This window comes from Pleurodeles waltl, chromosome 4_1, assembly GCF_031143425.1.
Source record: "Pleurodeles waltl isolate 20211129_DDA chromosome 4_1, aPleWal1.hap1.20221129, whole genome shotgun sequence".
Taxonomy (NCBI): Eukaryota; Metazoa; Chordata; class Amphibia; order Caudata; family Salamandridae; genus Pleurodeles; species Pleurodeles waltl.
The window spans coordinates 823,428,177-823,500,265 of NC_090442.1; positions in this window are offsets into that span (position 1 = coordinate 823,428,177).

A 72,089-nucleotide genomic window follows, 5' to 3' on the forward strand; every position below is an offset into this window, starting at 1 on the left:
GGCGTGCTTCCATTGTCGACAGGTCCACCAGTGGCCTGTACACGGGAGGATTCATCCGTCTCCTCGCCAAACCCAGCGGACGGTGCCTAGGAAGGACAACATGGAGCACACAGTCAAGCAACCCACAGGTACGTACTCACAGCTTGCACAGTAAACGATTCTCTATGCAGTGAATGGCGTGTCTGAGTGGCTATGCAAGGCCTAGGCCTGTGTGACGCAGTTGAAATTGAGCCATGTGGACCCTCGAAATGGCGGCTGCCTGACCTGTGAAGTGTGACAATGGGATGTGAGGTCAATGCGCTGGCGTGGCACACCGCGGCGGTCGGCGGTCGAAGACCGCGGCGCGAAGCCGCATTGGTTAACATTGAAGCCTATGGGTTTCAGGAGCCAATGCGAAGGGCGCCAGCGGTGGCGGTACGCACCGCCGCGGTACGCACCGCCGCGGACGTGACCGCCATTTTCTATCAACTTATTCACTTGCGACTTGAACTTTCACAGGAGAGGACCTATACTGCAAGTGTTGCTGTGACCTCGGTCTGGAAGGGACAATGGCTGCTGCGCCTGGGGAAAGGGCCCCTGCCTTCACTGGAGAAGAGTTGGATAAACTTGTGGATGGGGTCCTCCCCCAGTATGCGCTACTCTACGGTCCTCCAGACCAACAAGTGAGTTTAATTCAATATGGATTTGGGGCCACTGGCTGGCTTGGGGGCCTGGCGGGGGGCCTGGCGGGGATGGGGGGCATGTTGGGCCTGGCGGGGGGCATGGCGGGGGCCTGGCGGGGATGGGGGGCATGTTGGGCCTGGCGGGGGGCATGGCGGGGGGCCTGGCGGGTATGGGGGGCATGTTGGGCCTGGCGGGGGGCATGGCGGGGGGCCTGGCGGGGATGGGGGGCATGTTGGGCCTGGCGGGGGGCCTGGCGGGGGGCCTGGCGGGGATGGGGGGCATGTTGGGCCTGGCGGGGGCATGGCGGGGGGCCTGGCGGGGATGGGGGGCATGTTGGGCCTGGCGGGGGGCATGGCGGGGGGCCTGGCGGGGATGGGGGGCATGTTGGGCCTGGCGGGGGGCATGGCGGGGGGCCTGGCGGGGATGGGGGGCATGTTGGGCCTGGCGGGGGGGCCTGGCGGGGATGGGGGGCATGTTGGGCCTGGCGGGGGGCCTGGCGGGGATGGGGGGCGTTGGGCCACTGGCAACGAAAATGCAGACAAACTTGAACGTGGTATTTCTCCCTCCCTGTACGTGTCACATAGGTCCGCGCCCATGAGAAGATCGGGATTTGGCGTGCCATCGCCAAGGAAGTCCGGACCCTGGGGGTCCACCATCGACGGGGCACCCACTGCCGCAAGAGGTGGGAGGACATCCGCCGCGGGACCAAGAAGACCGCCGAGTCTCTGCTGGGGATGGCCTCCCAACGTAGGCGGGGTGCCTGCCGTCAACTGACCCCCCTGATGTTTCGGATCCTGGAGGTGGCCTACCCTGATTTGGATGGGCGCATGAGGGCAGCACAGCAGACACAAGGGGGTGAGTACAAGCATAATCTACTCTGTTGTCGCGCAGTGGAGGTGTCTGGGTGGGGGAGGAGGGCTGTGGGTCCCCCTAGGCCAGGGCGATATCTGTAGGCTGGGCACCCCCGTAAGCCCCTGTATCCCCAGCCACCACCCTCAGTAGTGTGCCAGTACAGCCATCCCTGGGCCGTGTCATCCATGGGTGCAGTTGTCAACTCTAGGCGTGTAGGGCATGTTCCACGGAATGCGTAGGGGACCCCAAGTGCGCAACTTAGTGCAGGGGGCATCTGTGTCTGTCATGTCCGCTAACTGTACCGGTGATCCATGTACTCAAAATCTCTTTATTTCTCTCTCCCCCCCCCTTTTTGTTTGTCTTTCTGTGCTTGTGTGCATCAGCATCATCAGGCGGAGGAGAAGTGGCATCGGGGCAGGAGGGAGCTGCATCTCACATGGCCCAGGAGGGCCATGCCACAGAGTCTGACTGGACCAGTGAGACGGAGGGCGAGGGGAGCTCCACAACGGGGACGACTGGACCCTGCAGCGACACGGACACATCCTCGGAAGGGAGCTCCCTTGCGGGGGTGGCACCATCCGTGCCCCCCGCCATTACAGGTACAGCCGCCACCCAGCGCACCATCTCCGCCCTCCCAGCAGCCCCTCAGCGTTCGCCCCGTGCCCGCTCTGCCAGGAAGCCGGGCATCTCCTTCGCCCCAGGCACCTCAGGCCCTGCCCCTGTTACCCCCGCTGCCCTCAGTGAGGAGGTCATTGACCTCCTCCGAACGCTCATTGTTGGGCAGACTACCCTTTTGAATGCCATCCAGGGGGTGGAGAGGGAGGTTCATCGCAGCAATGCGTACCTGGAGGGCATTCATTCGGGTCAGGCTGCCCATCAGCGATCGTTCCAGGCTCTGGCCTCAGCACTGACGGCAGCCATTGTCCCTGTCTCCTGCCTCCCTCTACTAACTCCCTCCTCCCAGTCTCCTGTTCCTCTGCCTGTCCCACCCACACCATCAGACCAGCCTGCACACACCTCAACACCCAAGAGCAGCTCATCCAAACATAAGCACCACAGATCACGCAGACATTCACACAAGCAACATTCCGATGCAGACATGCCAACAGTCACTACCACCTCTGTGACCCCCACCTCCTCGTCTCCCTCCTCCCTCCCTGTGACGTCTACACTCACACCTTCATTCACCTCACCATCAGCCAGTGTTTCCATCACCAGCACACCCTCCAGTACAGTCCGCACACGTGCAGTCACCACCCCCACTGCCATTTACACGTCCCCTGTGTCCTCTCCCACTGTGTCTGTCACCCCCTCTTCCACACCACACAAACGCAGCCACCCACCCACCCAACAGCCATCCACCTCACGACAGCCTCCCGCTCCTGCACCCAAAGACAGCAAACTTGTCTCGCCTACAACCACATCCTCTCCCTCCACTCCCATACCCACTGTACCTACCACTATCCATTGTCCCAGTAAAATCTATCTCTCTACTGCTACCTTCTTTCCTGACCCTGAGCCCCCCCTCCTTCTCGTCGGGGTAAGAAGAGCACCTCAGCCACCACCAGCCCTGCAGCCCCCTTGACAAGGGTGCAGGGGTATTGGAGCCCACCAGACCGCAGGTCTGGATCTTCGCCCAGCAGCAAGGGGACAGCCAGCCCACCCCCTGGGAAGAGGAGCAGAAGGCGGAAGGGCCGCCGCCGGAGCCCGGGTTCTATATCCCCCCAGGACACTAGCCAGCCACCGTCAGCAGCCACAGCTCCAAAGGGAGGAAAGGGCCACAGACTCCCGACTAAGGAGGGCAAGGGCAGCAAGGCGGAGAAGTCAGGCAGCAGGCCTGCTGCCCATGGAGGACCCGTCACAGCTGCCCAGGAGGAGCCCGCAACCCCCATAGCCGCTGCCCAGGGAGGAACCGGCACAGCTGCCCCGGGAGAGCCCACCACCCCCATAGCCGCTGCCCAGGGAGGACCCAGCCCAGCTGGCCAGGAGGGCCCCACCACCCACAGCCCAGGTGGGCATTGAAGGAGCACCATCCCCGCTGCCCAGGAGGGCACCACCAGGCAATGAGCAGTTGGCCATAGAATGGCTGCCGTCTCCAGCACCGCTCCGCTGGGGACCGCCGTCTCAAGGACCGCTGAACTGGGCCCTTCAAGGCAAGGACCGCTGAACTGGGCCCTTCAAGGCAAGAACCGCTGAACTGGGCCCTTCAAGGCAAGAACCGCTGAACTGGGCCCTTCAAGGCAAGAACCGCTGAACTGGGCCCCGCCGTCTCCAGCACCGCTCCGCTGGGGACCGCCGTCTCAAGAACCGCTGAACTGGGCCCTTCAAATCAAGGACCGCTGAACTGGGCCCTTCAAGGCAAGAACCGCTGAACTGGGCCCTTCAAGGCAAGAACCGCTGAACTGGGCCCCGCCGTCTCCAGCACCGCTCCGCTGGGGACCGCCGTCTCAAGAACCGCTGAACTGGGCCCCGCCGTCTCCAGCACCGCTCCGCTGGGGACCGCCGTCTCAAGAACCGCTGAACTGGGCCCCGCCGTCTCCAGCACCGCTCCGCTGGGGACCGCCGTCTCAAGAACCGCTGAACTGGGCCCTTCAAGGCAAGGACCGCTGAACTGGGCCCTTCAAGGCAAGGACCGCTGAACTGGGCCCTTCAAGGCAAGAACCGCTGAACTGGGCCCTTCAAGGCAAGAACCGCTGAACTGGGCCCCGCCGTCTCCAGCACCGCTCCACTGGGGACCGCCGTCTCAAGAACCGCTGAACTGGGCCCCGCCGTCTCCAGCACCGCTCCGCTGGAGACCGCCATCTCAAGAACCGCTGAACTGGGCCCCGCCGTCTCCAGCACCGCTCCGCTGGGGACCGCCGTCTCAAGAACCGCTGAACTGGGCCCTTCAAGGCAAGGACCGCAGAACTGGGCCCTTCAAGGCAAGGACCGCTGAACTGGGCCCTTCAAGGCAAGAACCGCTGAACTGGGCCCTTCCAGGCAGGAACCGCTGGCCCTTTGGCAGACGTGGCAGGGCAGGATCTGTCTCGGGCAGGGCTGCAGGATGTCCTCTGGCCAACATGCCTCCTCCAGTGGCAGTGGAGTCTGTTATGGACTGTTTAGACTGTGGCTTTGCACTCCCCAGGATGGCCCAGTGGGCAGGCCACCCACTGTATGGACTGTTTGGACTGTGGCTTTGCACTCCCCAGGATGGCCCAGTGGGCAGGCCACCCACTGTATGGACTGTATGGACTGTGGCTTTGCTCTCCCCAGGATGGCCCAGTGGGCAGGCCACCCACTGTATGGACTGTTTGGACTGTGGCTTTGCTCTCCCCAGGATGGCCCAGTGGGCAAGCCACCCACTGTATGGACTGTATGGACTGTGGCTTTGCTCTCCCCAGGATGGCCCAGTGGGCAGGCCACCCACTGTATGGACTGTATGGACTGTGTCTTTGCTCTCCCCAGGATGGCCCAGTGGGCAGGCCACCCACTGTATGGACTGTATGGACTGTGGCTTTGCTCTCCCCAGGATGGCCCAGTGGGCAGGCCACCCACTGTATAGACTGTATGGACTGTGGCTTTGCTCTCCCCAGGATGGCCCAGTGGTCATGGAGTCCCCTCGTGGATCTGGCGTCGTGTACTCAAGTGGCTGAGGTGCCCCCCCTTCCCTTCCCCCTGAGGTGCCTGTCCTTTTTTCTTTCTGATGCCCCTGCAGTGTTCTCTCCGTGGAGTTCTTGTCGTGGGACTGGGCCTTGCCCCTTTGCTCAAGACCCCTGTGGCCCACGGACAGTGGTTGGACTACATTTAGTAGATGTATATATTTTGTACATAGTTTATTTATTTATTTGGATTACTGCTGTCCATTTTTCAATATATCTGCCCGTTTAAGATCTCTTCTTTTGGTCTTTGCATTATTTCGGAGGGGGGGGTTTGTGGGTTGTGACAGTGATCTGTGGGAATGCATTGATGTGTGTGTTGTAGTGGGTGTGGGTGGGTGGGTGTGTGCCGGTAATCTTTTCCCTCCCCTGTGTCGTAGGTGCAGTACTCACTGATGTCTTCCGCGCCGCCGGGCGTGCTCCTGGTACAGGAGCAGGTATAGGAGTGTGGGGATGACCTGCAACTCGGGTTCCATCCTGCCGGAATCTCGCGTGGAGTATGTGGAGGTGAGCGTTTTCCCGTTCGTAGTCTGTTTCCGCCGTGTTTTTATCGGCGGTGCTCCCGCCCCGGAAAAGGTGGCGGATTGGTGGGTCGTGATAGGGTGGGCGGTACATTGTCTGCCGCCTGGCTGTTGGCGATTCCCGCCAGGGTCAGAATTGCATATTTTGGACCGCCGGCCTGTTGGCGGGTTGGCCGCCGCTTTATCACCGACCGCCAGGGTCAGAATGAGGGCCAATGTCTCTTTGAAGCCTTGTATTAACGAATAAGCAAAGGATTAAGCTATCCACCAACTCCTGCGCATCTGTTTTTTCATCCACACCTGTGTACATTTCAGACATCTCCTTTAGCTGTTTCTGCAGCATATGCACCAATAGGATAGCTTGACCCATGATACAGTCCTCCTTGCTGACTTCCCATGTACAAATTTCAAAGGGAAGCAGCATCTCTGTCAGGCATTTGACCAAGCCCATTGGTCTATCCCAATGATCATGCCTTTCACAGTTGCAACCCCTCTTTGCATGACACATTCATTGATCAGTCTGTACTGCTCAAACAGACGTTGTAACATGTAATAAGTAGAATGCCAATGTGTTGGCACCTCCTCTATGAGGGCTTTAACTGGCATGCTATTATCACAATGAATAATCCTAAACAGCTTGCGGGATTTAAAAGAATGGCAAGAGTGAGTACAGATTCTTCTGCATGTGGACAGTAAGTTACTGACTTGAGGTTATTTTTTTAGGAAGTCCTGTACAATGATGATTGTGCAGTGCGCCAAACATAGGACCCTGAAATAACCACCATCTGACATGGCCTTAACTACATTACTGCCATTGTCTGTTGCAATAGATCAAATGTTAAGCCCTCTAGGTCGCATCCATGCATAGACCTTGTTGTTAAAGTCTTCCAAGATGTTTGCAGCTGTACGGGATTTCTCCATGGCAAACATTACTACTGTTGCATGCTTCCAAGCACCATTAAAAATTTCCAATGTGTCAACACGTGTAGGTATCATGTCTCTAACCCCCACAAGAGATCCAGTGTGCAGTGATGCAAATGTAATCAGTGGCTTGGCAGCTGGTCCACATGTCTATCGTCAGGTGAACTGTCTGGACAACACTCTGCTTCAAAGCTTGTCCAACGAATTCCAGCATATTGTGATGTAGTGCTGGAAAAGCAACTCTGGTGAAATAGGTCCAGCTGGGAACCTTCCATTTCGGGCAGATAGCCGCCACAAATTCCTTCCTCAAAACACAAAGGGAGGAGGTCCAATGATAACATTTTAGCCAGCTTCTCGTTGTACAAACTTGCCGTTGAGTGGTTGGGTTCGTACTGCCCCTCCTGCCTACACATGGAAGTAATAGTAGCCCGGATTTGTTTTTGCTGGTGCCACTGATGCAGGTGACTTAGAAGGTGGTGGTAGGCTCAATGTGTGCCTCAGGGGGCAGGCACTTTAGGTTCCTTGGTGTTTTGACCTGACTCTGAGTCTTCCTGTGCCATTGTGATGTTGCTGATGTGGGCAACAATACTACTGCACTGCTGGGGACAGGACGGATTTCTGTGAAAAAAAAAAAAGGTCACTCTCTTCTTCACCTTCCACCATGATCAGATCAGATTCGCTGCTTTCAACACCTTCACTAACATCACCGGCAGGCTTTTCCTTTTGGCAGCTAAGGTGCGCCTTCCAGCAGATTGCATGGCGTTTTCTCAATTGGGTTGTTTGGCCTCTGGTTCCATAGTTTGTCCCAAACTTACCCCGACTAACACTTGTCCGGCAAATGGAGCATATGGAAATATTTGGCTCCTGTTCACTAACCGTAAAGAAGCCCAAAGTAGAGAGGTCAACTTTCTAACACTGGCAATGTCTGAAGAAGTGGCAGTAGGTGGATGTTGATTTGATGATTGCCTGTCTACGTTGCCTTCTTCTACTGAGGTGGGTGTGGATGTAGGTCACACCCGGGGCCTTGTAAATATGGATGTTGGTGAAGTGGTGGGATCCTTGTCACATCTCTTGGAACAGGTTGAGAAGAGGGGGGTAATGTTTGACTCCACTGGGGGTGGGCAAACATCCGTGATGACTGGCTCATTGTCAGACTCGTCATCCTCCTCTTCTTCCATCCATAACTCTGAGGCTTTCAGGAACCTTTCTTGTCACACCTTGCCTCCCCTGGCTTGTCTTAGACTGATGTGGCATCCAAGTGGAGTCTTGATCATCAGAAGTGAAGTTTGAGATGGTGGATATCTGGAAGACAGTGGATCTTGAGAAAGAGGGGCTTCTTCAGCTTCCTCTGCATGAAGCTCAACATCCTGATTCGCTCCTACTTTGGGAGGAACTGCTATTGCTGGCAGCGGCTGGCAGCGGCTGTTGTTGTTCATTGGCCTGAGTTTCCCGCAATGATTGGGTACTACTTTAAAAAAGAGATAAGTCCAATTCAGCGTCACTGCTCGTCAGCATTCCTGTGATTAGAGAGGCTGCCTCTGTATCAGACATGGTCTTGGGCCTACTTTGGAATGGGGCCACTGATGCACAAGTGGTGCTTCCAGCTTGCTCCCCAGAGGCTGGTGGGCATTCTCACGTCTTTGCCCAAAAAAGGTCTGGGGTGACATACCAGTGGTGGAAAGCTCCTTCTCACTGGCCACTTTCTTGGTAGCAGCTTTCTTTGGGGCCATCTTGAAGGTGTCAGTTGGCAGTAGCACTTAGCTTCAGCAGCTGAAGAGATATCTGTGTGGTTGTGATTGCAGTCATGCATCATATCGAGCACAGGCAGTACTGTGGGTGATGTCTCTTTTTCTTCTCGCACCTAAAAGCAAACATGCAAGAAGGATCAGTTAAATGTGGCATTGTTGTCGCAATTGAATTAGTAGTAGAAACAAACACTATCATAGAATGGTTACTTAAAGAAACGTATAAATAATTATGAAATAAAGTGTATCCATTTGTAAAAAAAAACACACCAAAGTTAACTTTCAGTAGCATGTAAGTCATGAAAGATAAGAAAGAGCAACAACTACAACATACAGAATGTACCTGATAGGTTTATCTGTCTGCATCAAGTTGGCATAGGACACTCAGGGAGGTGCTGGTGACAAATGGAATAATAATAATAATCCTTGAATAATGTAACGTTATGAAATGTAGTGCAACTATACGCCTATGGCAGACATTAGCCTAATGGGAGGAACTGAAAAAAAAAGATTCATGCAAAACAACATCAAAAAGCAAGAAAACAGTATAGCAAAAATAAAACAGTATTATTAAACTTATAACATAGAATTGAATAAAACAAATGTGAAAATAAATAGAAGACAAGGTTAAAAAAAAATGTAATGGATTGCAATTGTTGACATACTATGCGCAGGGGACTAGCATGAACAACCACAGGGATTCGGGTGCCAAGGACTGGTGGAGGTGAAAAATACAAAAAAGCATATAAGTATAAAAAACTGTGCATGCACTACATTTAGTAATAAGTATCTTTGACCTACTAGGCCTGAACAAACATCACACAAAATGCCCTCCAGCCACATGGTCAAAAACAACCAGCAAGGAGGCATGGCCACCACCAAATGCAGGCCTAAAGCACACTGGCTGCCTATACAAAATAGCCACCAGCCACATTGTCAAACAACAACCAGCAAGGAGGCATTGCCATCACAACAAAGAACACATGCAGCCCAAAAGCACATTGGCTGTCTACACAAAATGGCCGCAAGTCACATGGTCAAACAACAACCAGCAAGGAAGCACGGCCACCACAACAAAGAAGAACACATGCAGGACTACTGGGTGCCTAAACAAAACGGCCAACAGCCACATCAAACAACAAGCAGGATGAACAGAAAACTTGGGGCCTGATTACAACTTTGGAGGAGGTGTTAATCCGTCCCAAATGTGACGGATATACCACCAGCCGTATTACGAGTTCCATAGGATATAATGGACTCGTAATACGGCTGGTGGTATATCCATCACTTTACCGTCACTTTTGGGACGGATTAACACCTCCTCCAAAGTTGTAATCAGGCCCCTGGTGTCCTATGACAAACACTTTCACACACTGGCCAGAAAAAGAAGGCAATGGTACAGTAGAAAAAGCAGCATTAAGTCAGTATTAGTAATTACAAAAACTTAAATTAAAGGGGCTACAAAATCTTACAACAACACGACACATCCTACAAAGGCATCAAGTACTACATAACCCCTCCATACAATGTTTGCAGAAAAAAAAGTGCTATCTTTAATCCAATGCCATCCATGGTGTTTCAGTTCCACAGACACCACAAACAGTTGTTTTTCCTCATGCACCCATGACTAGTACTGGGCCTACAGCTGGAAGGCCTAACACATTAGCAAGCTAAGCCACTTTACATGACAACTCAATGTAATGAATATTGCAAATTTGCAAAACAGAACACGGAGCAAATGCAGTGCAGTGAAAACTCAAATGCAACTGTCCTTAAATCCAATGATATATCCAGGAGACAAAAAAGTGATCCTTCCAGCTTGAAATCCAAATGAAAATAGCCAGGAGTTGGACAAAGCAGTCGGAGGAGCCTGCTGGACAGTAACAGGAAGTTAGAGTCTCTGGGGCACTACCTGTTGTTGGGAGAAAAAAATAATGAATTGTACTGATTGCAGAACAATATCAATGCAAATTGTCTATTAGAGAACATTTTTCACTCGAAGTTGTAGATCTTAGCTGTTTCAGCTTTCCCAGGTTGCAGCAGCTGTTGATCACACTCACTCGCGCTCGTCTAAGTCAAAAAGACGCTGCAGAAGTCGCTACTGTGGCGCTAACTCCAGCAAGCGGGTAAAAAATCTCGTTTGTGATCATATGAGAGCGGAAGACTTTAGTTTCACATTTTGCATGTGTGAAATAACAGCTAGTGTGCACCAATGGGGGGAAAATCAGAAAATAACTCTGCTACGTTGTGGAGTGCAGAGTCTGTTGGGAACTCCACTTTCTTCACGGAACACAGAGTTGCGGAATTCCACAAACTCTGCCAGTGGTGCAGAACTTTCTACCTAGCTCCAATTCTAATTAGTTTCCAGAACCTTAACTGTGTATTTATGATTTTTTTTAATGTAATGTTTTAGGGTATAATAGGCACTATACATTAGTGTTTTATGCTTTTAAGTTTTAAAGATATTTTTTCTTCATCTGTTGTTATATATATATTTATATATATATATATATATATATATATATATATATATATATATATATATATATATATATATATTGTTTGCGGGTTAGGGCATGGGTTGTGTGTTATTGTCTCCTTGCTTAGTCGTTGGTACATTCCTTTCACCCTCTTTTTTCCCTTTGTATTATATGTCCTATTCCATTTGAGAATGTTTGTGTTCAGTTATTGGTAGTTGGGGACAGCATAGTTCTTAAGCTGTAGGTTTTTCTTGGTGAATAAACCCATCTTATTTGGCTCAACGCTCATGTGTTTACTTCAATATTTTCTGCATTGAATTCCACGGCTTCCTCACTACTTGAGAGAGTCAAGTGTCACATTGCGGTACTTGTTTCTCAGTAGATGGAAAGTTGCAAACTTTTAACCTGAGGAGGATCAACAACCTTCCCATTTAATTAACCCATTGTTTTAAAATAACAATTGCTGCCATTAGCAAATCAATTTTTCTGGTCTTTTACTGACTAATTCATTGATTAATCATCATATATACAACACCAAATAATTGTAATAACTAATTGGATCAGCCTCATTAAACTCCTCGACGCAGGAAGCACAACCGTAAGAAGCAGCAAATGTTATATTGATGCTGAACATTAGCATGACTCCTCAATCTCCCTCAGAAATTCGAGGGACAGATGCAACATTTGTCCAGTACAAGGTGAATATTGTCCCACTGCTTCTGAGGGCGAGGAAAGTAAAAAAAAAAAATAAAAAAAAAAATGAAAAAGGTGCTCCCAAGAAGGGTTACAAAAATTATTTTTGTTACTAGAGCAAATGGAGTCCCAGGAACCAACAGGGCTACTGATTGTTGTTTTGGCTGTAGTCCTACATTTCTATTACAAAAATATCTATGCACCAAAATATATACTAACAAATTATGAATGTTGTGTATTATTTAGATGGAGCAGCAATTTCTGTATGAAACTCTCAGATGCTCAGTCTTAGCTTGCATAGTAAATTGGCTAACTTCACATATTCACATGTGTACAGAAAGTACAAACTTCATGTTGGGCCTAAGCATGGGACTTATGGCATTGCATTAAGGGCAACATAAAATTGATTGGTAGATAGCTTCAATGAGTCTCAGGCACTGGTAATTATTCTAAGCCATAATCCAGTCAATCATTCTTTGCCCAAAATTGCACCTCATAAAGCCATAAGTAAATCAGTCTTTTTCTGGCTCCAGTAGGGACAGTACAGCCCATACAGCCATGCCAAAACCCCTCTGAATGAGGATATAAGGAACCCCAGATGGTTTCCTACCTATCTCAGCATTATAGAAAAGTACAGGAACCATCAATAGGTATACCTGTCATATTTAGGGACATTGCACTGAACACAGGAAAATATGATGGAAAGTGATGGAGCCAAACACACAAAATATATTTAGGTCACCAATATGTGTAATAGTTATTATATCATAAGCTCAATTATTTTATTACTTGTTCTTGTCAATTAGTTTATTAATTTCTATTCAGTGAAAAAGGCCTTCATCTGGACAATTTGTTCCATAATTGCTAATTTTCTCCATATTATTAAGTTTTTATATCCAAAACAAATCAGTTCTTTGGGGAATGTATTCTCTGTATATATGCAGCTGATTTTATTGTCAATAAATTCCTGTCAGAAAGTAGAGGTGGAGGTAGGGATTACAAATGGTGATCAATGGGCCACGGAGGCCCCATACTCCAAACTAGGGGTAGGCGTAACTTGCATAATTTGCTGTAGGATAATTGTGTGAAATAAAAGGAAAATTATGTGTGATTCTGCACAATTACTTGAGAAGCGTAACCCTGCATTAGTATTATTTTCTTAGCACAAGATGCACCCTACTGTCCAAAATCAACCTGAAGATGCATTTTGAACTAAGAAAATAGAGCTAAATACTACAGAATAGGAACAGTAGCAGCCAGCAGTGTTTATGAGCTCTGTTTATGTGTGCCTGGGTAGTCATTTTTGCCCCAATTACTCAAACGTGTGAACGGGCGCATCGCAAGAGTAACACAAAATTACCATAAATAATCTGACATCATTAGAATTGCGTCCAGGCCTACTCTAAACTGACCTGTGCCAAGTCTGATCAAAGTGCAGGGAGACTTGCACTGCTTGCAAAGTGTCGACATGGCCTGGCAAAAGGCTTCACATATGTATAGAAGACTTCACGCAATGACATCTATGAGAACTACACTTCCCAAACTCATCAGATGTAAGGAGGTTTGATGGCCATTGTGGATTGTTGGATATGGCTTACCTCCAAACCCATCTGATTTAAGGAGGTTTGATAACCATTTTGGATTGTTGCCCATTTTAGATTGTTGGGTATAGCTTTCCTTATGTTTCATGGTGTGCTTGCTATGCAGTCATGCTACAATGTAGCTGCAGCCAGGATCGTTGCTTTTTGGATGATCCATTTTGGAGGAATAATGTCTGCAGGAGATTGCTGAATAATAATTTTCCAGGTCATTGGCCAGGAAAGGACATTTTACCACTGGGTGGTAGTTATTTAGGTTCTTTTGGATCAAATCCTTGTTTTTGGGGTGCCTTGCCCAATTCTTCATGATAGAAGTACGGATGAAATCAGAGAAGTAAGAGGAAGATTTTTTTTTCAAGATAGTTTGATGAATCTCACATTTTAAAACTTCTGGGAATTGTGTCAAAGTCACAGTGGGGTTCTTTGTAGGGTCACAAAGGTGTACTGTAGACATAAAATGTACCAAGGAGGGTTAGATTTCTTTTTTTTTTTTTTTTTTATGAAACAAAGTTCTCACTAATTGTATATGAGTTGTTGACTAGAATGGTGATTGGTATGGGCTTTGATGATTGCCTAAGTATGTAAAATAGTTGTTTAGATTAGACGGATATCTGATCAAATATACAAGGTTCTCGCTTCATATATGTGTTTCTTCTGTGTTTTTCTCTCAGTTTGGAGATTCTCAAGATTGACCATGATGGGGTATTGTCGCCATCTTCTTTCTGCTAGTTTTACAACATTTCTGTCAAGATTCTCTTATTTGGTGAAACTTTGTGCAGATGGCTTGGGTTTGAGTCACTCAAGTTTTAAAAAGGCAGTCTCCTCCTTTTTGAGGGATAGAACCTTTCAACTTCTTGATAGCTCCTTTTTTCCAACAGCCTTCCTCTCAACTATGGCGTGCCCCAGGGCTTGTCTCTCAGCCCTACGTTGTTTAATATCTATATGTCCCCTTTGGTTGAGATTGTGGAACCTTATGGCTTGTCACTGGTTTACTATGCTGACAATACACAGCTGGTCTTGTCATTCTCAACCATCTCTAAGACAGGTCAGCCCAACCTGACACCCTGTCTTCAAGCAGTAGCTAGATGGATGGCCAGCTGTAAACTTAAGCTGAATGAAGAAAAAACAGAAGTCATGTTAGCGGGTAATTATGACTCACTCGTTCCCCTTCTCTGCTTTCTGATGGGTTGGAAGGCCTGCCTCCACCAAGAGACAACATAAAGTCCTTGGGGTTTTGGCTGGACTTCCACCTGACTATGGACTATCAATTTAAAAAGCTGGCAGCCACCAGTTTTAGTCTATTAAGATTTCTTAGAAAAGTCTTTAAGATACCTCCTTTTCAAGCCAAAAGACTATCACTCAGGCTCTCATAATCTCACGCTTGAACTATGGAAATATCCTCTATGTGAGTTCACCTCGATACGGACTACGTGAAACAAAAGAAAGACTCACCACAATCTACAGTAAAAAAAGAAGAGAAGACTTCACAACAAAAGCCACAGTTTAAAAAGAAAAAGGTGGCAGTACTATCAGTGAAAAATACCGGTACACTTGAGAACACTACTGAAGAACAAGACGTGGGCAGTGACACTGTTAGGCAGCAAAGCAGAGGTCACAATATGTCACCTGAGTCTGAAAGATCATCTTGATGCAACACCAACTAGCGATTTTATTGCTGTTGAAACAGCTGACGGGCGTGTACTCCCACCAGATAGACTTTATGATTTAAAGATTAAAATTGAGGGATACGTAGAACGCACCAATGGTGTGATATTTTGGGACAAACTTAATTATGACATCCTATTGGCCGAAAGAGATTGGCCGCCCGAACATGTCCGTAAGCTCCCACATGGGAAAAATGTCATTTTGCCTTCTTTCTCTAATTTTGTTCCAGAGGCAGAAAAAGAAGCCTACGCTGTCAAATGGGCCTTAGCACAAGCACCAGCGTTATACCACAATCATGGAGGTTGGGACAGAGACTCTCCATGTCATATAATTCCTATCAAGTCTACACCCCAGCCTCAACAACAATATCCAGTTAAACACGAGCCAAAGGCTCCAGTGAGGGAAACCCTCACTGAGCTAGAATATCAGGGGGTAGTTGAACCCTGTGCCTCTGCAATGAATAACCCATTATTCCTGGTTGCGAAGCCAGACCATTCGTATAGAATAGTCTTAGATTACAGACATTTAAACAGCCATGCCCATACATATGCTATACAAAATTCACATGATAAATAAAATAGTGCGCAAAAAACATAAAATGACGTTGGATATATCCAACGGGTTCTTCTGCCAGAATTTTGCGGAAGAAAGTAGGGACCTGAGCGCATTCCCATTTGGCTCACAAAAAACACTTTTGCCCTTTACACCAGGGCTATAAGAACAGTCCATGGCTGTTCTCAGCCCAAGTAGTATCAATATTACATGATATTGATCCTGAGGCGTTATCCTATGTGGATGACATTTATCTCTCAGACGACGACCTGAACATTCCCCTTGTGAGAGTCGATCGAATATTTTTGGGGTTTGCAGAAGTCGGCTATAAATGTATCTTTAAGAAAAGTAAGATCGCCTTTCTCAGTGTACTGTTCCTGGGATATGAGCTATCAAACGAAGGAAAGAGCCTGGCCCGCACTTCCTAGAAACGTGTGCACAACTGCACCCACCAAATACGCTAAGGAAACTACAGTCTTTACTTGTTTTTTTTAATTTTGGCAGAACATACATTCCTGAATGTGCACAACACATTAAACCACTATACGACTTAATACGTCCAGATTTTTCTAGCAGACACAGGAAAGTTGAACACATACGCATCCCTAGAGATTTGCTACAGGACATGCTAGAAGCCAAACACTTACACACCTGTGACAACAAGAAAAAATTGGTAATCAGAATAATTGCTGGTGCCCTTGGGTTCACTTATGTCACCTTCAATGAGGATGACACGGTGCCCATTGCATATAAATCACTCGAATACAGAGCAACGCTTTGCGCCAATAGAAAAAATTCTAACTGCAGTTCAGATGGCTGTCATAAAAGAGCGACCACTCGCCCAGGGGAAACGTATCGTTGTCGTTGCCCCGGTGCCGGAACCAGAGGCCGTCACCAAAGCAAGCTTTCCTAACTCTAAAGCATTACACCCACGCTGGATTCAGTGGACAACTTCTCTGACAGCTACTGATGTAGATTATATCTTTGATCCGAAACTTCAGACAGAATAATTTCTCCAATACGAACAAGAGTGCCCTGCTCCTCTACATCTTTTACCTTTAGACAACTACAATACTGTCATTTATACTGATGGTACAGCCCAACCAGCTGTAGGTACCAAACATCAATACTCAGCCGCTTCTGCAGCCGTGAGTGGAGTGATGAAGGATGGAATTTTCCACCCTCTCAATACCTACTCGCAGACCCTCGGGGACTGCACAGCTCAGTTGGCTGAATTTAAAGCACTTATTTTGGTGTTAGAAAAAAACAGAAACACGATGATTGACTTTGATAGTCTGTGATTCATATTACTGGGTTCAGTCTTACAATGATTATCTTAATCATTGGAAACTGAATGGGTACAGAGATTCTAAAGGGAACACCATAAAACACAAGACATTGTGGGGGAGGGTGGCTGATCTGAAGGATAAGCTACTGTGTGTCCATGTAGTACATACATTGGGCCACCAATGTGTAGGAGTACGTTATCGGTAATGCTTTGGCTGACGAAGCAGCCAAATCTGCAGTAGCTACGGCTTCTCTGGCTGCAGTGACTCGTTCCCATACGCGACTGGATAATGAAATAATGACTGCTGTGAAAGCTTCGGCTGGAATCAAGTCTCTCCGGAAAGGATACCCTACAAAATATTCAACCACATCAGTGCACAGAATGTTGCTTATGCAACACTTCCTGGGGTTGGAGATCGAGCAATCCCCAACGAAGTCCAGAGATTAGATCTAGTGAAAGCAGTGCATGAGGGTGTCGCTTCTGCACATGCTGGTATCTCGCCCATGGTAACACTCTTACAGAAAAGATTCTGGTGGCCAGGTCTATACAAACAGACAAAGCAATTTGTCCTTTCTTGTGACATCTGCCAGCAAATGAAGGGCTCTAATATCAAACACCCACCACAGACGTCCCTCTTAGTGTCCAGTAGGCCATTACAATGTGTGTACCTGGACCACTGCGGTCCACTCCAACTGGATGGTGCATACAAATACATTCTAGTTGCTGTAGATTCTTGTTCTAAATTCCTGTGGGTATGGCTGCAGCGGTCGGCTGACGCTCAAACTGTTATAAAAGATTTGCTGATCTTTATCAGTACATATGCGGTTGCAGCATTCCACTCGGATACGGGCCGTGCATTTGCCTCTAAGGCATTCAGGGACACCACCATACCATCCAGAGGGAAATTCCGTCGTGGAGAGGCTGAAGCATGATCTAAAGCAGTCCTTAACAGCTAGAGTATTAGGGGCCAGATGTAGCAAAATTCTGGATTGCGACTCGCAAATTGCGAGTCAGACCGACCCCCAATTTGCGAGTCGCAATCCAGAATGTAGGATGGTGTCCCTGACACCATCTGCGACTCGCAAGGGGGTCGCAAAGGCCCACCTCATTAATATTAACGAGGTGGGTTGCAATTTGCGACCCCCTTGTGAGTGGCGGCACTCACAGGGATGGTGGCCTGCTGGAGACAGCAGACCACCATGTCTGTGACTGCTTTTAAATAAAGCAGTTTTTTTTTTGTAATGCAGCCCGTTTTCCATAAAGGAAAACGAGATGCATTACAAAACGAAAAAATGAAACATTTTTGTTTCATTTTTTCAGAACAGGCAGTGGTCCATAGGACCACTGCCTGCTCTGAAAAAATGTTTTCCATGCCATTCACAAAGGGACTGGGTTACCACCAGTGTGAACACCCCTTCCTAACTGCGACTCGCAGTCCCGTTTTGCGAGTCAGTAACCAGGTTACCGACTCGCAAAATGGGGATTGGGCATCGCGATGCGCTTTTTGCATGTCGCAAACAGCGAAATTCACTGTTTGTGACGTGTAAAAAGTTTGGTATATCTGGCCCTAGGTTCTGGCCGCAGCTGGCTTCATCACCTACTTGGTGTTCAGAGAGCACTGAATAATCTGCCAAGACGGTCCTTGGGGAAACAAACTCCCTATGAGGTTCTCTTTGGGATACCTATGTATGTCCCAGATCTTGATGGTTCTGGTATGGTGGCAGCAGAAACACCTTTTGACATAAATGAATGTCTCACTGTCTTACAGGAGCTTCAACAATTTTGGGATGAAAAATCATCCACCAGTGCTGCCACCTTAGGAATAAGGGATATTCCAACAACTTCTACTTGCTGGATTCCTAAAGTCAGGGATCTGGTTCGTAAAAAGATTACTGTAAAGAAATAATTTGGTCGATTCCACAGAGCACCAGTCTCAGTCTTGGGAATACAAGATACCAGAACTGTAATCTTACCTCCGTTGCCTGGTTCCCAAGGAAACAGATTTGTTTCAATTGACAATGTCAAACTACACCATGTGGCCGATCCTGCACAGTAGACCCAGAGGTCCCTTTGGTGGTTCCCGATCCCCTCTCACTACCCAACAGGACATTCCTCTTCAGAACAGAGTGACCAATACTACTATGGACTATGCTTCAATGTCCAACAATGCCATAAATTCCTCCTCCACCATGGGGAGGGCGGAGAATGAGCTCTTGCTGATTCCAGTCACCACTTCCATAACACCTGGTCAAGAATTGGCCTTCGTCTACACCAATACAACACAGACTGATGGCACTGTTTACTATGGACCTCCTCAAGAAGTAAATACCTCAACAATTTCTGAACATGCTCTTGTTTTTGCAGACTGGCACTGGTTACTTCATCAGCATTGATGACTTTTCTTCAGACTCATCCACTCAAGCGATTGAAAATGATTTGAAGACACGCAAGCTGTATCAATGGCTTAAAAAGAACTACTCGATATATCCTTGGAACTATTTATGGTTCTGCCTAACATTTTCAATATTATTTTTTTGGCTTGGTTTTGTGACTGTTTTTTTCTTACTTATAAATGGTCATTACATCCCTGAACGTGCAATTGTGGCATCAGTAGATGAAGTTTTAACTCCATATCACTCCTCACACAAGGTCCACAGAGATATGTCCCCGGTGAACATTTCGGATGTACCAATTTCTGATGGGATTGTGTGGGACAAACTTCCTTTTGAAATATACGGGCCTGCTGAGGTCATTCAAATTACATATGTATTCAAAATATCCATGACAGATGTTATCACACTCAGTGTTGTATCTGATGATTGGGATGTCCGGACAGTTGATTCCATGTTAACTGAAATGAAGGACTATTCAGTATTTGAAAGTGATGATGTATATGTAAATACAATGAATTATGGGGAAATGTTCTGCTACAATAATTGGGGACATTACTACCTGCACCGTGCAACTAGACATAGACCGGTACTTAATAACACACAGTGGGAAAATTGTTCAATGCCACCATTGGGGAGCCCAAAAAGTTATTTAGAAAAATTCACTTATTTTTCTGAGCATAACACAAGAAATTCCATGTCATATTTTTTTCAAATTGCCTTCTTCAAAAATTAGGAACATTTTGCTAACTGATACAAGACTGAAATATTCGGGAGCCTTTGTTTCCCGTCTATCCATTGAAGGTTACGATCACTGGAAGAACAATATTGATTTAAAGAGTGTATGGGGGACACAAGATTGGCAAATACAGGGAAGAGAAGCCTTGTTCAGAGCATGCCTCATTCCTGTACAAATGATTTTTTTAAATGACACTGTTCAACAGACGTCCTATCTTGGGTTACCAAAAATAAAAGAAATGAACATGCTCAGTATCCCCACACCGGCTAAATTCAATGGCTGGCGATTCATTCTGAATAACACCGAAGAAGAACTAGATGCAAAGGTTCAGGCTGGTACCTATAATTCTTCATTTTCCAGTCCTGGCGGGTGGTTGGTTTGGCTGATTGACACCAATGGATGTCAGGCTTGTTTTTTAAACTTCTCGGGCTGTTTTAAGATTAGGTGGCCAGATCCTCGCTTCATCTCAGGTCAACACACGGGGATAGTTACTACATATAGTGTGGGTAAACTGTGTCAACAATGGGTACAATCTAACACATTAGCCGCAGCTAAAGAACACCTGAACACACTTTCTGAAGATATAGATTTCCAGGACTTCCTGTTAGGTCCTAGGAAACAGCGCTCTAAGAGATTTTTGATAACGGCATGAACACCCTGTCCAACAGAATTTATTCACTCACAAACATAGTGTTGTCTACGATTGATATTATTCAGTCAGACATGTCCCTTTTATACCATGGAAAGAGTCAGCTGCGTTCTATTATGCAACTATGTTGGCCGTTGCAAACATTGAAAAATGGGCATGTTCCATGGAGATACATTAACGGTAGTGAACTGTTCGCTGCTTTTAATCTATCTGAGAAACAACAGACAATGGCTAAAAGGGAAGCAAGTTTCACCATGCTTCATATAGAGAAGTTGGAAAAGTTGCTGTTTTGGATTGCGGAGAGTCCTTCGACTGTCTTGTTCATACATGGCATTATTAATCTGCCTTTTCCACCTTTCGTTTTTCGAAATGCTTGAAACATCGTTTGGGGTAAAGTTGTCTGGTGGGTGGCTGGTGAAGAAACATGGAAAGTGAGGATCTTTATAGGAGTTGACAAGGATTCCTAAATGGTGTGAGTCCTTCTAAAAAGGTTATTTCCTCCCACTAGATGATCTAGAATAGGTGAAGGACATTTTAGAGACTGTGGGTGAGATAATTGGTTAAAGGAATTCTATGTGTTATTAGGGGATGAAAGTAAAGGAGAGATAGTGGTGTTTGAAGACAGCAGGGGATGGGGGCTGCAGCCAAGGTAATGAGGTGGATTGTAGGGAACTGTATCCAAATAGAACAGTTCTAAAGGGATGGATATTTTATTATAGTACAGACAGAGATTACATGAGATTCAGTCTTCTGAATTTTTAGTCAGTAGATATCTGGTCATGTTAGAGATGAATAGAGCAATATTTGTGGATAGGTGGTTTACAGGAAGTGAGTCCTTCTGCTAATTCTGTGATGCTGGTTATTATGTTGTAAAAGGGGGAGATGGGTCACATTTTGAAGAGCAGTCTGGTCCAGAATTTCTCTGACACCAGGAGAGCGTCTTTTTTTCTTTTTCCTTGGGAAGAAGTTGACTGGTCACTTAGGAATGAGGTATGTCTTGTGTCAAAGAGTGTTTCTGATTCTTCTGAGAATTCATGTGAGATTTCCCCTTGTGTTTTTATAGGGAGAAAGTGTCAGATCACTTTGGAAAGATAGATTTTGTGTTGGAGTATAGTCCTTTTACTATTTTTAGAACAGGAGGGAAGGTGCTTTAATATGGTGGGGACTTCTCTTTCATTTGCTATGGAATGGAAATGGCTGTTCCCATCACATTGCGCAACACAACAATGCAAACACATCCGAAGGGTTCTATCAAGGGTGGATAAAGAGCAATGGTGATGGGGAACTAAATTGTCCCATCATGTCATCTGGGCCAACTTAAATCATGTTTGACTTTTTGGTGTGTTAGCTCCTGTCTACGCCCATTAGCAGTGTGACAGAGTGAAAAGAGCATGGTTGGAGGTGCAGTAAAGTCTTAGAAAATGGGGCTGTCCATTAAAAATGAGAGGCAAGATAAAAATGTGTACAAGTGCCTCTTGTCCTCAGTGGCTGAAAGGGGAGAACAAGGTAGTAGCGTGAAGTAAGGCTTTCTCCTACAAGGACATAGGAAACTGGGAGCATAGGACCACAGGGTACACCTGGAATGCTTGACAAAGAACGGTCTGTGGAGAATGCTGAGCCATCTCAGGACCCTTAGATGAAGACCTTCTTGGAACGGAATGCACAGCCTCCAAGCCAGCTCTAGCAATGTATATAACAGGATGTGTTGGTGCTCAAGTATGAGTGTAATGGCATTGTCTTTTCATCCAAGGGCCTCAGGTCTACAGCCTCCAGGCCTCAGATCCAATCACAAGACAGCTAAGGGGATGACATCGGATGTCAACACATCAACCAGGAGATTCTTGATCAGAGGACCTTTGAGAACAGATTAGCCCTTAAGTGATTAGTTCCTGGCCAAGTTACATGCAGGCAGTAGGATGTTAGGCGATTCTGACAGATTGTCGGCCCCCAAACGCACAGTGCTCAGGAAGTGGCTGTCTTAGATAACCAGCTTGTTGGTATTAACAAATCTTCATTCCTTCCCACAAAGTCAGAGTCTGAAATAACAAAAGTCAGGAAATGCAAACGCATGAAGCTAAAGGAAGTTATCCTGCCGATAGGGAAGAAGGTTGTTAAGCATTTTGATAGTCCTTACATCTTGTTATATTTCACTGTCAAGAAGGTGAACTTCAAATCAAGCACACAGAGAGTAGACTACAGAGTTACCTTTAAGGTATATCCTGTCACTGTTTAAGTTGCATATAGAACATGCATGCAGATTATTAAAGATCTTCTTTTAACCTTTAGTTACCCACTCCAACCTTCAGTCATTGATGACATGAAGTGTAACAAGTCAAAGTAGTGATCTCCTATATTTCTGTTGCTGTCTTATACTATTCCCATTTCCCTGCTTTTGCTATTTATCAAAAATATTACACTGTGCGTGGTGACTGAGGGGGTTGAAGAATGCCTCTCCCTTATTGGATCCAGACTACAAGTTTGGTGCTTTCTGAGAGTTTGTCTAATCCACATTACCATCTATGATGAGTTTTGGATTCTGATTACTACTCATCTTCAAATATTTGATATCTGAACTAAACTGCAGCAGGCTGTCAGTTTTTTAAGGTCAGAAATAATAGCAAGTAAACACAGATGGGTGCCAATTAAGATAGGAAAAGGAAAGATACCCAGAGAGCATATATCTTTTAATCTCACCACCTCCATTACAAGATATGAAGGACCTGATTTAGATCTTGGGGATATTACCGTCATCCTGCCATGTTGGAGGACCGAAGCACTCCGTCACATCAATAGATTTCCCATGGCTATATTTAGTTGTATCGCGGCTGAGCCACCAACCACACCAACGGAGTGTTCTTCTTAGCCCTCAGGCTGGCAGGCTTGCACTGTCCTTATTTAGATGTTATGGTCCTACAGGTGTTGTAATGTAGAAGTGTGAAGTCTGAAAAGTCTGGTAATCCATTAGTGGAAAGATTCTGTTACATAATTGTCTTACATTTTGTGATAAAATGCAAAAATTGTTTCTGGATTGTCATCTATGCTTTCACTGGTCAATTATTTGTTAAACTTGAGTTGGGGATATAAAGATATGATAAGTTACATTGCCATATTCATTTGCTTAGTGATTGAAATTGGGTGAGCAGAAAATAATAGAGCATCACTAGAGGACCCCTTCCCTTTTGCAAATAAGTTACCATCCACTTCAAGTGGATGGTAACTGCGAGTTGGTTTGCGACCGCATTCGCGGTCCCAAAGCAACTCTGCATGGCGATGCAGTCGCAAATAGGAAGGGAACACCCCTTCCTATTTGCGAGTCGCAGCCTCAAATTGCGAGTCGGTACCGACTCGCAATTTGCGGTTGTGCATCGCGTTTGGCCTTTTGCACCTCGCAAACTTAGTTTTTCGCAGTTTGCAAGGCGCAAAAGGCTTGCTACATCTGGCCCTTAGTTCTAAAAAAGCATCACATGTCTCTTGCAAGCACAAAGTATCTGGTTTGCGTTCAAATTCTCCGCAAGTGACAGCAGAGGAGGAGTTGCTTGGAAAGCGGGGAGGTGTGGGTTGATTTTTCTGGTGCACACAGAAGATGCGTTGTGGAGTTTTTACGCAGGGCAGACTTGCGTAGGTTTCCAGCACATAGACTGGGATCCTCTTATGGTTGTGGGGTTTTTGGAATCCCTGGGGATGATGCGTTGAAATCCTGGGTGTGCAGGACGAAGTCACAGAGGGTTGCATCGATCCGGTGGGCGTTGCATGGAAATTTCTGCCGCATGGCAGGTGCTTCGTCGATTCCTCTCAGGAAGTTGGGCTGCGTCGTTCCTGTTCAGCTTTGCATCGATCCAGTGTCCGTGCGTCAAATTTCCAGTTGCAATGCTGGCGCTGCATTGACGGATCTCCTCGTCAGCAGCGAGGCAGGCTGTGCATTGTTTCTTGCAGGCTGCGCATCGATTTTCGCTGTGCAAGGAGTTCCTTGCAGAGATTAAGGGGGTCATTCTGACCCTGGCGGTCTAAGACCGCCAGGGCCACGAATGACGGAAGCACCGCCAACAGGCTGCCTGTGCTTCCTAGCCCATTCTGACCGTGGCGGTAAAGAACGGGTGTCTTGGGGCCCCTGGCATGGGCAGTGCAGGGGCCCCCTAACAGGGCCCCGGCTGGCTTTTCACTGTCTGCCTAGCAGACAGTGAAAAGCGCGACGGGTGCAACTGCACCCGTCGCACGGCCGCAACACCGCCGGCTCCATTCGGAGCCGGCTTCTGTGTTGCAGCCCTACTTCCCGCTGGGCCGGCGGGTGCTAACATAGTTAGCGCCTGCAGGCCCAGCGGGAAGGTCAGAATGCCGGCAGCGGTCTTCTGACTGCTGAGCGGCCAAATGGCGGTTCCCGCCTGGCGGGCGGCAACCGCCGCCCGCCAGAGTCGGAATGACCACGTAAGTCTTTTTGGTCCTGAGACTTCAAGGAACAAGAGGCAAGCTCTATCCAAGCCTTTGAAAAGCACTTCTCAGCACAGCCAGAGAGCAGCAAGGCAGCAGTCCTTCTAAGAAAAGCAGTCCAGGTGAGTCCTTTGGGCAGCTAGGCAGTTCTTCTTGGCAGGTTGCAGATTCTGGTTCAGGGATTCTTCTCCAGTGGTGTCTTGTCCAGAAGTGTCTGAGTTGGTAGGGTTAGAGGCCCTGTTTAAATACCCAAAAGTGCCTTTGAAGTGGGGGAGACTTCAAAGAGTGGCTTAGAAGTGCACAAGGTTCCCTTTCAGTTCCATCCTGTCTGCCAGGGTCCCAGTAGGGGGTTTGGCAGTCTTTTGTGTGAGGGCAGACTACTGTCCTTTGACATGTAAGTGTCAGGCCCTCCACCCTCCCAGCCCAGGAAGACCCATTCAAAAGATGTGTGCAAATGTGACTAAGCATCCTGTGTTTGGAGTTTGTCTAAGTGGAGTGCACAAGGGAGCAGTCAACTAACCCAGCCAGACATGGATTGTAAGGCACCGAGAAATGCTCACTTTCTAAAAATGGCATTTCTAAAATAGTAATATTAAATCCAACTTCACCAGTCAGCAGGATTTTGTATCACCATTCTGGCCATTCTAAATATGACCTTCCTACTCCTTCAGATCAGCAGCTACCACTCAAACAATGTATGAGGGCAGCCCCAATGTTAGCCTATGAAGAGAGTATGCCTCACAGCAGTGTAAAAACGAATTTAGGTGTTTTACACTACTAGGACATGTAAACTACACAGGTACATGTCCTGCCTTTTATTTACGTAGCACCCTGCCCTATGGGTTACCTAGCGCCTACCTTAGGGGTGACTTACATGTAGAAAAAGGGGAGTTTAAGGCTTGGCAAGTACTTTTAAATGCAAAGTGGTAGTGATACTGCACACACATGCCTTGCAATGGCAGGCCAGAGGCATGGTTAAAAGGCTACTTATGGATGTGATTTTTGCTATGTTGTGTTTTAGATGGCCTGGCTTCAGTAATTTTCCTGAACTCACTATTACATATTCTTGTTTTAGGCATGAAAAACAGTTGAGAATCATGTGTATAACATGTAAAGCTAACAAATTTAATCTAGATACTGATGACATAGGGCCTGACTTAAACCGTCAAGTTGATGGTGTTCCGCCCTCCGTATTCAGATGTGTATTCAAATGTATTGTGGCTGAGTCGAACACGACAATGGCAGAGTGGCAACCTTCAGCCAACATGGTGAGCTCCAATGCTGACAAACACGTCACAGTTGCCATCTAGATGGCGGGATCCCATAAAGCCTATTTAGATAACACAGTTGTTCTAAAGGTGTATCAGCTGTGGTCCCATGACAACAGGAATCCATTGCGGAACCTGTTCCATTGGTTGCATGCTAGCAGGCCACACCTGTTGAATATTGGACAGTTGGGGTCACCTGAAAAACACACTATAAAACACACTCCACTTCAGACCATTATCCTTTGCCATCACACTGCAGCAGACTATTTGGATGCAGGAATTGCCACTCGGGAGGCAGTTTTTTTCTCTGTGTTTCTCTCCCTCTGTCTTCTTCGTTAATATTACTTTTTTGGATTTGTCCTTCACCCTTTTGGGCACTAGTTGTTTTTGTAATTATTCACTAGGGTAGGGAGGAGAAATCCACGTTTCACAGAGGGAGAGTTGTCTGTCATGGTACATAAAATCATTAGAGTACAGCCACAATTGTTTGGAACACAAGAACAAAAGTCATATCTCAGAAAAGACAAATGTGGTCCAGAATAGTGGACAAAGTGAATGTTGTAATTAACAGTTTGCATTCACAGGAGGAGATTAGGAAGAGGTGGAATGGCCTGCAGGGGAGAGTGCATTCTGTGGCCTCCAATCATCACCTGGTGGTCCAGAGGACTAGTGGTGCTTCTCCTTTGTAGCCATTGCAACTCTTTCTCGAGGATGAGAAGGTCTTGCAGAGCCTAAATCCTGAAGGCTTGACAGGAATCCCTGGTGGCGTTGAGAGTGGTAAGTTGTACTTAGCAATGTCTCAACAATCACAAATGGAGTTATGTATTTAAGTTAGATGTTTAAAACACCCTTATCAAACAGATATGCAAAACTTTGATTCTAGAAAATAACTTCTTTATTACCCCTTACTAGCATCATGTCTATCTCTCTCTTTTTAACAATGTGCTACATGTTTAGTCAGGTTGTTTTTTTGTACCTCATGGATCATCATATGCATTTTCTTAGCCCCTTGCTTTTTATCAATGCATGTTGTTGTTCTCCCAAAAGCAGGTCCAAAACTCCTTCCAGTTGCACCGGGAGGTATACTGCTTAAAAGTGGTAATTTGCATACATGTTCTAAATGTGTGTTTATCTCCACTATAGTTATAGAAATAGATATGTGTATCCTACCTTTTAACAACTATTGTCTATGGTGTCAAGAGATGACTACAACCCATGATGCCCTGTTTTTATATCTGCAAAATAATAGTGCAATGTCATTTTGCACTACCTTCCTTTGCTTCCATATGTGCACACATCTCATAAATCTGTGTATTAGACAGTCACCATGTCATGCTAGGGATGAAAATGTATGTTGTGGTGTACCTGAATCATGCTCAGGCCTTCTCACAACTACATTGAAGTGATGTAGATGCTCACAGAATCCATAGGCTGTTGAATTCAAGATTTCCCACCTTGTGATATAGCATGCTGAATATAAGTAGTATCCACACACAATTTACTATACACTGTCCATACAATATACTGTGCCAGTTTTACTATTAAGTTGAACCACAGTTTGTCTAATGTTTTGTAGCCTGCTAGACCTTGGAATGGCTCCGTACTCTAATCTACACGCCACCGTGTTAGGTTGAATGTCTGGTACATGTAATATACAATTACTGAAATAACATTTATGAGAGACTGGCACCTTATAGCAGTACCCCCCACACACGTTTTGCCTGGTTTCTGAACGCAACTTGGACTGGAGTGCACTGGGATCCTGCTAACCAGGTTCCCAGTGTCAGTATTCTTTCCCTAAAACATTGTAAAAGTAATTGGATACACCTTTAGCTACCAATATAAGTCTCTAGTAAAACGTACTTAGGTACCTAAGGCATGGGCTACTATGGGTAAGCCCCTGAGGGCAACAGCACTGATTGTGCCACCTTCAAAGGCCATGCACCCAGCACTGACATAGCAAGCTGAGTGTACTGGTGCGAACCTAACATACAAACTTGACCTGGCACAATCCCTGTGTGTCCTGTCCAATCTACACTGCATATGTTATGTGTAAGTCACCTTCCATCCCCAAGACAGGGTGCACCATGCTATATGTGAGGGCATAATTGCATGCACAATATGACCCCACTGTTTCCTTGCCAAACCTGGGACATTGTGAGTGAACAGAGCAGCCATTTTAATATATGTGCTAGACACTAGTAAATATGAGTTTCCCAGCTACATAATGGCAACTCTGAACCCTGGGTTGTTTGGTATCAAACAACTCAGAATGATAAATCCAAACTGGTATCAGTACTGGATTTATTATATAATGTGCCCACGGGTCACCTTAGAGGTGCCCCCTGCAAAAACTAACTATCCTGGCATGGTTGCTGACAGGTTCCAACAAGCCTGCCACATCCACACAGCCAGTATACAAACTTTGGGGGAAAGCCCTCTCACTCTGGTTTGTAAAACAATGTCCTTCCTTCCTGGGTGGAGGAGCTAACTCCCCCTCTCTCAGGTATGTGCACTGCCAGGGCAGTGAGTTTCAAAGAGGTACCGCCCTTGAAACCCGATCCGCAGGCCGGCTGCAAGCAGTAGATGGCCTCCCCCTTTGCAGAATCCCACTTTTGGAGGGAGCAAAGGCAGAAAACCACACAAAGGGTAAGAGGAGTGGCTTCACTGAGCATGCACCAACCCTACGGGCTTGCAGGTGAAGTGGACCCTCCATTTCATTTTCCTCCAAGTTGGATGGCAGGAAAATAGCCAAGTAGGTGTAGGGAAGTGACCCTTCCCACAAAAAGTGGTCACTATAGTGGGTGTAGCCACCTAGGGGTAACTGCCCCATTGGACACTACCTGGTTCCCCGTAAAGCACCCACTAAATTCAGTATTCAGTGAGCTTCCCTAGACAAAGAAATCAGATTGTAAAATACAAAGAAGACCAGCACCAAAGACTATCCAAAGCAAAAGAACTGTGCACCTGCTGCACAAGAAAAGGCACCTAACCCTGCCTGCTGCACCTAGGACCCAAAAATCAACGCTGCGGGGGACACGAACACTGGACCAATCCCAAGAAACCCAGGGGACCTCCAGATTTCAAGAATCACCCCAGATCTCCCTTTTGAGTGGAGGCACCACTCAAAAACCAGGCAAGAACCAACAAGCCAGTGAGTCTCACTTCACTGACCAGCCAATATCTCTGCAACTGAAAGTTGCAGCCAGGCCCGACAACACACTGACAACCAACTGGGTGTAACCTACAAGTGTGCAAAGTTTGGGGGCACTGCACCCTCCAGTGGCTGAATTACGTTAATACCCTGGGTACTGGTCAGATGACATCGACAAACCAGAAAAGATCAGGAGAAAGCCCCAGCTGAGGGATGTCAGGAACACCCCGGACCTCAGACCAGAGGGCCGCCTTTGTCCTGTAAGCAGCCCTCAAAGAGACTCACCTCCAGCTCCAATGGACTCTGTTGCGCACAGCTCCTGGATCTCCAACTCACCCTGCATCCGACCGCCCTGCACCCTGCAACAAGGAACCAGCTGTGCTCCATGGGTCCCCCAACCCTTGTGACCTCATTAGCCCAAGGGGGCGCCAAGGCACCATCTTTAAATATGCAAACCAGCTCCTTTTCCAAGTGGCCCCTCCAGGTGACCCTGTGCTTGTGCCAAGAAACTTTTCAACGCTGCTGCCTGAGGCTCTCCAGCAGGCATAAGGTGCCCTCTTACTGTTGCAACCATCCTGCAAAAGAATCAACTGGTAACTCAACTGTATGCTTTTTAACGCATTTTTAAAGGTGACTGTGCATTGATTCCAATGCTGCGTAATTACACACAGATTGACTAACTTTATCACAAAAGTCATATCTCTAAAAGTACTTAACATATCTTAAAGATCTTGGTCTTAAAAGTTGTAAAAGTCTGAAGTATTTTTATAAATTCTAGTCTTGAGTTATTCATTGAGTGTATGTGGTGCATGATTGGATTTGTGAGTACAGCAGATAATTAGCACATCTCCTGGATTAGCAAATACTTAGCACAACCTGGATTAGCCTAACTGCTCGACCAGCTACCTTAAAAATTGAAGGATTTGGTGGTCTCATTTTTACCTCTGGAAACCAACATGTGGTTGCCTGGACCCCCTGCATAGTGTGCCTAATTTTGCACACTATATAGAGGGTCAGTCTCTGACAATATTTTGTATTTCAGGACATCTGTACCTCATCATCACTGGAGTTTCATTCTGTGTAAACTAGCCTACATGTGTAAAACAATGAAAATCACACAAACGACGAATCTTTCGGTCAGTCTGATTTTAGCTAAAGAGACATATGAGGTAGAAACCAGATTATAATTTAATATTGTATGTTGTCTTCTCAGGTCCATTGGCCAGTGTACCACCCTCTGCCAGTCAAGAGACCTCCACTGCAGACCAGGATCAAGCCGCCAGGGAGGACTTCACTCCTGAAAGTCAGGATGATCAGGAGCAGCCTGGTCCATCTCGTCTGTCTGGCCAGACAACTCTAGTGAGTTGCACTCAGCTCATACCTACACCTCCCACTTCAGCCTCAGGATACCTCCACTTCCTCTGTTGAAAAGAACATCACCCCAATCTTGTGCCTCCCAGTCTTGGCTGCTGTAGAGACGGCACCAACACTGCCTCCACTTGTGTCTGGATTAATGGGATGGGGTACACTGCACAGGGTGGTGGGGTTAGGAGTCATGGGGGAATCAGTGGGCCAGGAAAGGGAGGCCACTGGTGTCTTTATCAGCAAGACCACCATAAACTGAGTCTTGGGAGCAGTACAAGAGTCCCAAGATGTGGAGGGAACAGGTCATTAATGAGCTCAGGGAGATCAAGGAGGTGCAGAGGAAGCTCATGCTGGAAATACGCAACCATAATGACAAAATGAGAGCCCTGACTGGAGTGGTTGTTGACATCTATTACCACATATGCAGGGCTTTTTCCATACCATCTGCCTCTGTCTGGAGTCCTTCTACATCTGGACCAAGTACAACACTGCCAGCCACAGACAGGGAGGCCCTGCCACAAGGGGAGCCTGCTCCTTCAACCCCAGTCTCTGCACATGTGCCCCCACTCTTCCCCAGAAGGAATGGTCATCAGGACCACCAGGAGTGGATGGAAAGACCCCCACTACCACCTCCAAGCCACCAGATTCAAGCTAGCCTGGCTGTTGAAGAATGATACCCTGAAACCTGTCCCAGGATGCTTGTTTCTGGTCCAGGGAGGACCTGGCCTGGCAGTTCGGGCTGGACTGTTCCCATGGGGAATAGGGTCAAGACTGATTTGCATGTGGCTGGATCCCAACTGGAAGGGCATGGCAAGCAAAAAAACTGATGGATTAAACCCAGATCTGTGACTGGGGGTTGATGTTTGATTTGTTCTGCATTCCGTCCATCATCTGTTGTTTTTGCACTTTTAGAAGGTGAGCATTTCTCTGCACTTGAATCTTTCTGTGCCTTACAATCTACATCTGGCTGGGTTTAGTTGACAGCTCCTTGTGTATTCACTCAGACACACCCCAAACACAGGATACTCAGCCTCACTTGCATACATCTGCATTTTGAATGGGTCTTCCTGGGCTAGGAAGGTGGAGGGCCTGCTCTCACACAAAGGACTGCCACATCCCCTACTGGGACCATGCCAGACAGGATCGAACTGAAATGGGACCTGGTGCACTTCTAAGCCACTCTTTGAAGTCTCACCCACTTCAAAGGCACATTTGGGTATATAAACAGGGCCTCTGCCCCTACCACTCAGACACTTCCTGGAGAAGAAACTTGTAACCAGAACCTGCATCCTGCCAAGAAGAACTGCCTGGCTGCCCAAAAGACTCACCTGACTGCTTTTTGTGAAGGACTGCTGCCTTGCTGTTGCCCTGTTGCCTTGCTGCTCTCTGGCTGAGGTGAAGAAGTGCTCTCAAAGGGCTTGGATAGAGCTTACCGCCTGTTCCCTGAAGACTCAGGACCAAAAAGACTTCGGGGGTCATTCTAAGTCTGGCGGGCGGCGGAGGCCGCCCGCCAGACTTCCCCCTCCGAAATACCGCTCCGCGGTCGAAAGACCGCGGAGGGTATTCTAGGTTTTTCCCTGGGCTGGCGGGCGGTCGCCAAAAGACCGCCCGCCAGCCCAGGGAAAAACTCCCTTCCCACGAGGATGCCGGCTCGTAATCGAGCCGGCGGAGTGGGAAGGTGCGACGGGTGCTGTTGCACCCGTCGCGTATTTCACTGTCTGCTATGCAGACAGTGAAATACTAGCGGGGCCCTCTTACGGGGGCCCCTGCAGTGCCCATGCCATTGGCATAGGCACTGCAGGGGCCCCCAGGGGCCCCGCGACACCCCCTACCACCATCCTGTTCCTGGCGGGCGAACCGCCAGGAACAGGATGGCGGTAGGGGGTGTCAGAATCCCCCATGGCGGCGCAGCTCATGGGGGATTCAAATGGGCAACGGAAAACCGGCGGGAGACCGCCGGTTTTCCATTTCTGACCGCGGCCAAAGCGCCGCGGTCAGAATGCCCAAGGGAGCACCGCCGGCCTGTCGGCGGTGCTCCCGCCCCCGTTGGCCCAGGTGGTGCAACACCGCCAGGGTCATAATGAGGGCCTTCATCTCTTCAAGAAGGACTTCTTGTGTGGCGAAATCCGATGCATAGCCTGCCAGAAATGACACACAGCCTCCACCGTGGTGAGATTTTCACTGCACGCCGAACTGGAACGATGCAGCCCGACTTCGCAATGAGAAGATCGACGCAGCTCCAGCGTAGCGACCGGAAATTCAAGGCATGGCCCACTCGACCAACGCATAGCTGAGCCAGAATGAGGCCGCCCGACTTCCACAGAGGAATCGATGCAGCGCCTGCTGTGCGGTAGAAAATTCGACGCAACACCCAACCGGATCGACCCAGCTCCTGTGACTTCGTCCTGCCAGCGCAGGAAATCCACGCACCGTACCCAGGGCATCTGAAAACCCCGCAACCCGAAGAGGATCCACGACGAGCGCCGGAAATCGACAAACAGCCATCCCTGCATTGAAACTAAATGACGCATCGCTGTGTGCGGCCCGAGAAATTGGCACACACCCCTTTGTTTTTCACACTTCTCCTCCTCTGCGGTTCTTTACGGAGATTTTTCACTCGAACCAGGTACTTTGTGCTTGACAGAGACTTTGCTTTTAAACGACTTAAGACTCTTTATATCACTTTTCAGTGATATCTCTACATTTACTTATCACATCTTTGATCGTTTTGACATGCATATAACCAGATAAATATTATATTTTTTCTAAACACTGTGTGGTGTATTTTTGTGGTGCTATATGGTGGTATTGTATGACTTATTGCACAAATACTTTACACATTGCCTTCTAAGTTAAGCCTGACTGCTCAGTGCCAAGCTACCAGAGGGTGGGCACAGGATAATTTGGATTGTGTGTGACTTACCTTCACTAGAGTGAGGGTCCTTGCTTGGACAGGGGGTAACCTGACAGCCAACCAAAGACCCCATTCCTAACACCTCCCAATCCACAAACTCAGTTGTGGAGGTTTATCCACCACAGTAGCATCCGGCAGAAGGTGCATCGTGATTGGCTCAGTGGGAAAAGGGTCTGGAGCCCCACCTCCAGCTGTTTTAACCTATGGCACCGTCAACATGGGAGCGATTTTTGGCAGTGACAATAGACCATTGGCAGTCTTTCAGCTATGCTCCTGCTAACATCTAAATAAAGTGGCAGACGGGTTTTCAGATGGAAAATCAATGGTGGGACCATTACCGCCAAGATCTAAATCAGGCCCATAATCCCTTGTTGCACCTTTTATTGTTTTCTATAAAAAAAATCATAATAATATGGACAATGCTCAACCTGTAGTTCGCATACAATAAAACTAGAAGCATATATAAGGCTAATTGATTAAGTTTTGATATTGATAAAAGCAATCACTAAGCCAGTTGATTTCTTTTGGATATAAAAACTAAACGTGTGGACTCCAAATAATCTGGGATTCTTTCACAATAAAATCAAGCATTGTGCAATAAGTAAACTAGAGTAATTGCTTGCAGTATGAACATCGATGAACTACTTAAAAAGAGAGAAACAATAATTGGTCATATTATATATAGATTCACTTTTGCACACATTGCTGTCCGAAACACATTCTTGTATAATGTGATAGGTTGTGTGATTGTGTCAGCCAAGTGAATACATCAAAGAGATAAACAGTTACTCTCCAATATCAGCTATACCACATGGCACATCTGCATTCTAACTTAAGGACTACTTGAAACCCCATCACTAAAGCCTAATTAGAACACAAATTGAACAATGTAAACATCCCTTAAATGCCCTCGGCTTTTTATACAGGTAACCAAACCTATGGCAGAGCATATAAACTACATGGAAGCCAATTGCAGATGGGGAATGACTCAAAACCACTCTTTCTTGATACTTTTTCTGACTGTGTTTTTTCAAAAGACTATGGGGTCATTACAACTCTTGCGGTTGGCGATAATGTGGTGGTAAGTACCGCCAACAGGCTGGCAGTACTTACCACCACATTATGAAATTGGCTTCAGCCAACCCGCCAATGTACCACTCCAACGGCCACTGCATTAACAGCCGCTGGGCTGGGGATATCCATCTCCAGCCCAGGGGCCACCATTGTTCCGCCTGCAGGATTATGACCTCCACCTACTGCCATGGTTTTTGTGGAATTCGTAATGCCACAAAAACCATGGTGGTAGGCCATATCAGTGACAGGGAATTACTTCCCTGTCACAGGCCATATCAGTGACAGGGAATTACTTCCCTGTCACTGATATGGGTCTCCCCCTCACCTCTCCAGGTACATCCCCACACCCCCTACCTCTCCAGTTACCTCCCCACCCCCTCTACATCCACGTCCCACTTCACACACACACACACACACTCATACACACATGCATACACGCATGCATACATCCAATCACACACACATCTGCACACACTTCCAAACATACATGCAGACACGAATTCACATATCACAACATACACGCATTCACACGACCGTACATGCACACATGCATTGAACACTCATCACACACTCACATTCACGCACACACATACATTCACACACCTCCACACACATACACAACACCCCCCTCCCCTGTCGGAGACCCGGCCTGACTGGATCCAGGGGGCCCTCCAGCAGGAGGCAGGACTGGGCATGCTACCGCCAGCAGCGCTCGCCAACAGAACACCGCCAGACTTTATTATTTGTCATAATACGGCTGGCAGCAGTCTACTGGCGTGGCGCTGCTATTGGTAGCAGCGCCACCTTACCGCCATCCTCTGGTATGGCCACAGCCGGCTGTCCGCCATTCGTGTGACTGAAATCTGGCTGAGGTCATAATATGGCGGATGGCTGGTAACCGCAGCGACGGTCTTTTGGTAACCGTCGCCATGGCGTTAGGTGGTTTTTACCACCAATGTTATATTGAGGGCCTTGGTGGCATGAAGTCATTCAAACTGCTAAAATGGACTGTCACCAGACCTAAAATGACATACCACTCCATAGTACTTTTGCGATTCTCTCAACTATATATCCTTATACAGTTGAACTGTGGTACATATATATTGAGACACTGAATCAATGCTTATAGAGAACAATCTAATTCACACAGCAAGCACAGCAAAGAAATACAAACACAGCAACATGCTGGAACAAAGAAACAATCTCCTTCATTATAAGTGCTCCACAAAGCTCCATAGAGCACATTATTCTGATCATTGCTCCAATTCAACCAAGCAGTATAGTGCTGATTCCATTGAGAATTTTTTTATATGCAGCATTACCCCCAGAGCCCTTGAAGCAGTGGCGCTGGAACAACTTTCTGAGTGGAGGTGCTGCCATCAATAATACATCACTGAAGTCATATGGATTAGGAATAATCCGTGCGTCACGCAAAAAGCAAGTGTATAAATGGAGAGTGGTAAAGGTGTGGTATGTAGTTGGTGGTGGTTTTTGAAGCACACTGATACATTTGTATTCCTAAAGCATGGTGTGGTAGCTCACTGTCATTTGCAGTCAACACATTTTCTATTAAAATTGTAACAAAATTTGCACTGACATGCAGCTTTACTGGTTAAACTTTATAGCTCACCAACAATAATATATGGAAGTTGGGTTTCAGCAAATATTTATCATTTGCGCACAACCTGGTAAATGTATTTGTTTTTCTTTTGTTTTTGTTCTATTAAGATATTTGTTTCCTTCACACTACAGAATTACAAAATAGCTGCTATGTTTTGAGATATTTGTACAGTTAATATACAATTGTCTGAATATTGTCGTGTGCTAGAAGAAACTGGCATCCTATCACCTTTCCTTTCTCACACTGGTACCCAATCCAGATTGTTAGATAGGTCACTGTAGAAGATCCCCTAATTTTGCAGTCAGTGAAAGAAAAGTAAACACCAGTTGACATGTTAGAAGAATAAGCAGCACAATCTCTGAAAACATTGCCTGACATTTGACCCCAGTCTTTGACCTCATAGCAAATGTGCCGATACAAAAACATTTAAAGGCATATTTTGTGCTTTTCCACCTATTAAACTTCAGCTTCCTTATTTTGGGGATGCTGCAAGACTCCCAGCACCCCTACTTCCAGTGCCTATGCCTCCACCTTATTGATATCAACTGTAAGGCTGAGGAGGTGCTCAGAAAGGGGGGGGGGGTCAGAGCATTGTTTTTTTGCTTCCCAGTGTCTCCTCAGGCACCTTACTTGCTGCTGCTCGCACTGCTCAGCTAAATCTCTTTAAAGCACATTCATTTATTGATCTAAGGGGTGGTAAAGTTAACCCATTAGCGGCGAGAGGCTCATATCTGCATTTTAAAGGCTATCTCTCCTTCTCACCCATTGGCTGTTTAACCTTTGATTGCCTACAAGAAAAAAAGGCAAAAATTGAATTTACAGACCTCTTACAACCCCTGACAGAACTTGGGAGCACAGATGTCTTTTCTTTTTGAAAGTCTGCCAATTGCATTGTGACATATAAATATTGCCACTCGATTTATGCGTTTCTGTGGCTAGAACATTCCGCCTAATCATGGATATTCCATATTTACCACGTAATGCACCATCTGCTGCATAATTTGAATATTTCTCGCAAAATAGGAATTGTGTTTGCAGCACAAACATTGTTAAGGAAGTGCTACTTGTATTTCCAAGCAGTGGCAGATCCTTCGAAGAGGTCAACAAGTCACGTTTCAGATGCTGACAGCTGTATACAGATGTTAGCCATGTGCAAGTATATACGCTGCGTTCCAAACGCTGAACTTCGCACGTCATGCCATGTCAGCTGTACAGTTCCTTTTGGAGCGCTGCATACTCAGGGGCACGGCATTGTGCTTTAAAAAGCAATTAACATTTGCTGCAACACTATGGTCAAAATTCACATTATAGGTTTTTTTAATAGGCAGTTACGTCTTGTCTATTTGCATTGTGAATCAATTACCGGGAGAGTGGGTCATTCGAGGACGCCCGATTCATTAATATGCAATACAAGTATCTATTACATTTCGCACACAGATAACAATTTAGATATGTGGAAACTATATTTCTTTCAAGTACATATGATGTATACCATTGGTGTCAGTGTAATTACATTGCCTTCTAGGTTGTTCATGAGCGACAGTGTTTTAGTTTCTATATCTCTCAACCACGGCTGCTATGTTGTTCCACTATTACAATGGGTGTTCACTGTTTGTCCATCTATGTTTGCACTGTTTCTGACCCCAACTGTGACCAATGCTGCAGTGGAAACACGTTGGGTTGAGAAGGCCTAGGTTAGACTGAAGCACGTTGCCAGATTCTAACTCTGGACTGTGCATGTCTTCCTTTTACGTGAGGAAAATTGTTTGCTTACATATATATTTCCGACAAACATGGTCCTCCCTCCGAACCAACACCATGGTGGTAGGGCACAGATGACACCGCACTCCAATTTTAGGAAATCTTGAATTTTTGTTCATTTCAAGTGAATTTTATTTCACTTCAGGATCTTTTAAAACTGCAAACAAATTGTAAAACGAAACTTGTATATATTTATATATTTACTTATTAATTTACAAAACCAAAGGATATACGGATGTCATAGTAAGGTCCTGAATAACAATATCAATGAAACTCGCAGCCTCAGGGAACTATAACTCGCACCCCGCTATGCACAGTTTTTTCTTGACTGCTAATGTTTAATTGATATTGTTATTGATATTACAAAGATTGTCATGAGTACTGTAATATCTGGGGTAATTAGCAGTGCATGGTAAGGGCATGAGTAATAGTTATCTTAGGCCGCCAGTTAAATGTTACTTGAAATAACTCTAACTGTGACTGCTGAATTTCTCTGGTTTTGTGCGAGTAAATTCAGAACCTAACTATAATGTCACTATAACCTTTGTTTTTTAAGTGAATTTCTATGTTTGTTTAATTCTATTTCCTAACTATAACATCCCTGTAACATTTGTGTTTTCAGTGAAATTCTATGTTTTTTTTAATATGAAGTAATTTTCATCACTATACGTTAATTCTACTACCACCGTGTATAGCCTTTGGTCATGTGTGGCGGGAGTTGTTGGCACGGTCTATGTCTCTGGGTGTGAGAATATGTGTGAGAGGGTATCTCTGGGTGTGAGAATGGGTGTGAGAGTGTCTGGGTGCGAGAAGGTCTGTGTGGGTATGAGAGTGGGTGTGAGAGTGTCTGTCTGGGTGTTGGAGTAGGCGTGACAGTGGGTGTGAGTGGCTCTGTGAGTGTCTATGTGAGTGTCTGTGTGGGTCTGAGAGTTATTGTGTGAGAATCTGAGTAGGTCTGTGAGTTGCTGTGTAAATGTCTCAGTTGTTCTGTGAGTGGGTGCATGAGTGTCTAAGTGGGTCTGTGAGTGTGTATGTGAGTCTCTGAGTGGATCTGTGAGTTTCTGAGCGGGTCTGTGAGTGGGTACATGAATCTCTAGTAGGTCTGTGAGTGGGTGCATGAGTATCTGAGTTGGTCTGTGAGTGGGTGCATGAGTCTCTGAGTGGGTCTGTGAGTGGGTGTGTATCTAAGACTGGGTCTGTGAATGGGTGCATGAGTGTCTGAGTTGGTATGTGAGTGGGTGTGTGAGACTCTGGGTGTGTGAGTGAGTGCATGAGTCTTTGAGTGGGTCTGTGAGTGGATGCATTGTCTCTGAGTGGGTGTGTGTGTGTCTAAGTGGGTCTGTTAGTGGATGTCTGAGAGTCTGGGTCTGTGAGTGGGTGCATGAGTCTCTGAGTGGGACTGTGAGTGGGTGCAGGAGTATCGGAGTGAGTGTCTGAGTAGGTCTGTGAGTGGGTGTGTGAGTATTTTGGTGGGTGTGTCATAAGCTGTGTGACTTTGCCACAAAGAAACCTCACCTGCCCTGTTATCCAATAAGAGTCCACAGCTTTGCATGAAATATCTACCCAAATGGAGTTCCTTCTGTCTCCGTGGGTAAATGTCCAGTATGGTTTCTACACTGCAGCTGTGTAATGAAGCACAAGGAAATGTAACCAGTGACCTTGTGTGTGTTGTGGAAGCCTAATTTGTTGCTTTTGCTTGTTTCTCTAGAATTCTCTGATAACATGAATCCTCCTGTAGAGAGGCCACCAAACCAGGTAAGTGCTTCTTTGTTTTGAGGAGATGTCCTCATATTCCTTGGAATGAAGAACGCACCATCAAAACCATCGGAAAACACAATGGGGGGCCGTTTGGGAAGCTGTCTATCATCCTGGCAAAAGGGAGAAGACTTTTGCATTTACTAAGGTGGACAGTGTGGGGCCAAGCAGGCACAGCTTCCAGGTGATCTGCACATTTGCTAGTCTCAGTGTACAGGTCACCTTTCTTTTCAGGAGAGAGGTCAGAATCAGCAAGGCTGCAACTCCGTTGCAGTTCACAGCAGTTCCATGATAATCTGGTATGAAGTGCTCCTCTCAATGAGTGGAGCTTGGATGTTGTTCTATAATAAACCACTTTCCTTATCTCACAGTGACAGAGGTGCAGAACAGCTAATTTGGTTAGTCTAGCACAAACGGGTGGTCTCCTAATGAGCACCAAAAAGGAAAACAAGGGCATCACATTCTGGTTGTATGTCCCTGGACAGAATATGCAGACTATAGGTTGACAATGCCTACCAAGGATAAATATGTGTACAGTGCTGTGAAGAAGGGCCTTTTTTGACATGGTTAGCCCCTACTTTTTACCTGATGTATGATTTAGCCTAGAAATTGTAATGGTCAGGGCACCTGCTAACCACGTTCCCTTGCCCAGAGCCCAGAGCTCTTTCCCCAAAACTGTTGTGATGCATTGGCACAATTGGATACACCATTGGCTACCACTATAAGTCCCTAATAAAAGGTACTTAGGTACCCAGGGCATGGGGTACTAAGGGTATTCCCCTGAGGGCAGCAGCACTGATTGTGCCACCCTTTAGGATCAGGCTGAGGTCCCTGGTGCAAGCCTGAAACAAAACATTGACATGGCATACTACCTGAGTGCCCTGTCCACCACACACTGCATACACTATGGATAGGACCACCCCTCTGGCAGGCCTTCGAGCCTTAAGTCAGGGTGCACCATATTATATGTGGGGGCATAGCTGTATGAGCAATATGCCCAACTGTGTCATTGCCAAACCTGGGACATAGTTAGTGAACAGAGAGGACATTTTAACACATATGCTGGACACTGGTCAATACGAGGTTCCCAGCTACATGATGGCTACTCTGAACCCTAGGTTATTTGCTATAAAACAACTCAGAATGACAAATCCAAACTGTTAAAGGTATTGGATTTAATACTAAATGTACTCAGGGGTCACCTATTCAGCCTGTCACTGCCAGGCATCCAATCTACAACCTTGGGGGAGAAACCCACCTCTCTGGTTTGTAGAACAAATGCCCTTCCTGGGTGGAGGTGCTAACACCCCCTCCCTTAGAAATGTGCACTGCCCTGGCGGTGAGCTTCAAAGGGCTTACCGCCTTTGAAATTTGACCCCAAAGCCTGCTGCTAGCAGCAGATGGTCACCCCCTTGGCAAACTCCCACTTTTGGCAGAACCAAAGGTGGGATACTACACAAAGCTTAGGATGAGTAGCCTCATCTGGCATGCTCCACCTCTAAGGTGTTGCCCACGAGGTAGCCACTCCATTTCACTTTCCTCTATCTTGGATGGAGGAAAAATAGCCACCCAAGTATAGGGAAGTGACCCTTCCCCACAGGAAGTGGTCACTTAGTGAGTGTAGCCACCCTAAGGTAGATGACCCATTGGTTACTACTAGGTTAAATGCCCACTAAATACAGTATTTAGTGGGCACCCCTGGACCAGGAAATAAGATTCAATGGACAAAAGAAGACCAGCACCAAGAAGTTCTAAGGCACCAGATATGTGGACCTGCCTCGACAATGAAAAGACGCCAAACCGTGCCTGCTGCACCAGGACCCAACAATCACCACTGAGGAGTTTCTAGACAACTGGAAAAACTCTAAAGAACCCCAAAGGTCCTACAGGCTTTGAAAATCGCCATAGAACCCTCTCCAGAGTGGAGGTATCACTCAGCAATTGCAAAAAACAGCAAGCCTGTGAGGGTCACTTCACTGACCAGCCACTAGCTCCCGAACCAGATGCTACAGCTATACCAAACAATATACCAAAAACTGTGAGGAAACACCCTGCTGGTGTGCCAAGTTTGGTGCCACTGCACTTTTCAGTGGTCAAACCATGCCAATACCTGTGGTATAGGTCAGCTAATGTTGGACATCAAGAAAACCAGCCCACCGGTGGCTGAAAACAGACCAGGAAGATGCCCCAGTTGATGGACTTCAGAAACACCCTGGACCTCTCACCTGAGTCCCCTTGTTGTCCTGCAACTGGCCCTTGAACCAACTTACCTCCTGCTTCTGATTGCATCCTTGCCCATAGGACCTGGCTCACCGATTCGCTCTGGACCCAGCCACCCTGTGCCCTGCACCAAAGAACCTGCTATGCCCTAAGGGACCCCGACCCCTTGTGACCTTGACACTCCAAGGAGACCCCAAAGAACTAGCTTTAAGCTTACCTGTGCAGAGTTTTTCCAAGTGGTCCCAGGCAGTGGCCCTGAAACAGCTCCAGAGACCTTCTCCTGCTGCTCCCACCTGAACTGGGGGCCACCTGAACCTTTCCAACTGGCGCAGCGTGCCCACCGATGACCTTGACAAACCTGCAAAACAGGAACTTGGTACAGTTTTATATGTATTTTTAAATTCCATTGATTCCTGTGGTGCATACTTACGCACAAAAATACTATTTTTATAAAAACTTCAAAAAGTCATACCTCAAAAAGAACCTAACCAATTTTGATAATCTTGGTCCTAAAACGTACATAAAAAACAGAAGTATTTTTATGGTCTTGAGTTATTCCTTTGAGTGTGTGAGTTGCAAGATTGACACTGTGAGTACAACAAATCCTTTGCACTTCTCCGAGATGGGCCAAATTGCTCGACAAAGCTACCTAAACAATTAGAGCATTAGGCAATCTAGTTTTTACCACTGTAAACTAACGTGTGGTTGTCTGGACCCCCTGCACAGTGTGACTAGCTTTACACACTAAATAGAGGACGAGCCTCCTACAAGCACATTCTCATGTTAGTAGAAAATTAAAAACAGGAATCTAAAATGGAGACCTAACATGGGCCATGCAATAGAAATGGATCTGCTGATTGTTTGAACTGTGAAATACAGCAACAATCGGGGATCAGTGGGTTCCACAGGTCTCTGGGTCCCAGTGAACCTGTACCTGCTCTATCAATGGCGGATATTCCCAAGGCAACATGGGCAGCAGCAGAACAACCAATCCTAACACATAGAATGAATCAAGTACCGGGATGCTGAAGCAAGAGGGTCATCACATAGCAGCCTCAAACATGCAGAGCAGCTACAACGTAAGTCAGGTGCCTTCTTCAGGAATGACCAGTCTTGGTATCTCACACCAAATATAGAGAAACAATCCCTAATTTGTATGGCATGTAATGAGAGTGCACACAGAATATCCTTTGTTTTTTTCATACAGTGGTACAACAGAAGTGGAAACAACCCTTCTTCATAGAACAGGCACATCATGAGTAGTAACACTATAAGCTTCAGTCCTTCAGACAACAGGTACAGTTAAAACAGCAGCAGGGCAAGCATTTCCAATCACAGGACATACAAAAATCAGAAAGCAGCAGTGCAAAATGTGCTTCTCTGCAGAATAGGTATAGCATGGCGATAGACCAGTAAGCTTTCTTCTCTAGCAGAAGGCATCAAGTTCAATCTCACATTTTTCTCAGAACAGATTCAGAAAGGAAGACTAGTACAAGCTTTCATCGCTTATAGAACATGCAGAGTTAAGGCATGAGAGGCAGGAAGGTTAGTTACATAGTTAAGCCCTCCAAGGTGGGTGCTTCACTACCTGAGAAGAATGTCCTCCAACCTTGCTACCATTACTTCCTGTAGATCAACTGATTATATTCACATGCATCTTTGTCAATTGACCTGAAACCTCAATGGATGAACCCATGCTATACTGATATAGAGATCTTCCCTAATAATTGTCTGAAAGGGGATGGATGGCGCAACATATGCACGGTAGAGTCCATTTTATGACAACCTGGCCATGCTACTCTTTTGTTCTCCCCATCTCCTTCTCCCTTCTAGTTATTTATTTCTCTCACTCTTTCCCTATTTAGCCCCTACCTCTATCTATTCTCTTTAGTTCTACCTTTTTCCACTCTTTTAGTCTTGTTCCCTCCCACTCTCTCGTAAGCACCTACTTGGTTTAAATTTCTATCTCTTTTCAGTCTCTTTTCCTTTCCTCTTGCTTCAACTTTTAAGTTTTCACCCTTTTCCATTCTCTTCACAATCCTCACATTCCTCATTCACACCCACCATTCTCTATCTCTCTTTTATCTACTTTAATCTATTATAAATACAGCTGTCACACTCAATGTTTCCCAATCTCTTGGCCCCACTCTCTCTCACTCTTCTCATTCTTAGTTGTCGCTACTACCTCTGTCTCTGCCTGTGCCATCTAAAGCCAGAACAAAGATTGCTCCCACCCCCTGTTCAAGGTACATTTTTGTGTTCCACCCAGTTTAGCAATGATGCCACATTTGCTGCTTACAGTATACTGGAAATATGAGCCTCCTTGCTGCTGGCAGCTTAATCATACACATAATATTCTCATCCCAAAATATTGCCCATGCTCTCATGTCTCAGACTGTCCGTTATTCTCACAACTACCCTCTTCAACTTGTTTTTGATCATTCATACCCGTTCTTTTTTAAAAGCATAAACCTTGCACTCTTTTTAAACCTCCACTTTCCTTTCTCAAGCTCACATATCATCCTCACTCACTTTTCATTCACAGATCCATTTCTGTCCAACCTCTAAAACCCTGATATCTCGATTGTTTCACATATCTTCTAGTCTAACATGTTCACACCCTTCCTTCGAAGCTCTTTTAAACTCTTACACCCTATCCTTTCAACAACACACTCCTCTCACAAACAAATGCATATATTATATTCCCCTTTCTTTCAAATCCTTTCTCTCACAAATCCCACTTACCTGCCCTTCTCACACACTCATTCTCAAAATGCTGCCTTCTCCTATTATTCTCTATCTCAGCTCTGGTTTCTCACAAGCAGTTTTAGTGCTTTGCTCTATTGCTTTCACAAATGTAGACATTCAAGGATGGCTATGTTTGCATGTTTGCTAGCAGCAGTTTGAATGTTGAATGATTTTTAGAAATCAGGTTTCTGGTTGGCAGAGATATGCACTCTGTCCAAGCAGGAACCAGAATCCTAGACAGGGTAAGTGTTAGGCAACCCTAAATTAACCTGTGCCCACTCCCTGGTAGCTTGACACAGAGCAGTCAGGCTTACATTAGAGGCAATATGTAAAATATGTTTACGACACTACGTAAAGTAAAACACTGAAAACACCACACACAATGATACCACACCTGACTAATTAATAGAATTCAATTTAATAAATGAAAAAAGACCACAACAACAAAAATCCAATAGGTACAACTTGAGTCTTTAATGTTTAATGAATAAACTTTAAAATAGAGCATCGAAACTTGAAGCACAAGCTGGGGATCTCTGGTTGCGCTGCACTGGGACAAAGTCAAAAGTTCAGGCCAACCGCAATGGAGAGTTGGCTGGATACAGGGACCCATTGAGGCCCGCACAACCAAAGTACCTTAATCCTGATTGCATCGATGACAAAGCTGTGGGGTACAGCTGAAGTGATGTGTGAATCCCCACAACAGTGGTGATGTGCTAATTCCATCCCACCCCATCCATTAAATGGGACGTGTTGATTTTCTCCACACAACAGCAGCAAAGCATTGGTTCCGAGATTTGGCGGGTTCGAAGGTGGTGCACTGGTTCTGCTCCTGCAACAGTGGAAATGCATTGGGGTCGATCCATGCCACAGAGGCGAACCACACAACTGGGGTGATGCAGTAGTTCTGATGAGCACAGTGACGGTGATGCATCGGGTTGACAGAGGGTGCATCGGTCCTGCTGAAGCAAGCATCTTAGGCCCATTTCCAAAGGTCGAGGACTGGGTTGGCACCACTTGACAGAGCAGGCTCACAGCTAGCAGAGTCCAGGTGCAGACGTATGTTGGTTGGAAGTTTCAAATGTCCCTGAGATTTCAGATCAGGAGACCAGTCAACCGGCCTTTGGATTCACTCTGGATGCAAATCCAGTCCTTCTCCCTTCCAGGCAAGAGGGCAGCAGGCAACATATCACTGCAAAGCAGGATTCCAGCAAAGTGACAGTCCTTTTATCATCCAGCAGTCCTTATTCCTGGCAGGGTATCCACAGGTTCAGAAGTGTACTGAATTGGTGGAGTCTGAGGTCCAGTTTGTATACCCAGGGGTGCCTTTGAAGGGGAATCTTAAAGGTCTTTGAAGTGTACAGAAACCCCCCCTTTCTGCCCTGGCTCCTGACTCACTACATGGGGTTATGCAGCCCTTTGTGTGGGGGCAGGACACGGCCTGTTCAAGTGTAAGTGTGAATCTGTGCCCAGCTCTTCTCCCCCTCCTTCCAGGATGGCCCATCAGGTCACAACTAAGCTGCCATTGTGTGCAGCTATCTAGAGGGGATACTCAAAGACCATCTGTCATCCAGCACAGAAGTGCAAACAGGCTGCAGGCACACAGGGCTAGTAGGAGAAAAATACCAACTTTCTAAATTGCCATTTTCAAAATCCAACTTTACCACTAAAGAGTATTTACCATTACAGTTCCATAGGTATTAGACATGACAGATCTACCTCCTTTCAATTAGGAATTACAGCTTATTAAATGTAGTAAGGAATCCCCACTGTAATCCTATGAGAGATTTAGGCGTCACAGTAGTGAACAACGAATTTTGGAGAATTCACTACTTGGACATGTAAATATTAAATGTGCATGTCCTACCTTTTAATTACATAGCATCCTGCCCTATAGGCTTTTTAGAGCCTAACTTAGGGGTGACATTTGTAATAAACATGGTGTTTACGGTTAGGGAATGGGTTGTGAATGGCAAGTCAACATAACAGTGTAACACTGTATTCGGGCTGCAATGGCAGGCATAGGACACTACTTAAGTAGCTAGGTAAGTAGGTACTTAAGTGGGTGGCACAATAAGTGCTGCAGGCCCACTGGTAGCATTTAATTTACAGGCCCTGTGTATACATTATACTACTCTACAAGGAACTTACAAGGAAATCAAATATGCCAAAACCATGTTTTAAGGAGAGAGCACAAGCACTTTAGCACTGGTTAGCAGTGGTAAAGTGCACTCAGTCTTAAGTCCAACAAAAACAACTTCAGCAAAATTGAAGGCAAGCAGGCAAAATGTTTGGGGGCAGGCCACCCTAAAGCTGACAGATCTAACAATGATCATTTTTTAAAACTACTCTGGTGAAAACAAATCTTAGTTCTGTAATTTGGTAACCTTGACATAGAGGCCCTGCTGATGAAGTCGGAAAAGAAAATCCTATGCAGGATCATAGACTTTAAGTAACACACTGATGATTTTAAGATGAAACATGGATAGCAAGGGTCTCGTACATGGGAGCACTTTTGAATATTATTCAGATTGGTCAGGGAACTAGGCAGGGGTACTATCTCTCCCTGCTGCTATTTTCTCTTTACCTGGACCATAACATATGTTTATTAAAGAGGACAGCCTCAGTTCCATCTCTGCAGTTGCATAATTGGGAGGCCAATATTCTAGCCTATGCTGATGATATTGCCCTGCTTACAATATCTCCTCAAAGGCTTTACCTACAATAGAAGATGCAGCTAACATTTTTGGGTATGTTTCTGGGTACAAATTGAACATCAATAAAACTGGTGTTGTTTTTAGTAAGGAATATAATAGAGAGAATCCTCGTTATTTAGCTTCTGCTTAATTACTAGGCATTTATGTATCATTCAATATGGATTCAGTGTTATCTTTGAACTATGAAGCATTACATTCAGAGAACCTTCTCTTTTTTTAAAATGGGTTAGATTACATCTAGGTCTGATTGGATGATGCAATATTATTAAGATGATCACTTTGCCACGCTATTTGTATCTTTTTAGGGCTATTCCTTTCTACCTATCCAAAAGTGTTTTCAACAAGGCCAAGAACAGTTGGCATAAATTTATCTGGAACTACACAAAAAAACTCACTGTGCTATTCGCTACCTTTATCTCCCTCTTGGGGGGTCACAATTCCATTTTTGTGGAGCTATTATTTAGCAGCACTTATGTTCCCTTTTTCTGTAGTGGTGAGGCTTAGATCATGGGACTTGGCTAGCCTATTTCCTGAGCACAGGACTTTCTCAACAACGTTCAGGCCGAACCGTGGGCTGGTTTGCACTGCTTATTTGAAACATTTATGGTTTAAGATGCTAATAGTCTATCATAAGACCTGGCTGGCCACTGGTGACATCTAACAAGGCTTCATTGATACACTCGGTTGGGTAACAATCATAAACTCCTACCTTCCTTCCAGGACAGCTTTCTTAATTACTGGTGATCTACAAAAGTTCATGTTTTGGGTCACTTTTTAAGGGGGTATCCTCTCCACCTGTCAAGATATGAATAGGTATTATAGGTATTACAGGAACCCGAAGATGGGGATATTCTGCTATTTACAATTAAAATAATTTGTGTAGCGACTTCTTAATATGGATTTAGATATGACTTGTAATGTATTTCTTGAGAATTTTATTAAGATAAAAAGATGTGTTTTTTTAAAACACTTTTGATGTGATTTTGAGGCACCAGGGGCAAATGAGACATACATTTGATACACTTTCTGCTACGTGGCTCATAGCCTTCAGTGTAATGTTTCTTTTTCTGAGATATACCATACAAACAAGTTGGTTCAATATTCTCCTAATTAGGACTGGGCAGAGTTGACGAAATCAGACTCTGACTCAGACTCTGAATCAGACTCTGACTCAGACTCTGTGGAATTCTGCATAAACTCATGCCACCAAGATACAGTATCTGGGCCCTCCTTTGCATCCGAGCTAGGGCAATCGTTAATGTAGCAATAGTAATTGTAAAATAAAACACCCCCGCAACCTCCGCCTGAACGTCAGAGGCATGTAGAAACAGGACAGTTTTGGCATCAGGAGAAACATTTGTCGTACGTAATTGATCATTAATACAAAGACTCTATGCCAAAATGGTTTATTTGACCCACATATTGCAAAAATGTGTACTGTATCAGCCTCCAATCCCTCACATCGAAAACAAGCCAAAGAATACCTCAAACCCCACTTCTTGAGTTTATATGGTGTGTAATACATATCATTCAGGGGCTTAAAGGAATGGACGAAAAACATTAAGAGTAGGAGTGTGCAGGGAGCTCCGCTCCACTGGCGGAACTAATGGAGTTTTTGGAACTCCACACTTCTCTTGGAGCGTGGAGTTATCCAAAAATCTCCGCTATGCCCTTCCAGCAGAGCGGAGTGGAGCTCACAAGGTGCATGCTGCAGCCCAGTATGGGCTGCACAAGCGGAGCCCATAACTGGGCTGCAGCACACAACAGAGCAGAGCCAGAGGGAGGCATTCGCAGAAAAAGACTTGTTGCCGTCAGATGACGAGGAGAGGTGGACCCCCAGGAAGACCCAGGTAAGTCCTCGTCTTTTTCTTTTGTCATTGTTTATGCATACTGGTGCACAAACAAGAACTGAAATTGCAGCTTTGGCTGCCTACAGCCCTGGCCTGAATTCAGGCCAGGGCCGTAGGCAGCATATGAAAGCTGCAGGTTCAGGCCTCTTATGCACTGACCTGCCCCATGTGCAGTGCACACTGGACAGGCCGGTGCACAAGAGACCTGAAACCACACTTTCATTTTCTACGGCCCTCCTGAATTCACCCAATCTCAGAAGCATTAAGCTGGCCTGGCCAGATAGGGAGCATTCAGGACTCCACAGGTAACAGAACTCTGGAACTGGCTACAATTGAAAAACACCTGGGTCAATATACACTTTAGAGAATGTGGGAGCCGGTTAAGGGGGGTTTATTGGATCTTTTACCTGGTTGCGACGTGCCAAACTGAAACAATTGTATAGCCTTAACGCGTTTTGTGTGAGCTTTCTACTTATGTATGTCTGATGGTTCGTTTATGATGTTTTCTCATCTGATATGCTACTGCTTAATAAGTGTTATTTTGTTTTGCGTTTTAATGAATTATTGCTGCTCAACAAAAAATAATTAAAAAACGAAACATAGATATTTTGTTGGGAAATTAGAGCAACATGAAAGTTTTGTGGTCATTTACAAAATATTGGCGTAGTATTGATTATTCAGTTTTCCACATTTTGAGAAGTAGCCGTTACCTGGTAGGCCAATTTTATTTAGAAAAGCCTAACTGAATCCTAAGGAGCAATGTTCTGCACAGGCACACTGGTGCTAACCTTTCCAAAAATTGTTTGACTGAGAGCGCACAAGGCACTGCGCAATCCCAGCCTCAGTGCTGCACCTGTTCAAAATGTTGAGGGCCCCGAATGATCAAAAAAAAAAAATTCTGGAGGAAACTGCTTTCTAAATGGCTGTAGGTGATGCTTGCATGGCCCACACAGTTTGCTAAATATGCTTTGACCTTCCTGTTTGGAGTATTTAATGTCCTGTAAAGAATTCGGACCGTTTGCAAACATGCAGTGGTCACTGATGAATATTAGCAAAATAAAGATGATGCTTTTGCTTCCTTTTTGCCTTTAATGTGTAAACCAGGTCAAATCTTAGGGCTCCAAGCATGAAAGGGTTGGGATAAATGTGGCATCTATCATGTGGAAACTGTCCACCCAAGGGGGCATATTTATAATTGTTTTGCGCCAAATTTGCGTCATTTTTTTTACTCAAATTCGGTGCAAAACTAACTCCATATTTATACTTTGGCGCTAGACCCGTGGAGTAAAAAGTAATTTTTTGTATGTGAAAACCTACTTTGCGTCAATGAGGTGCAAAGTAGCCATTCCTGTGCAAAAAATGACTCTATGGCCTTAGCGCCATATTTATCCCCTGTGCTAAAATCACGCATGTGGAGGAGGAGGGGTCAAATAATGGTGCAAAGCTTGCTTTGCACCATTATTTAACGCCTGGGTCAGGGCAGATGTTAGGGGACCTGCGGGCCTATTTCCATGGTGAAACACCATGGAATAAGCCCACAGGTGCCCTCCTCAGGCCCCAGGTACACCCCCACCCACACCAGTGGGACAGCGGAGGATGGGGACCCCATCACAGGTAAGTATAGGTAAGTACAGGTAAGTATTTACTTTTTTTTAAAGTGCCATTGGGACTCTGAAATGGGTCCCCCTACATGGCACTGGTCCCCTGTGCTGGCCATTGGGTGGTGGGCATGACTTCTGTCTTTTCTTGTGGTATAGATGGTTTTGCATCAGAAAATGACTAGGCAGGTTAGAGTCATTTTTACTCTAACCTGCCTAACGTCATTCTTTGGTGCAAAACCCCCTTTTTCCATACCGCCAGCCCCACCCGGCTAACGTCATTTTTTTACGCTAATTTACCCTTTGCATCGGCTTGCAACATTCCATAAATATGGTGCCCGGCTGTTGCTCAGAAATTGTGCAAGCTGGTGCAAAACCTTTTGGTGCAAAACTGCGTTAGTGTAGTTTTGCACTAGAAAGTATAAATCGGGGCCAAGGTTTGTGGCCAGTGCACCGAGCACAAACAGTTCACACTCACAAACGTGATCATTGTGTTGAGAGAGGTCTTGGCAGTCTATCCTTCTCTGCATTTGAAAGCATCAGACCCACATTTGGGTCCTGTTAACATCACCCAAAACCCGAGCCTCCAACCCATTGATTGCAGGACATGGACTGCACAGGTAGGCCTCAAAGGTCGTGTGCTTTTTTTTTTTTTTTCTCCTCTTCGGAAAAGGGTTGAAATGAAAAAGATACGCAGATGTTTATGACTCACCTGAGAGTTGGAGTATGGCGCTTTGGCAAAACAGGATAAAAAATGACTTCTCTGCTTCCGACTTCCCTTGTGCCTGAAAATACCTCACTTTATCTATACACAGTGAATCTCAAATACTCCCCTGCACACACGTGCATCTCCCCCAAAAGGTCTTCCTCCAAACTTGTGCTCACAAGGTCAAAGTGCGCACTATATTTTTTTTGCAAATAACATTCCTTGTATTTTTAGCTACAGTTGCTGTTAGAATAAAACAGTCGCATGTTAGTTAAGAAGTCCAATATAGCCCTTTATCATGAGTAAAGATTTCATACAAACGTTGAACACTAGAAAGTATATCCCATCTGACAGGAAACAGCTGATGCGGACAAATTAAAAAGCACAATTATGGCACCGGGAATATTTAAGCCGTACCGGTTTATTAAACTGTGAAGTCTAAAAATATGAAAAATCAAAGCAAGTTCTCATATTGATTTAAATAGTAGCATTCTATTGCTAAAGTGAAACGGAAATTAGTTACTTATAGCGCGAAGCTAAAATTAGCACAAAAAATAATAAACCCTTTAGCTAAAAATTTTCTTCTGTTCAATTCTAGTAAAAAGTAATTTCGAGTAAAGAGGGAAAACAGTGATTAATAGGAGATTCTAATTTCCTCTTTGGCCTTTAAGGAAAGGTTTAAAATATTTCATTTTGAAGAAAAGTTTCACCGTGGGTCTCTGGGTTCATACTGTAGTCTATGTAATGGCTTCCCAGGGAGATCTGCTAGCAAAAAAAATAACATAATTTGATCTAGAGGTCATGCAGACATTGTTCTAATGAATCTAAGTTGGTAATTACAATTCTCCGAAATACCTCAGAGATAATAGAATGAGTTGTAATTTTAGGCAATTAACGTTTGTGACATTTTTGTAGATCCCATGTTTTTACTAATTATTAATCGACCATTGGAGCTTGTCAAACATTCCAGAAGATAGCTAACAAGACTAAAAATTGAGATTTAATTATTTATGAAATATTAAAGTAAGTGAGTTGGGAAAGTATGAAAACGAGAGTGCAAATTCTAGACTCTTAATCGTGTGCCTTATATAAAATATGTTTTCAACAAATAATAAGGACTTCTATTAGTTTTTCTTTCTCAAATGTAGCGTAATGCCCAACGTCTACGTTTTGATGCCTCAACTAATTGTAAACATTGTTCAGGAGACTCCAGCTGTGTCATGCCTTTATGATTGTATGCATGTGTGTACGTGTGCACTTTCCCGTGTTTAGATCAAAGCAAGCACTAGACCCCCCTCCTGCCACAGCATCCCACACCCCACTTCTGACACAGCACCCCCACACCTCTTCTGACACAGCACCCCCACTCTCCCCTCACACACATGCACACGGACACAGACGCCCACATTCACCTCGCATACACTCATTCACTTACAATTACATGCACGCATTCACTCACATGCATCCATACACTCAAACTCACACCCATCAAATCACTCATACTCACACCCATCCAAACATGCATACTCTCACCCATCCGAACATGCATACTCACACCCATCCAAACATGCATATACGCTTACTCACATACACACAAACATGCATTCTCACACGCAAACGCGCATACTCACATGCAAACACTCATTCACCACAATACTCACACTCTCATACACACATGCATACACGCACTCACTTCAACATTCAGACGCACATACAACCACGCATACACACATTCATGCACACACGCAGACACCACACACTCACACATGCACATACAGCACCCCCTACCCTCCTACCCCCTCCCCTGTCAGACGATCAACTTACCTGGCCCATGGAGGAGGTCGTCGGGCAGGGAACGGGAACAGGAACAGGTGCTTCCACCTCCGGCAGCGCCCCACCAGCTGGACATCGCCAGGCCATATTATTGCTCATAATACGGTGGGCGGTGTCCTTCTGACTGGGCCTGTTGTGAAACTGCTCAAGTGCCTCCGCCCACCAGCACGAATACTGCTGGATTTCCCCCCAAAGTCTGGCAGAAATCCAGCAGTACCTGTGATATGATGGGTGGAAGACCGCCAGCACTGGCGGTCTTCTGGCACCTGCGGCTTTGGGGGTCTTCTGTGAAGAGCACCAAAGTCATATTGAGGGCCTAAGTTCGAAAGTAAACTTTCGACCGAGGCCTCCAGCTTGCTGTAGCCGAGCAGGGCTTCATCGCGGTCGGCCTTAAATTTTGACTTTGCCCCATTGGAGATGCGACCAGCTATCCAGAGTGGTGCTTTTAATTTCTATGCGCTAGAAAACATTAATTCTTTAAAAATTCATAAATAGGATTTAGATTTTTAAACTGTTTCCTGTATTTTATTTTATTACTGCTTTGTGATACTTGAATGCTTTACACACATTGGCCATCATTACCAGTTTGGTGGTCTTTGGGCAAGACTGCCGTGGTACCGACAGTGTTAGCGACATCCTGCCCGCCGTATGAAGAATCCACAAAGGCCTGAAATCTGATACCGCCAGGACAAAGGAGGGCAGGAAAGAGGCGATTGTACCACCAAGCATCGCCACACCGACAACTCTCCACCCACCACATTATGACCCACAAATCAGCACAGCAGTCCTTCCATAGTGGAAAACCATTGGCGGCCCAACCACCGTGACCAGAAGTCACTCCTGTCAGAACACCACACTGGAAAGATTGAATACCCCACACCTGACACACATAAACACACCAGACACACATACTGACTGCACCATATAACAGCCCCAAAATACCCATCCACAATCCTTTGCAACCCCAAAAAACACATACTGACAGCAAGGATTACACAAATGGAGGACCCTGCGCTGTCATAGCCACTATCACACTACACATGCATCACACACAAAACAACTGCACCAGGAGCACAATACACACATCGCCACTGCACACAAACACCACATGCAATCAGCGCAAACAATAAAACACCACCCACCCCACCAACAACCCTACATTGCACCCTTGCACACAACACACAACAACATCCACAACACAACCACCATGTCATGTCAAAAACACCCATGCTTCACAGACGATGAGCTGAGTGGCATGATCGATGAAATCCTCAGGGTAGAGCCACAACTGTTTGGTGCACAGGTCCAGCTAATGTCCATTGCCAGGAAAATTGAGTTATGGCAAAGAAGTGCCCATAGGGTCAACTCAGTGGACAACTATCCACACACAAGAGAGGACATCAGGAAGAAGTGGAACGACCTACTGGGCAACGTGCGTTCCATGGGATAACAACACCAGATAGCCGTTCACCAGACTGGCGGTGTCCCCTCCCCGCGTTCGCATTGTGGGAGGAGAAAGTCTTGGCAATACTGCATCCCGAGGGCCTGACCGAAATAGCGGGAGGACTGGAGTCTGGTAAGCAACCATCACTCCCCTGGCACTAAGTACACCTGTCCAGCATACCTTTCACCACCCTATTACTCCCCAAGTTTCGCCATCTACTACTCCACCTCACATCTAATCACCTAATACTCCTCTCTTGCATGCCACATCATCACCCTGAGACAATGTCCACACAGTCCCACTCAAGTGCATGGATAGCACTGCCAAGAACAATCACTACAACTCCCACAAAGCACCTGCTCATCAAAACCTGCTAATAGCATTGCACTGTACAACTCCTGCATGTACAACCACTACATCCCCTACACCAACTGTATGCTTAGAATGAGGATCAACTCATGGCAATGGTAGCAATGCAATCCCATGCCCCAACATTCAATGTAATGTGTCATCTCGCTCACAATCCACTATCCACAAACAATCCCTGCAGTGCTATAACTGTCAATACCATAACTAGTTAAGCCACTGGATGCATCAAACAGACAACTAATCACAACTTCACCAGCTAGCAATCTTCCACTCCTTTCACCAGTACCCCAGCCACTAGCCCCATGGAGATGATGCTAGAGACTGCCAGCCCTCCCCAGGATGAAGACCCCAGTGATGAGTACACCTCAGGATGCCTTGGCAGTGAGAACTTACTTGGCCCATCAGGCACATTTGGTCAGTCCACCACTCCCAGCCTCACCCTGCCCACACCAACCCCGCCCCCATTGTAGCAATTACAGCACAGCCAACCCCTAATCCCCAAACCTGTGTCACAAGGGCTGGCCAATCAGTTGTTTTCCCCACAGTAGAGGGACCAGAGTCTAACCCACAAATACAAGACAATGACGGTCCTGTTGATGCTGGGAGTGGGCACAGCATGCCTGTGGCACAGGCACATGGGGGCAGGGGGTGTAGGAGGGCACCTGCGGGCCAGAGGATGGGGCACCCAAGGGACCTGACTGACCAGGAGGCCATCTCCCAAGTCCTGGGAGCATACCAGCAAGCCCAGGAGAAGATGGGCCAAATTCTCAACATCTTGCAGGAAAACCAAAGGCTGCAGGAAGAATACCACCAGGAGGCCATTCAGAAGCTGCAGGCACTCAATGCTTCCATGGCCACCATTGCAGGGGTACTCAGGGACCTCCCCAACATCCTGCGTTCCACCTCCACCCACCAGCAGGCCCCTTCCACTTGCACCCCCTTGTCAGAGCCATCTAAATCAGCAACAGCCCATGGACTGGAGGCCCTGCCAGGGGACCCATAGGCCACTGACACCCCTCCTTCTGTAGCTGAGGAACCCCCAACACACAAATGTGGTCATCAATCCAGGCATCTGGCTGGAGCAGAAGCAAAGACTAATACCACAGCAGGGAAGTGAAGCTTTCCTTAACATTCTCTCTTGTGTGCTACTGACACACCCCATTGACTGTACAATGTCAACTCTCACCTTTTCTGATGGCCCTTGGACAAAGGACATGTACTACCTACAGCTAGGCCATCTACTCTGATGAAAACATCCACTATGAACCCACTCTTTAACTGTAGGACAAAATTTGCACAAGAAACATCATAGATCACAGCATATGCATTTGTGTCTTTATTGTATGATATGGAAATGTGAGCAAAATTAAATGTCATGTGACTTAACACCTATCAGCCTGCAGCCAGTGCAAATCAAGGTAGAGGGAGGCATCCACCTCGTGGAACATAGGACACCAGAAATGTCACATTATACTTCTCAAGGAGAGTTAGCAATCCAGCCACACACCAGAGCTGATCCAGTTATTCGATCTGTAAGAAGGAGAGCACAGGGGCACAAATCGGGATTTGAGCCCTGGTGCCTTCCTATGCACAGATGCAGTAATTTGTAGCAGTGCCTCTTGTGCTCTGCCAAGGAAACAGGGCACTACACATTACACCTCAAGATCAAGAAACACAAGAATGACATAACCAAAAACCTGTAGCTGACATCTGGAATGGACTCAACACAACACCTCCAACTGTTAGCAGACCCCTGTTGCCATGAAAGGCCCAGGCTGCAGTTAGTATATGAAAGGAAATGCTGTACAGAACCCGTAGCTTGACTCACACCTGGACAGGGAATTACATGACACAGCACACTACAGGACTGTGCTCCGTAGATGTCAACCTAGCAACCTGCATATGGTACAAATGGCAGTGTTTAAACCACTAACAATGCTCCTGACATAAACTCAGTTGTCTATCGCCACCCACATATGGTAAGTATAAAAATGACAACCCCACTGATATACCTGGCCAGGAGGGGCTGTTTATTGAATCCATATGATAAGTGTCAAAATGACATCCCCACTGATATACCTGGCCAGGAGCTTATTGAATCCAAGTGCAAATATCTCACCTGCTACATTACACATACAACATACCTGTATGCCATTGGAAGTACTGATTGATCAGCTTCATCTTAGACTCAGCTGCCCCATCATCATCTGCCTCCTCATCACTGTCCATATGTCCATCAACACCCACTAGTCCAGCGGCCATCTCCTCATCTGAGGGCCAGGTTGTGGAGCATACAGCAGGCAACAATGACTTGGCAAACCTTTTGCCATCATGGACAGATCCCGGTAACTTGGCAGTGACTTGGGAGATGTACTGGTCCGACAAACTCACCACCTGCACTTTAATGGAGTGAAAGTTTTTCCGGTTACGACAAAGACCTGTTCTCTGTCCCTTGAAGGAGCCAAACCAATATGGGTGCCATCAATTGCACCAATCATGTGAGGGATGTGTCCCAGCTCATAGAAGTAATCCTTCACAGTGGGTAAATCCACAGGTTAGGTACCCTGATGTAACTGTCCAGGTGTTCTAAAAAACGCTGACAGTACATCCCACAACATGATGCTGAACATGGGCTGTGACATCCCTACAACCAAGCCCACTGTGACCTGAAAGGACCCTGTGGCAAGGAAGTGTATCACCAACAATACTAGGACCATGGGAGGGATGGCACAGGGATTGCAGATGGCAGGCAGTAGATCAGGCTGCAACTGAGTACAGAGCTCCATGATGGTGACACGATTCAGACGATAGGTCTGCACGATATGTTCTCTCTTCCAAGGTGACAAGGTCCACTAACGGACGGTACACAAGTTCATTTCTCCTTATCTCCATTACATGGTATTTAGGTGTAGAGGAGAAATCTAGCTTGTGATGAGCACTCCCAACATGTTAGCAAGTCAATTTTGTGTGCCACACACTGAACGATGTAGAAATATCTGAACTGGAGAAGGTTACTTCATTGTGTAAGCAGGAGTGCCATTAATGCCATGTGTGCTGCCCCTTGATGGCCCTGTACACTATTTGTGCCACCCAATACATGTATGATGATCCATGTCGTGTCCACATATGTGTCCTGCATGTAACATACATATAGACAGTGATCTTGTGTGCAATACGGACTGCGGGGCAGCAAGTAGGGGCAAATGCACTTCAGGTGACATCCGTGTTGAATGTCACATTTATGTGCCCACACATGATATAAATACATGAGCCAGTGCAGAAATGTGGACATTTACTATCGAGATGCACTTACATTTTATGGAAAATCCCATTACCTGTAAGTTAAATGGCAGCTGCCTGTCCTGCAGCACGGGATAGTTGGAAGTGATGCAAGTCTGCTTTAGTATGCCATCATGGCGGTAGGCGGTTGCGGCTGCCGTGCAATTTCTCATTGGTTAACATTGCTGCCTATGGGGGAATTGGGGCTAGTGAGGATCACCACCGGTGGTGATGATCCTGTACATAGGGTCCGTGACTGCCATTTTCTGCCGCCTAGCTCACCTGACTCCTGACACTCCTGCAAGCAAAACCTCCACTAAGTGTGTGGCTGTGTACAGTCTCTGGGAGCCATCATGCCATGACCCGCAGATGATAGGGCCCTGGCCTTCACCCTAGAAGAACTGGAGAAACTGGTGGAAGGGGTCCTAACCCTATATGGACAGCTGTATGGGGCCCCAGAAAAGCTGGTGAGAGCAATGGCATTGTAGTGTGTGTTCGGTGTCTGTGTCATAGTGAGTAATTTGCGCATACCAGCCACGAAGTGCATGCATGCTGGGGGCATGGATATGTGGAGTGTGAACCGTTTGGATGGATGTGGATGGCGATGTGGTGTGTCTGGTTTGTAGTCCACTGCTGTTGATATTGTACCACTTCTAATCAATTTCTCTTCCTAACTGTGTCACCCATTAAGGTCCGAACCTATCAGAAGAGGCTATGACGTGCCATCGCCAAGCAAGTGTGGACCCTGGGGGTCCAAAGCCCGCAGAACACCCATTGCAGAAAGCAGTGGGAGACCTGAGATGCTGGGCCTGGAAGATCGCGGAGGCCCAGCAAGGGATGTCCTCCCAATGAGGGAGGGGTACCTGTTGGACCCTGACCCTCCCATTGGCCTGCATTTTGGCGATAGCCTACCCTGAGGTGGATGGGCACTTGAGGGCAGCACAGTAGCCACAAGGGGGTTAGTACTGACTCTTATCTCACAGTTGAAAGGGTTTTTGTGGGATTGGGTTGCTTGATTCTGCCATACTGTGAATGTGGACAATGGAAGGCACATAGCTAAAATGGGTATCAGTGACCCTGCCAGGGTACCCATGTTTTTGTGTGACAAGACAATGCTGTCAGTGGAGTACACTCCCAAACGTACCCTGTTTGGGGCTGGTTTGACTATCTATTCATTGTGTCTGAGTAGTTCCAACCATCGCCATCAGTGTATCAGAGCTGTAAATGCAAATCAATCTATGTTTGCCTCCTACTAGAACTATGGCGGTCATTCTGACCACGGCCATTCGGTCACCGCCAAATGGCCGCTCCGCGGTCAGGAGACTGCGGATGCCATTCTGGCTTTCCCGCTGGGCCGGCGGGCGACCGCCAAAAGGCCGGCCCAGCGGGAAAGCCCCTGCAACATAGAAGCCGGCTCCGAATGGAGCCGGCGGTGTTGCAGGGGTGCGACGGGTGCAGTAGCACCCGTCGCGATTTTCACTGTCTGCAAAGCAGACAGTGAAAATCTTCATGGGGCCCTGTTAGGGGACCCCTGCACTGCCCATGCCAGTGGCATGGGCAGTGCAGGGGCCCCAAGGGGCCCCACGACACCCTTTCCCGCCATCCTGGTTCTGGCGGTGTGAACCGCAAGAAACAGGCTGGCGGGAAGGGGGTCGGAATCCCCATGGCATGGAGGATTCCCTGGGCCAGGGGCAAACCGGTGGGAAACCGACGGTTCCCCTTTTCTGACCGCGGCTTTACCGCCGCGGTCAGAATGGCCCTGGAAGCACCGCCAGCCTGTTGGTGGTGCTTCCGTTGCCCTCCACCCTGGTTGGAATGAGGGCCTATGTATATATTGGTTTGGGATAGGTACTGCCATTGAATCTAAGTGGGTCTGCCTCCACATTACCAACAGAAGAAGGGCCTCTGTGAGACAAGAGTATTGGTCTGATAGCTGACTATGCAATCATATGTCACCTTCAATGTTTAGGGATGTGTAGGGACACAACACAGGGGTATTTCTAAATGAACTAACATGAGGGCAGATGGTACAGCATACAGTTCTTTTAGATATCAGTGTGTGGACTTGGCCTTACAACTATAGGATGGTAATAGATGTGGTAATTGCCTAGGGAGATAACTGAAGTGACTACTCTGTGAATCCATGTGAAATTACATAGCCCCCTGCCAAAAGCCTGGTGTGATGCAGTGTCACTGCCTCTTCATGTCCATGTTCCTACTGGTGTGCACAACTGATGTGTCATGTCCATTACAGCTTTGCAGGATGAAATAGGTATTGTCAGACTTAGAGTGCAATTACAATGGCTACCCTGACATGTGATGTAATGAGTGATATATGCATGTACATATGTGTTTATGCAAATTAGGTTTTGACAGTTTCCCTATCTATCTTTCTCTCTCCCCCTTCATCTTTTTCTCCATTTGTGTGCATCAGCATCATCTGGCAAAGGAGAAGGGGCACTGGTGATTGGGGAAGCGCAGCCCATGGGACCCATGATGCTGAATCAAGCACGGCTGAGGTGCCCAGTGGGACGGAGGGCGAGGGGAGTGCCATGGGGGAGACCGGATCATCAACATCATCCTCAGAACCCTCCTCCAATGGACACTCCTTGGAAGTGGTGGACCCATCAGGACCACCCCAGCACCATCTTTGTCCGCCACCCCCTTACTAGCACCGCCCTCCCTATAGCTTCCCACCCAATTGCCTGTGCCCGCTCACCCAAGAGGGTAGGTGTCGCCTTCGCCGCAGGCATTTCTGCCCCTGCCCCAGTCAGCCTTGCTGCCCTCAGTGAGGAGGCTATTGACCTCCTGAGGTCCATCTCTGTGCGTCAGACCACCATCATGAATGATATCCAGGGACTGGAAGCTCAAGTGCAACAGAGCAATGCATTCCTGGAAGGCATTCACGGTGCCCTGTCTGGCATGCAGAGTTCCTTTCAGGCTCTGGACTCCTCCCTGACGGCAGCCAGTGTCCCTTTGTCTACCGTCCCCCCTCCACCCACCTCTTCCCAATCCCAATACCCTCTCCCCACACCCATCCAGAGCACACCTTTACACATGCAGGCATCCACTCCAACAGACAGGGCTGCACATGACAAACAAAAGCAACACAAGACCCACCAGGGGCATGCACACAGACAACACACACCTGAAGACATGACAACATTCACTCCCTTCATGGATTCCCCCACCACCCAATCCATCACAGCCACTACACCACTCACACCTACTGGCACTACATCAACACTATCTAATCCAACCACTACTCCCATCATACCTACAGTCACCACAATAGGTGACCCACAGACACCCACCTCATTCACCATATCTGAACTCACCACAACCACCACATGCAGCACATTCACCATACCTGCAGCCATCACCCCAACACACAGTCACCCAACCATAATGGCCATTCCCAGCACCTCCTCCCTCCCTCCTCCCAAAACACCTAAACGCCCGGACTCACTGACTCAACAGACACCCAGCACACTCATGCATGCCATTCACGCACCTGCACCCAAGATAGACATAAGGACACATATGACAACCACTCCCTCCACTCCTATACGCTTTTCCCATGACCACCCTTGTGTACCTAAAAGACATTTCCTTTTTTAGTTTACCCAGGCCTCTGCCCCTCTCCCAACCTGTGAGTCACCAAAGCACCATGTGTCCCTGCCAAAGTCCTGCCCTTCCACCTCCGCCCCCTCCCATGCCCCTCTGGTGTATTCCAAGCTTCTCCCCTGCAAAAAATCTGCCCCACCTAACTCCAGAGTCCTGCCCAAACCCAAACACAACCCCCCCAAGCCAAAACCCAAACCCAAGGACCCCCCTCCATTACCACATCCTCACCCCAAGAATCCTGCCTGCCCCCTTGATGCCCCTACCATGTGGAGGTATATTTTGCAGCCAGGAGTCAAGTTTGTACTCTGCCATGTGTGCTGTGGGCACTAACAGACATGGACTGGCCACTGGCCTTTTACTTGAATATAATTGTAATTTTTATTTATATTCATGTTTAATAGATCGCGCCCAACATACTGTTGGTATCTATGATAATATGTTTGCCCTACCTTTCTTTCTACATGTCTGTATGCTGTTTGTGGACTTTGTTTTGTGTGTGTTGGTTGTGCTAGATGTGTTGCCTGGTGTGCATGTGTGTGTGTGGCAATGCCATTCGTCCTGATGTTAGTAATGGGTTCTATGTTATGATTGTGTGGTCCCATGCATGTGTGTTGCTTAGTTGTGCATTCTGCGTGGTGTGATGTGTTTTGGTGCTATTGTTTGCCATTGTGCAAATGTTGTGTGTGTGTACATGTATGTAGGTATGGCTTTGTCACCTGCGTTGTGTGCTGTGTGCGCATGGTATGTTATTTGTACATTGTGTGGCTGTGGGCCTGTGTTGACTGGTTCTGAGTTATCTATGAGCGTTGTGGGTATTTTTTGTCATGTGTAGGTGTGCAGTACTATGTCATTGCAATGCATTTGTGTAGCTGCAGTTGTGCTGGTGTGTGACTGGTGTTATGTATATGTGTGTTGGTATGTGGTGGTGATGTGTGTATGCGAGTAGGTTTGTGTCTGATATGTGTGTGTTCTGCTTGATGTGTCTATAGCATGTGTAAGTGTGTGTGCTTTGTATGTGGGCATCTGTGTATGTGTGTGTGCTTGTGTGTGTGTCGCTAGACATCGCTGCTGTGTGTTCTGTGTGTGTGTGTTATAATGGCTTTCCCTCCAGTGTGTGCCAAGTGTGTGTACTTACGGTTGTCCTCTTTGTTGTCACTGTTGCTGGTTCTGGACACGCATTACGAGCAGGAGCATTGGGAAAACTTTGAGTTCTGGTTCCATGGTGGCTCAGGACGTGTCTGTGTTCCTGAAGGTGAGTGTCCCCTTTTCTGTGGTTAATTTCCACCAGGGTTTTAGTGGTGGTGCGACCGAGGCAGAAATCCTGGTGGTGTGCTACCTCATAATACTCTCTGCAGAAACATGGTCCCCGCAGGGCTGGAGATGCCTACCATCCATGGTGGTTCATCGGCACTGGCAGTACTGGCAGGGAATTGGCTGTGTTCGATGCTGAAGACCGCCATGGGTTATGACCATTGCGGTCTTCTCAGCTGGGCTGTCAAACACGTAATGAGGACCTTTGTGTCCTTGTTAATTCTTTTTGCTCATTGGCAAGCTACCAAGAGTTGAGCTGGGGTTAATTTATTAAAGCCTAACTGAACCTAGTGTGTTAGTGGCCTGTTGATAAGTGTAGGTATTTACCTGCCCTTACCAATAATCCACTTTCCAACATTTTTAGTGAGTAATGGTGGGATCCAGTACTTGTGTTCAGTATCACACTACAGCACATGTAAAGCAAATTAAAAATCTTTTAAATTGTCTGAGTGCAAAACTTGATTTTGAATTTTAATTTGGACTAATTTCAATAATTTAATTTTTGTGATTTTTCGAAATTATTGATTCCAATTTTTGCAAATGTTTTTGTTGACACAAAATGAGGGAACCATGGAGCTTGATCTGACTAGCCTACACACAATGACAGTAGATCTAGGGCTTAAACGTATAGCCGATTTGATTATCTTACGGCCCCTACTGTATTGGGTGAGGCTTTGGGTAGTTCCTGAACTGGCTATATATAAGTCTTCCCTATTAGAATTGTTAAAAACCTCTAACTCCATGTCCATACCATGGATCAAACACGTATCTAGTTGGTTTTGCATGCTAGGACTGAGGAACTTCTGGGAGAATCCCCAGCAACTTGTGAAGCCCCATGTAAAAGTATTGAAGAGAGCTTACTGGTCCCACATATGTTATAATTACATTTCTCAGAAATCGAATGGTCATTTAACTAACTCGTTTATTGATTTTAAATGGTACCCTGAGTTTGAACCATACTTAGATACAATACCTGATTTGTTAGGCAAAAGTTTGTATGCCAGATTTCGATTTGGAACATTACCCCTGAAGGCCTTAACGAGCGGATGTGGACCTAAGTTAAGCTCTGATACCTGTCCTGTATGTGGCATTCCTTCCGAAACAGTAGAACATTTTATGTTTTTTTGTCCCGCCTATTCAATCCCAAGGTTTAAATGCATATATAAAATCTGTAGGGAATTGAATTTAAGGAAATGTTTTTTAGCTTTGCGGATCTTAAAAAGCCACAATTCAAATGTGACAATTTACACAGTAAGTAAGTTTTTAGCAACAGCATGGCGCATACGCACTTTTTATTTACAATGAGTTGAAATTGTTTTAAGACGGGCAAACATGGATCATTCTTTTTTTTTAATTTTTCTATGACATTATGGTTTATATTATTATATTATATTGCATTGTATTGTATTGCTTTGATGGTCTGTTGGCCGAATAAAGCTTATGTGAAACACACAGTAGTCAATCTTAGGGGTTTGTGTACTGACAGAGGGTTTCCTGCAGCCTCTAATCTCAGGAAAAATGTTTTGGTTAAATCCCTGACAGCCTAGGCTGAGGCCCAAGAAGTAGGCACAGAGGAAGCTCCAGGGGAGGAAGAAGTAGGGGAAGATGTCAGCTCCAACCACTCAGGCGAGGGAGGGCATCTGAACCTTGGTGAGGATAAGAAAGACCGGTCCTCACTGCACACAGTTACCAGGGCCATACCCAAAGCAAGTTGAGGAAGGGAGTCCTTTCGGAAGAAGAGAACCTGTCCCTTAGAAAGTGAGGGGTGGAAGCCCAGCTTGCCTGTATACCTTTGGAGGGTGGAGAAGCTGGCCCTGGAAAAGAAATAGTGGGCAAGGGAAGAAGAAAGAGTTGGTGGCAGTGACAGAGTAGCTGAGATGTCCTTGAGTGGAGGGTTTTGTCCCAGACTACCAAAGGGGGTGGTTCCTTCTTATGTAGAGGGAGATGATATAGATAAATGGCAGGGGGCCTTTGAGAGCACCCTCCAGATGAGGAGAGTTAAGCCTCAATACTGGGGTTTACTGCTATGAGAGTTGGTCCCCAACTCTGGGAGGGATAGGCTTCTGACCTTAAGTGGGGAGGAAGCAGATTCATACCCTAGTATGAAGAGATGTTTAACTAAAAAGTTTGGTCTGACTCCAGAAAAATACGGGCTTAAGTTTAGGGACACCCAGAAGACAGCTACCCAGTCCTGGGTTGACTTTGTGGACATCTCTGTTAAGGCACTAAATGGATGGATACAGGGCAACAAGGTAAGTACACTTGAGGGGCTTTACAATTTGATTATGAGGGAGCACCTTCTAACTAAATGTGCTCAAGAGAAGCTCCACCAGTATCTAGTTGACTCTAATTTGACCAACCCCAGAGAGCTGGGGGAGGCAGCAGATGACTGGCTAAGAACTAGAGTTAACCAAAACACCTAGAGGGTGACTAAGCTAGGGAGGACATGGTTCTTCTCAGTAGAAGAACCAAGGGAAAGATGACAAAAAGTCAGAGGAGCCATCATAAGAGTCCCCAAAACCTTCTCAGGGTGGGGCCCGAGCCATGCCACTTCTAAGGGGAAAGGGTACCAGGGGAAGCATTATGATTCTGTTAAGGCAAGAACATTTCAGGAGCTTACTAAGGCTGGTAAGTGTTTTGAGTGCCATCAGCCTGGACACAATAGAGGGGATGCTATCTGCTCTAAGAAGCCCCTCACTAGTGGGCAGCCCCATGTGATTGCTAGTGTGGGGTTGGGGGTGAAATGTGGCCCAGGGCTGGGATCAGGGTACACAGAGGTCACCTTAGTGTCTGTGGCTGGGATGGACATTGAAACTATGGCCACCTTACCTCCCAGAGGCCTAAATTCAATGGGACTGAGATGGAAGTTCTGAGAGATACAGGAGCCAGTGTGACTATGGTCACAGAGAAGTTGGTTTCTCCAGAGTTGGTCTTACCTGGTGTCTTCCCCCAAGTAGCTTATGCAGATAGCAGAACCAAACTCCATCCCATGGCCATGGTGAGCCTGGAATGGGGAGGTGTGACTGGCCCTAAAACAGTAGCAGTCGCTCCTGCCCTCCCAGTAGAATGACTGCTTGGAAATTATCTGGAAGCATCTGAATGGTCAGAGGTGGACAGAAGGGTCCATGCGCAGATGCTGGACCTCCCTGAATGAGTGTGTGCTGTGTCCAGGTCACAGACAACACAACGCGATAGTGCTGGACACTTGGAACCTGGGAAAATGGGCCAAGCCTCCAAGAAGAAGAGAAAGGGCACTGGGTCTGGATTGCCAGCCCCACAAAGTATAGAGGTTCAGGAGGAATCCAAACCTGAGAAGGAGGATCTGACCTCTGATGGAGGGCCCCTTCCCCTGCAAGCTCTGCTTGACTTGGCAGAACTGCAAGGGGCAGGTGCGCCCACCAGAGAGGAATTGTGCCAGGCCCACCAGAGAATTTTTTTTTTCTACAAGCCCTGGTGATGTACAAAAGTCAAATTTGTTTTCCCTCACTGTAGTGAATGGCCTCCAGAGGCTAAAATGGGGAAACTTTATTTTAATTAACAAAGTCCAAATAGGAGCCAGATATCTTGAGTGTGGTATCAAATTAATTGTTATAATGAATCCCACAATTTGCCATTGTTGGATTAAATATAAAAAGTTCAATTAAAGAGTTTTAAACTCTACCTGAAAGTTGCCAACTTCAGCTCTGCAGTACCTTCTCTGACTGGCCAGCCTCTGGCAGCCTGGGCAAGCTGCCTTGATAAGGTGTGAAGTGACCTGGGTTGAACACAAAGGATTTGCCTGGGGGAGGAGATCTGCCTCAGCAGATGGTGAAACAGGATGTGGAGAGCAGCCAAACTGGTCTTAAAGGGCACAAAAGGACATTTAGAGCAGCACAGGACCTCCCCCATTTCCTGCAACTCCAGACAATTAGGTGCCCTTTTGATTAGATTAGGAGAGAGCAGGGGAGGGGTGTGTTTAGGATTTTTAGCCACACCCGTGGGTGGGCTCAGCCAAATCTAACCTCCAAAAATCTGTTTGAGCCATGTTTGATTTTTGAAGATTGTAGCTCCTTTGGATTGATTTTTGCCACACTTCCCAGGAAGTGGTCATCCAAGGGGGAAGTGGTCTGCCTGTGATTGGACAGTAAGCCCCCCTTGCTTTTCACCCCCAGGTGCAAGGATAAATATGTCAGAGCTGCACCCACACCTCAGATCCCTACAATGAAGAACATCAGAAGGAGAAGTACTGCCCTGCTGGACCCCTGACCTGCACCGTGATACTGCACTCTGAAGGACTGCAGCAGCTGCACATTTGGGCTTCGCCACTAAAAGGACTTTGCCTGGCTTTATCTGATTGAAGAAGGGACTCCCTGCTTGCTGCAGGTGAAAAATGGCTAACCAGAGTCCCCAACATCAAATCCTGAAGAAAGTGACCAGATGTCCACTGTCCAGTGGTCAGTTTAGTCTTTGAGCCAGGTGCGTTCTGGAGGTGGGAGTCCTAACCCGCAAGCAGCAACTCAAAGCTTCTGAAACTTTGGGGTGAGCTATGGACTCCTAAAGGACCTTCAAAGACCTTCTGGAAGAAGATCTAGAAGTTTGGAGAACGTTTGGAAAAAAAACCCTTAAAGGGACTGACCCGCTGTTGAGAGTGAAGCCAGCTTACGATGACCGCGACCTGGCCTGACTTGCAGGATCATCCTGCTGAAAACCTTCAGAGTCCCAGACTTCTAGGTAAAAATCTGACAAGGAATTCCCATGCAGTGTATCCGAGGATGGCTCCAGGGACATCGGATTAAGATTCAGATTTGGCCTGGATGAAGATTTTTGTCCCGAAAAATAATCAAGTTCGAACGTAGAATTCTTCACCAAGGTCTACTGCAACGCATGTCCAAAGAGGGATCCAGGGAGATTGGATTGGTGACTTTGTCCTGCTGAAGAAAATCTTCAAGAAAAAGTCAGAAGGTAAACTTTTGATCAAGGCCTCCCGCTTGCTGTAGCCGAGCACGGCTCCATCGTGGTTGGCCTTGAACTTTGAAGTACAACCAGATTTCCCGAGTGGCGCTTTTAGTTTCTATGCACTAGAAAATATTATTTCTAAATTCGCATCCCCAGTTCCCTTTATCCGATTTTATTCGCTTTGGTGTCAAATTAAAGATAAAATATTTCCTCTTTTTTTAAATTAGTTTTGTATTTTTAAACTGTTTCCTGTGTTTTATTTTATTATTGTTTTGTGATACTTGAATGCTTTACACACTTTGGCCCTCATTATAACCCTGGCGGTCGGTGGTAAAGCGGCGGTAAAACCTCCAACAGCCCGGTGGTAAAACAAAATGGAATTGTGACCATGGCGGAAACCGCCAACAGACAGGCAGAAGACAATGTACCGCCCACACTATTATGACAGGCCAATACACCACCTTTTCCGGGGCGGATTTAGCACAAACAAAAACACAGCGGAAACAGGACTTGGAAGGGAAAACACTCTCCTCTTCACAACCCACGAGGAACCAGGGCGCCATGGAGCCTGAACTCCAAATCCTCCCTGCGATAGTCTTCCTGCTCCTCTACCAGGAGCTCTAACAATGGCGGCGACGACCACGGTGAGTACTGCACCTACAACACATGGGAGGGGGAGGGAAAAGAGAGTGACACACACACACAACACACACAACATGCAACACCCCCACCCCCACCCTCACCGATAACAACATACACACAAATACATGCTGCAACATTACATTTACACCCCTCACCCCCCCTGGAAGAATGCAATGACAAAAGGAAATGATTGTAACGATTGTAATCAAGAATAATCCATTAGTCAAAAATGTATGTACACTATAAACAATTATGTACACCAAGAATTCAAGTTCAGGTACTGCACCTATATAGTCCGTGGACCACTGGGCTCAAAATGCATGGGCAAGGCCCACACTCGATACACGATCGAAGCGGAGAAAACACTGCAGGGGCATCAGATAAAAATAAAACAGGCACCTCAGGGGGAAGGGGGGCACCTCAGCCGGATGAGTGCACAACCCCAGCTCCACGAGGGGGCTCCATGCCCATTGATGTATCCTGGGGAGTGCAAAGCCACAGTCTCTCAAGTCTCTCCAGTGGGTGGTTTGCCCACTGCTGCATCCTGGGGAGTGCAAATCCACAGTCTCTCAAGTCTCTCCAGTGGGTGGTTTGCCCACTGCTTTATCCTGGGGAGTGCAAACCCGTCTCTCAAGTCTCTCCAGTGGGTGGGTTGCCCACTGCTTTATCCTGGGGAGCGCAAAGCCACAGTGTCTCAAGTCTCTCCAGTGTGTGGTTTGCCCACTGCTTTATCCTGGGGAGTGCAAAGCCACAGTCTCTCAGTCTCCACTGGTTCTGGATGGGGCTTTGTGCCCAGAGTGCTTCATCCTGCCAAGGACAGAGGTAGTGGATATCATTCTTCACTGGTTCTGGAGGGGGCTTTGTGCCCAGAGAGTTTCATCCTGCCAAGGACTGAGGTAGTGGATGTCTTTCTCCCCTGGTTCTGGAGGGGGCTTTGTGCCCAGAGGGCTTCAACCTGCCAAGGACTGAGGTAGTGGATGTGACACTCCACTGATGGTGGTGCAACTTGCAAGCTGCCCAGGCTCTTGGAACCTCGTAAGAATGACCACTGGGGATGGCAGCCATGTCTGCGGTGGTGCCACTGGCTCAGGATGTCGTGGGCCGCTGGTGGTGATGGTGGCAGGGTCATTAGCAGCGGTGCTTGCGGTGGTCATTGTGGCAGCGGTGCCTGCGGCCGTCATTGTGGCGGCGGTGCTGGTGGCGGCCTCACTGACTGCAGTGCAGGTGGCTAGCTCCCTGACTGCTGTGCTGGTGTCTGGCTCACTGACTGCCGTGCTGGCGGTGGTGTCAGTAGCGGCGGTGCTGGTGGCAGGCTCACTGAACGTGGTGCTGGAGGCAGTGTCAGTAGTGGCGGTGCAGGTCGCAGGCTCACTTACTGGTGTGCTGGTGGCGGTGTCAGTAGCGGCGGTGCTGGTGGCGGGCTCACTGACTGCGGTGCTGCTGAAGGGCACAGTGTCTGCGGTGCTGGTGAAAGGCTCAGTATCTGGGGTGCTGGCAGCGGTGCCCGTGGCTGCAGTGCATGTGGCGATCTTGTCCGCCGTGCAGGTTGGCGGCGACGTTGACTTGCCTTTCATTTTCAGGCCCTTACCCACCTTGGATGGTGGTGCAGCTGTCTTGCCACTTCCAACAATTGTCTTGCCTGAGCCCTTGGTGGCAGGTGTTTTGGCCTTCTCCCTCCTGGATGTGGGCAACTTTTTCTGCTTTGGAGGTGGGGGAATGTCCTTGGCCTCGCTCCTTGGGACACTGGGAACCCTGTTGCTTGGCGCACTCCAAAGTCCAGCTATTGCTGGCACCACTGTGCCCGGTGATGTGGTGGCTGAGGTGCTGGGTTGGGACCTGGGACCTGGAAAGGCGGGCCATAGGGGACGGACGGGGTGGGGGAGGTGTAGGGAAGAAGTAAACATTTGATAGGAAAAGCTTTTTAGACACACTGGACGGGTAGATGGAGGGGGTTTGGGAGTGGAGAAAGAGGTAGTGGTTGTAGGAGGTGTTCGTTTGCTGACTTTGGATGAAGGTGCATGGGCTGGAGGCTGTCGTGAGGTGGATGGCTGTTGGGTGGGTGTGTGACTGCGTTTGTGTTCTTTGGGGGAAAGGCTCACAGACACACTGGGAGAGGACACAGGGGATGTGTGAATGGTAGTGGGGGTGGTGAGAGCACATGAGCAGTGTGTGGTGATGGGCGTGCTGGTGATGGAGGTAGTGGCTGAAGATGTAGTGCATGCAGGTGTGAGTGGAGACGTGACAGGGAGGGAGGAGGGAGAAGTGGCAGCGGGGGCACAGTGGGGGCAGTGGATGTTGGTATGTGTGCATGGGTATGATGCTTGTGTGAGTGCCTGTGGGATGTGTGGTGCTTATGTTTACCCTTGTGTGTTGAGGTGTGTGCATGCTGGTCTGAAAGTATGCTTGGGATAGGCAGAGGTACTGGGAATTGGGTCTGGGTGGAGGAAGTTGGAGGGGAGAGGCTGGACACAGGGACAATGGATGCCATCAGTGCAGAGGCCAGAGCCTGAAATGCTCACTGTTGGGCTGCCTGGCCAGAATGATTGCCCTTCAGGTATGCATTTGTCTGTTGCAGCTGCCTCTCTACACCCTGGATGGCATTCAGAATGGTAGACTGGCCAACAGTGAGGGATCTGAGGAGGTCAATGGCCTCCTCACTGAGGGCAGCAGGGCTGACTGGGGCAGGGCCTGAGGTGCCTGGGACGAAGGAGATGCCCACCCTCCTCGGTGAGCGGCCACGGGACACACGCTGAGGGGCTGCTGTGAGGGCGGTGCTCGTAGTGGGGCTGCACCTATAGATGCGGTGGGCACAGAGGGGCCCGCCACCACAAGGGAGATCCCATCAGAGGAGGAGTCGGTGTTGGTGGTCTCTGCTCCTGTCCCCGCCGTGGAGTTCCCCTCGACCTCCTTCCCACTGGTGACTTCAGACTCAGTTGTCTCGCCCTCCAGGGCCATGTGGGATGCAGCTCCCTCCTGCTCCGGTGGCACAGCTTCTCCGCCTCATGATGCTAATGCACACAAGAACAGGGAGATCACAAAAAGGGAGGGGGGGAGAAAGAAGAAAGACATGTTCAATGCATGC